Source organism: Bos grunniens, chromosome 5 (genome assembly GCF_055505025.1).
Source record: "Bos grunniens cultivar Pamir isolate PY7600 chromosome 5, Bosgru_T2T1.0, whole genome shotgun sequence".
NCBI classification, from domain to species: Eukaryota; Metazoa; Chordata; class Mammalia; order Artiodactyla; family Bovidae; genus Bos; species Bos grunniens.
The window spans coordinates 32,664,595-32,736,683 of NC_141169.1; the positions used below are offsets into that span (position 1 = coordinate 32,664,595).

A 72,089-nucleotide genomic window follows, 5' to 3' on the forward strand; every position below is an offset into this window, starting at 1 on the left:
ATTCTGCACATTACCCTTCCTTGTTATTATCACCTACCATAGTCCTGGTCATTCTCCTTCTTTCATTAAAGACTCCCTCAACTAGCTTGCTATCTCACTCTATGTAACTTCATCATCATTCATGGTAGTATCCAAGTGGATGACCCATTTTATGCCCTGGGTTCAACTGTGCAAGCATGATCATTAACATACTGAAACACTGTCATTGCCACTAGTGCCTCCAGGACCCTGCACAGAACTATAAGCTACTTCATTTTAATGGGCCTATGCCCACACTAGTACTGGTAGTTTAATATTTTTATTACTATCCCCACTAATACCCAGCCTCTCCATTCCTTGACTTTCTCTTACCTTAAATAATCTTGTCCACAACCTCAGTCATTCACTTTTACAGTCATACCCTATACCTAGTTATTACCAATAACTGTAGCCCCTATCCCAAGCTGCAGTTAAAGCTCCCACTCTGCCACCTACATCTTCAGCTCCAATCAATTTGTCTACCTCACTCAGACTCAGGAATAAATTATCTTTTATCCCATCTTTGCTCTGTCCCACCCTACTAAAGTCTTCTTTTCACAAATTATACAGCTCCATACCTAGGTCTTATCATTTACTGAATTATTCCTATGTGTTAAATTATCTATTTTGTTGACAGAAAAAAAATCCACAATGTGAGAGTTGTGTGTTAAGTTTTATTTGGAGCAAAATGAGGACTATAGCCTGGGAGAAGCCCTCTCAGATAGCTCTGAGGAACTGCTTTAAAGAGGTAGGGGGGGAAGTCAGTATATACCTGATTTTGCTGAAGGGGGATACATGTATCCAGCATATACTTTGGCAGGTTACTGCTACTCACAGAAAGTTGCTGATAGTCACAAGGAGAGAATGTCCTCATTAATGATATTAGTGCTTACCTAGATATGAGAAGATGCGAGAAACTAGGCTCATAAAACCTTCTTCTGAAAATATCTAACTATCTGAAAGCCTGTTCTGCCAGTTTTTCCCAGAGCACAGACTGCCTCATCCTTGATGTCCACCCTGAAGTCTTTTTAAGATGTGTTGAAGGTCAGTGACAACAGCAGCTAGTGACCTAATCCTTGTAGAGGCAAATGGTGAGTGACAATTTTTAGGTGGCAATTTATTCTTCAGAACAACCCTATGGAGTAGGTATAATGACATTCATTTTATTGATTAGAAAACAGATATATCTATATAAATCTGCCCAGAATTGTAGAAATAAAAAGTGAGGTTCTGCAATTTTAAATATCTGAACTGCTATTTCCTTAAATGTAAACCAGGGATTATTATTGTTGTTGCTCAGTTGTATCTCTTTATGAAGACTAGGGATAAAGATGATTAGTCTATCTCCCTGAGCTATGAAGATCACATGTATACAGAAGTACTTTGTAAATTTTAAAGTGCTCTACAAGTACCAGTTTTAATTATTAACTACTGACTAAGCATAGAAAACTAAGATCATGGCATCTGGTCCCATCACTTCATGGGAAATAGATGGGGAAACAGTGTCAGATTTTATTTTGGAGGGCTCCAAAATCACTGCAGATGGTGACTGCAGCCATGAAATTAAAAGACACTTACTCCTTGGAAGGAAAGTTATGACCAACCTAGATAGCATATTCAAAAGCAGAGAAATTATTTTGCCAACAAAGGTCCGTCTAGTCAAGGCTATGGTTTTTCCTGTGGTCATGTATGGATGTGAGAGTTGGACTGTGAAGAAAGCTGAGTGCCAAAGAATTGATGCTTTTAAACTGTGGTGTTGGAGAAGACTCTTGAGAGTCCCTTGGACTGCAAGGAGATCCAACCAGTCCATTCTGAAGGAGATCAGCCCTGGGATTTCTTTAGAAGGAATGATGCTAAAGCTGAAACTCCAGTACTTTGGCCACCTCATGCGAAGAGCTGACTCATTGGAAAACACTCTGATGCTGGGAGGGATTGGGGGCAGGAGGAGAAGGGGACGACTGAGGATGAGATGGCTGGATGGCATCACTGACTCGATGGACGTGAGTCTGAGTGAACTTTGGGAGTTGGTGATGGACAGGGAGGCCTGGTGTGCTGCAATTCATGGGGTTGCAAAGAGTCGGACACGACTGAGCAACTGAACTGAACTGAACTGAAGGGGCCCTTACCTTTCTTTCCACAGGAGTCCTACTACAGTTTCCTTGACCTTCCTCTTTCTTTTATAGACACAGACATAGAGGAAGCAAATAACTGCACTGCCCTGTTAGTGAAAACTCATCTCCAACATCAAGCTTCAGAAACTTTGAGTGGAAGAAAAGCAGTGTTATAAATGGTGATTGGGCTCTAATTAGCAATTGGAGGTATGTTTATTACAGTGGAACACGTTTTTATAAGCCAAGCTGATAATTTATTACAATCAACTGATAAACTCATAATACAATCATAAACTGGTGAACACCTGAATTATACTTTTTTATTCAAACCATGGCAGAACAAGAGTTCAGAAATGAAGGAGCCAAGGCTGACAGACAAGAGACTGATTCTCTTAAGGTCTTTTGAAGTCCTCACAGAGAACTTGGAACTTTAAATGACTGTGACTTCCCTGAGCCCCAGGAAGAATACTGCTATGTCCTGAGGAACTCTGTACTATACACACTAGAATCTGGCTTTAGGTCCAACTCATCCCATTCTATTGTTCTGAACTCTATCAATAGGGCAGTCCTGGATAAAAGAGTCTCCTTAGAATGATATAATTAGACCTATCAGGTTTATCTCTTGCTTATAACACTAAATATAGTGACTCTCTATAACTTGACATGGCAAGTTAGAAGTCCTTGACCCACTATTCTAATCTTTCTATCATTTTCCTCATTTCTTCTCTAAATAGGCACATCTGCATATGTTCTTCACCCCACAGCATGTACGTTTCTGCCTTCTGATTCTACACAAGATGCTGTTCCTACATCTTGCCTTCAAAGCTGATCCAGTCTTGATCTAAGACTGGAAAGTCTTAAAAAGATGGAATCATCTGCCTGCTACTCCCTGCATGTTTAATTATTCCACCTTACATAGGAATTTGATTCATCCATGTATTACTGTGAAAGGTAAAGTAACACTCTGGTGACAGGTGCACCAGATTATAAATCAAAGACCAGAGTTCAATTCCTAATTTTGCCTTTTGGCTCACCGAATGCTCTTAAACCCTTGCTGAGATATCTACACCTCACAGCTTGCTGACTGATATCTAAAGAGATAGCACATTAAAGCTAATAATAAAGACATTTTATATTTTGCCCCGTGATGTTAAAAAAACAAATTTCTGGCATAAAGTAGATGTTTATTAAATATTAATGTCCCATTACTGTGTCATCAGTCCAAAGATGACTATTTTGCCTTTTTCTTTGTTTTTTTTTTTAATATATATATAATCTTCACCACTCCCCAAATATCTCCTTCAGGTAAAGTCAGGTTTAGGTGTTTGATTAATTATATGTGTGACAGAAGCAATGCTAACCATTCATCAAACCCCATTTCCTTCTCTACTGGGGTACACACACTTCACAGTCACCCCCTGCAGTTAGGTACAGCCCTGTAACCATGTACCTGAACCCTGGCTAAGGAAATGGGGTATAAATGATGTACAGCACTTCCAGGGCTGGGCCCTGATACCTCCACCAAGTCAGCCCACAGATTGGATGATTCCAAGGCAACAGGGGATGGTGGAGTCACAAGATGGAAGAAACCTGGTCTTTCCATAATTGCAAGGAGCACGTAACCCATTCACTGGCCCCAACAAGCCTGCTACACACTGACTTATATGAAACATAAGCTCTTATTATGTTCAGTCACTGAGATATTGGTATTACTAAATACCCAGATTAACATACCTTGTATTTCTCATTTTTGGAAATATAAATGAAAAGAACCTCTGGATTTAGTTCCAGGAACTGAGATATAAATCCTGGCTCTACTACTTCCGCAAAATACCCTATGATCTGCTCTTGAATACGGTCTATATCCTTTTGCAACTGCATGTCTCGCACATTCTCTTTCATTAATGGAGCCTTCCCCACCCTTCTCTCCCTCAAGACTTCTGTCAGGCCTTCTCTGACCTCCCACCCATGCACATTTACTTCTTTGCTCCCAGTGCAAAGTATACTCTTCCACTTTAGCATCTGTTATATTTTTTTGCAAATATTTGTTAACATGTGTTTCCACAGACCGAGTTTTTGAATCTAGGGGCAGACAATCTCTTTGGGATCTTTGACTTCCAGGATTTAGTTACACTGCCTGGCACACAGCAAAAATAACTATATATTAAAGGAATGTCTGTCCCCTATGATCTTAAGTGAGTCACTTGTTAAGCCTATAAAATACAATTGTATAGAATTGTTCTGATGACGAAGAATGCGATTTGTAGATTATAAACAGATTCTAAGACTAGTCTGTTTATTCTGTTTTGTAGGCCCTTTCTCATCTTTTCCAGTCAAATCTATCTTACTGTTTCGAAGTAGCTTTGTCCAATAGAAATACGTAAGCCGCATATACAAACACCTTAGTAGCCATATTTAAAAAGCTAAAAGAAGTAGGTGAAGTGAATTTAAACATTTTAGCTCAACATATTCAAAATATTGTTTATTAGCTATTGTACATTTCGCTAATTTTGTCTTCCGAATTATCTGGTGCGTATGTTACAACACACCTCTGTCTGGACTGTGGCTGGTGGCTTTCGCAAACTGGACAATACAGCCGCAAGGCCTACTTGAGACACACGTCTTGGGTGAAGTCAACCTCGTTCAGAATTAGTGACTCTTCCTCAGCGCTCTCTCAGCCCCTTATCATCATCGTCATTTTCTTGAAACCTAGAAGGTGAGCTCCTTGAAGAATTCAGACCGTTGTCTCTAGAAATCAGCCTCATAGCGATTGCCGGCGTATAATCAGCGGTTGTTATAATGTCAAAGTAATTAACGAACCCAAGCGCAAAGGACCCGGCGGGGGGCCGAGTGGCCGGGAGCGAAGATGACCAGTCAGGGAGAGGGCGGGGCTGAGCAACCACCTTCAGCCGGGATCCGCGCGCTCGGGCCAGCGACGCCCCGGGGTGGCGGGCGCTGAAGTGCGGGGCTGGGCCGGCCGGGGGTCGCCAGAGCCGCAGCCCGTCCCCTGCACCGGCCCCTCCCCTCTTAGCGCCGCCGCGGCCGCCGAGCCCCGGAAGCGGGCGGGGATTTCCTGTGCCCGCCCCACCCGCACCAGCCGGGCCGCCGTCTCCGCCTGTCGCTGGCTCCGCGGACGCCGGCTCCGACGAAGCGAGGGCGGAGGGGAGGGGCAGCCGGCGCCCGGGAGGGAGACACCGGGCTGCAGGCCAAGCCGACCCGGGTGAGTTGGGACCGGGCCGGCGGGAGTCACCGCTGGAGGGAGGGACACCTGGCTTCCCCTGGCGGAGAGTGGGGCCGGTCACCCGTGGGGGCGGGGAGGAGGGTCGACGCGGCCTCTGGGTCGCTTGCCATTCCCAGGTTCGGCTTCGCTGACATTCTGTGCCCGCCCCTCTCCTGTCTCTTCGTCCCCAGCGTCGTCGCTGTCAGGCCCCGCGGGTTCCCGCCGCTGTCACCGCGCGCAGGTTTCCCCGTGGCTCCTTTTTCTTCACTTGCTCCTGTCCCAGTTCACGGGCAACCTGTTTTCTGACCTCACTTCCCCTGCTCCAGCTCTGCCTCTCTCGAGTTCTCTGAAACCTGACCCTCTCCCGGGGCACGGAGACGAAGAGGGATGAAGCAACCCAACTCTGGAGTGGGCACCCGTCCCGCCCACACCCTGCCCGGGAACGGGGCCAGGCTTCTCTGACAGCGACTGTCCCTATGCCCTTGGGCTACTACTCATTTCAGTAGCGTGGCCCTTTCTCTGTCCAACAGCACTCGCTGCAGAAACCAACTTCTGCAGGTGCCATGCCCCCCTAAGATATGTGAAGCAAAAGGGGAAACGAAACTTCTAGAACCCTGACTCCAGTAGGCCTGAGGTACATCCTGGAACCAGGAAAATCCAGGTTAGGGCTGATACCTTAACTGCCCAGGTGCTGGCTCCGACAGCATGCACATCTTAGGAAAGGCAATCTGAGGACAAGTACTCGCCCCCTCCTTTGCTGAGATTTCTTCCACAGGTTTTCTGTCAGTGGTCTGGAGAGTCTCACATCTGGCCTCAGAAAGAGGCTTCCTATCAAGGGACTCTGCTGCTAGGGAGATGGAGAAATGGATCTCAGACAGGTGTCCAGATATTTACCTAGAGGTAAAGCCCTGAGGGAGGACTTTCCAAGGAAGCTAGTGGATGAGGAAGACCTTTGGTAAAGAGGGGGAATCCATGCTTTACATATTAGAAGTGACGAGAACACAGGGGCTGGAATTCAGAGGAGAAATCTAAAATGGAACTCCCCCTTTATTGCTTTATTGGGAATTTTCCTTTCTCATGAGAAGTCTCTGAAAAGGAAACCTCCTAAGCTGGGAATCAGTCCAGAATATTCCCAAGAGGCCCTGAGACATCTTTGGACATCTGAGATGAAAGGGGAATTTGTTCCCTTGCTGTTCATTGAGCTTAGGGTTCTCATTTACCTCTTTTGTCAAAGACAGATGGGCAAGAAAATAAACAACTTGACATGTCATTATCTGTTCCGGGCTTCTGGGTTCTTGCAAATGTCATTAGATGAATGTGAGTGAGCCAGAACAGTTACAGAGGTTCTGACCTGTTTTTGGAACACTTTGACTGGCTCTGATTGCTTGGGCATTGAATAAGAATCACAAAAATATGATGTTGCCAAGCAAAAAGTGACTCTGCACAGTCTTATAGGCTTTCTCTGCTGTAAGGCAGGGAGACTGCTATCACAACACAAACTGTCGTGCTCCGAAGAGGTCCAGAGCAAAGAGCCTTCAACTCTGTGCACTGCAGGATTATTAAGAATTTTTAAATCTTACCTAAATCTATTCTCTTGCAATCAAGAGAAGAGATCTACATAGAGAAAGAAAACATCTCTCTTTTTATTCATTGGCAGCATCATTCATGAGCCTTCTTCCCAAGGCAAGAGAAGACTAGGTCCATTGTTTTGAACTTTTCCCTAATGGACATATTTCCCATCCCTTTCTTAACTTTTGTTTCTTGTGATGGAATACACTGTGGCTTCACCATATCCTTCTTTAAAATTGAATATGTTTTTATAATTAGATCTGACTGGTTCTATCATGTGTCTCAGGTTCTTTGCTGTGTCTTAAATCACAGGGCTGTTATTCACCCCAGGGTCATGTTAGCAACACCTGTTTCCCCTTTTTCTACCTATATGAAATTCTTTCTGTTCTTTTTTTTTTTTTTTTTTCTCTTTAGACATAGCTCCTCACTGACAACAGTTTCTCTTATCTGTTAGGGTTGCTTTAGAATCTTACATCTGCTTTCCAAGTTATTGATCTGTCCACCATATTTACTACCAGTTCTGATTTTCAACAACAGAATGATAGGTTGTAAGTCTCTTAGTTGAGGCTTGTTCTAAGACACCATTTGGTTCAGCCTTATGAGAAATACACCATTTGACTAGGATTAATACCTATAGTAATCATTTCATTCTAAACTGATGAGAATGGAGTTTGTGGCAGAAAATCTTATGTGGGATTACCTCCGTTTTTGTTGAATGCAAATCTGTTTGCATTCCCTCCTGCATATTTCCAGATTGCTTATTTTCAGTGGTTGAGATTCCCAGATTAAGTATTTTCCATGGTTGAAATTAATTGATAGCTTTTGAATTTCCAGGATTTTTTTAAATGAAGTTCTGCCAACCATGAGGTCCCCAAAATAACCATTAGTGACTTTACTATATAGCACTTGCTCATTTCTGGCTCAGGTTCAGTTGATTGGAACACATAAAACTTATCTTCCATCAAGCTCTTCCTATCCAGTTTCATCTTTTATCCCTGGACTGTTCTCCCTTAGGATTATCACCCCTTTTCATTGTCATGGGCATAACTGATATGAATTTGTTCCAGGTCACAATTTGGGTTTGCAGCAAAAATGCTTTCAGAACAGACAGCAGCCCTGGGGACAGGATGGGAGTCAATGAATGTCCAGGTGGATAGAGCAGAGCCCCAGGTGGAAAGGGGAAGCCAGGAAGAGGGGCCATGGAGAACAGCTCCAGGGCCATTGGAGCACCTATGCTGTGACCTTGAAGAGGAGCCACAGTCCCTTCAGGAGAAGGGTGAGAGCCCATAGGGTGTGTGTGGGAAGCACAATGCAGAGAATAATCTTCTAATCTCTATTGAAAAAGTAGAATTAAAAATCTCCCAATGGCCATGGACTGAGTGAACAGCACAGTTAGTACCAGGACTAGGCCACAGAAATAGAAAAAACTTACAGGCCCTAGTCAGAAAAATATAAGAAGCATCTGGATTCTGCAAACCATGTAACTGGGTTTCTCCCATTTCTTACATAATCACTCCCTCCACCTGTTACACGGTTAGTGGTAACAAATATGGGAGACAAAGGAAGTGACAGAAACACTGACTGCCACTGGAAAACACACCCAGTAAAATGCACTTTACAAGATGAAAATTACATTTGAATAATATAAATTCAAACCACAGCTAGTTTAATAGAAATGAATGACATAAATGCTCTACTAAAAACCACTCAGTACCCTTTCAGAACATTTGAGGGAAGGTCTCTTCTACTACAGTACATTTATGCATTTGAGTCTTACCAGTGGACATAGATATAGGGGAAAAATACGACGCTTAAGCCTCACTAAAATAGGTCCCAGGCTGTAACTGGAAAAAGATGGATGCTCCATCTCTAATGGTTCCTCTCTCCCCTCACCAGCTCAGTCCACTCCCTGGGTTCCTGCCATTCCCCAAGAAGGGAGCACTGGAGACTGGGAGATGGCAGCTGCACTTCTTGCGGCGGGATCACAGGTGGGCTATGTTCTTCTCTTGGCCTCTCTCAAGGTCTCATCACTGCTGCCTTTCTGTAGCCTTTGTGTCATTCCATTGGGCTTCCCTGGTGGCTCAGATGGTAAAGAATCATCCTGCAGTGCAGGAGACCTGAGTTTGATCCCTGGGTTGGGAAGATCCCTTGGAGAAGGGAACGGCTACCCACTCCAGTATTCTGGCCTGGAAAATTCCAGGGACAGAGGAGCCTGGCAGGCTACACAGTCCACGGGGTTGTAAAGAGTCAGACACGACTGAGTGACTTTTACTTCATTTCATTTAATTAATTTGTCATTTCACTTGATCACTATTGGTATTTAGTCTGATATCTTCACAGATTCTATCCCTTTCTAAGGAACTTATAACCTTTTGAAAAATGAATGGAGGCATGAGAAGAAGAAAATTCCTACAGATTGAGTTTGTTTTGTTTTAATAGATAGCTATGCTAGCCACAGGGAGAATTTAAGAAAAATTCATTAATGTTTATTAAGAAATAAATCTTGGGCTTTCCTGTTTGTCCAATGCTTAGGAATCTACCTGCCAATGAAGGGGACACAGGTTTGATCCCTGGTCTGGGAAGATTCCACGTGCCATGGGGCAACAAAGCCCAAGTGCCACAACTACTGAAGCCCGTGCACCCTAGAGCCCGAGCTCAATAACAAGAGAAGCCACCACAATGAGAAGCCCATTCACTGCAACTGGGGAGTAGCCCCTGCTCACCACAACTAGAGAAAGCCCATGCACAGCAACAAAGACGCAGCACAGCCAAAAATAAATAAATTACTTTAAATTTAAAAACAGAAATCTGGAAAGATTAGGAAAAGAGGACCTGGAGGAAGCTTGGAAGAACATAAAGTAGACTGGATTAGGTGGATGATGGAGCATTTATGGACATGAATAAAAGATAGAAAGATATGAAGAGGGGCAGCACCAGAGACAGAAAACAAGTTTAGATTCAGAAGGCAAGGGGAGAGCCATGGGAAGTTAGTAATAATAGTAGTTGTAGTATCCACACTCCCAGAGTGCTTACCATGTTTGCTGCTCTTTGAGTGCTTTATGTACATTAACTCGTTTAACCCTGAGAGAAACACAGTTATCCCCAGACAAGAAAATTGGACAGGAAGAGGTTAAGGCACTTGTGTAAGGTCATACTGCTAATGTCAGTGACAGAGCTAGGAGTCATTTGGCTCCAGAATCTGGGCTCCTAACTTTCAGACTCTGCTGCCTTAAAAGATAAGGACATGGCATAATAGGGGGAGGAGGCCAGAAAGAATATTTTATCCATATTGTTTTGTACAGATAGGAAAGGAAAGGTCAAGTAGAGAAAGGAGGAACTTGTACACAATTTTTGCAGTGAAGAAAGGCAGCAAGAATAGTCCAAGAAAGGCAGATGAGAAGAGACTGGGTAGACATTTGTAACTACACAGAGGGACCAATGAGTTTGTGGTGCCTCCAACTTCTCATGGTCCCAACTTGGGAATCTCCTCTACAGACATTATTGCTCACACCCTGACCATTACTTTTACCCCTTTCCTCGTCACCAAAACCATGTTCCCTGCCCAGGAACCTCTGGGCAGTTCTTTTTCTAGACCTTCTCTTGCCACCTCTCCTCTACTACCACCTTAGCCTTCTATACTGAGACCCCATTTTCCTTAAAGAACAGCTGCTGACAGATGATGCTGCATTTTGTTTCAGGGCCTGGTAACCATCAAGGATGTGTCACTGTGCTTCTCTCAGGAGGAGTGGAGGAGCCTGGACCCTTCTCAAACAGACTTCTATGGAGAATATGTCATGCAGGAAAACTGTGGGATAGTGGTCTCCCTGAGTAAGCACAACCTTCCCCAGCCACTCAGTGACTGTACTCTAGGAGAGTGGAGCCATCTGCTCTGGGACTGTTGCATAGTGTCCATTTGGGGTTCTTTTCTTGGCAGGAAATCTGTCTAGGTTTCCACTAGGGAAAGAGCACTAGGGTTAATCCAAAGAGAATAGAAGTGTCACTTTTTTAAAAACAACAACAAAATGCTGTGAATTATTAGAGAACTTTAGGCAGTTCTTGGTTGGGAATTGGGAGGTTCTTTCAGAGAGAAGGACACCTAAGAAGTGGAACTGAGTCCTTGGAAACTCAGAAACCATATAGGAAAGATGAGAGTGGGAGTGGGGGTGAGACAGCTGTAGTAGGGCTAATTAAGTGAAGGTAGGACCAGAAAGAACAGTTGAGCTGAAAGTATTTGAAATTTGCACAAAAGAGAACACTTGGAAAGAGAATATGATTTTCTGAAAGAAGAGGGGACTTAACAGAAATGGGAGTGGGGAGAGGGAAAGGCTTGTTTTATCTGGCCTTCTTTATCTATAGAGTTCAAAGGAATAATCTAGGAAAAAGCTTTTTTCAGAAATGAAAATTACAGTTGAATAAACTGACATCTCTGTTTTTTTCTCCCACGGTCAGGATTTCCAATTCCCAAACTGGATATGCTTTCTCAACTAGAAGGAGGAGAAGAACAATGGGTCCCTGACCCCCCAGACTTAGAAGAGAGGGACATTCTGAAGGTCACATACACAGGTGATGATGTATGATAGACTCAGCCGCGACCTTCGCCCCTTTTGGGGGTTTATCATTACATGTCCCTCCAACCCCTCCTCTGCCTCAGACAGTTATAGCATTGAATGGTTTAGAGATCCTTTTCTTCAAAAGCAAGACTGTAACATAATAATTTAGAGGGCAGGCTCTAGCGCCAAACTTTGTGGATCTGAATCTAGGACCATTCCTGTGGAACCTTGGAAAAATAATTAACTTCTCTTTGGGTTCCTCATCTATAAATTATTACGAGATTTAAATATGTTACCATAGTCGAACAGTACCAAGCACATAGTAAGCACTCAATAAATGTTGGTTGTTGTTGTTCAACCTCCCACCCATTGTAGAAATGCCTTCCACAATGTCTCCAGTGTTGCTGACAAGGTGTCACCTGGCCAGTGATTTCAGACCATTCCTCACCTCTCTTCATGGTGATGGTGATTAATAGTTTTTTTTAAGTGCTAAATAAATAATAGTAAATAAATAGATAACAACAATAGCATGGACTATTTAATAGTGTCTAACATATGCAGGTACTAGTCTATCTGTCTTATAACATCTACCTTATAATTATTCCCATTATGCAGAAGAAGACATGAAGGCCTACAGAAGTGTAGTGGGAAAACAGATTTTCTGGGTATCTGTCTCCTAAGTCTAAGCTTTAACCACTGTACCTGTTACACTGTCTTGTACAACATTAAAATCTGTTCTCTCAGCCCTTATGGGGTGAGGTTTAGACCCTAATAGGCATCACACAGCCTCATTTGTGACTAAGTCCTGGGCTCCTCGTGACTCACCTCTTGGGGTCTGTATTTTCCTTTTTCCACAGGAGACGGAAGTGAGCACGAGGGGGATACCCCTGAACTAGAAGCAGAGCCTCCCAGAATGTTATCTAGTGTGTCTCAAGATACTGTTCTCTGGAACCCAGAGCAGGATGCAAACTGGGATTCCATGCCCAGAAGCTCCAGAGGCATGCTCCTAGGCCCACCTTTCCTTCAGGAAGACAGCTTCTCAAACCTTCTGTGTAGCACAGAAATGGATTCCCTGTTAAGACCACACACGTGCCCCCAGTGTGGTAAACAGTTTGTGTGGGGCTCCCACCTGGCCAGGCACCAGCAGACACACACTGGGGAGAGGCCCTACAGCTGCCTCAAGTGTGAGAAGAGCTTTGGGAGAAGACATCACCTGATCCGACACCAGAAAACCCACCTACATGACAAGCCCAGCAGGTGCCCTGAGTGTGGCAAGAATTTCCGATGCAACTCCCATCTAGCCAGCCACCAGAGAGTGCACGCAGATGGCAAATCCTGCAAGGGCCAAGAGGTTGGAGAGAGCCCTGGGGCTAGGAAGCGGCAGCGTGCGCCACCTGTGCCAAAGTGCCACGTGTGCACTGAGTGTGGGAAGAGCTTTGGCCGACGGCACCACCTGGTGAGACACTGGCTGACACACACCGGGGAGAAGCCCTTCCAGTGCCCACGCTGTGAGAAGAGCTTCGGCCGCAAACATCACCTGGACAGGCACCTGCTGACCCACCAGGGACAGAGTCCCCGGAGCAGCTGGGACAGAGGGACATCTGTCTTTTGAAATCTATTTCTGCTGCAGCTGTAGTCACATCTGTCAGCCGGTGCTACCAGGAATCTCTGCCAGAGCTGCCCCCTCTCCTGTACCCCCGTGGTCAGAATCATGAGTCCTGGCCCCATCCCTAGAGAGATGCAGCTCCAGCATTAGCCAGAGCCTTTCTCCCCAGTTCTGTGAGATGCCACACAAAGTAGAGTTCTTTGGGCAAAACTTTTGGGAAATGCTGCTTACTGGGTGGGCTGATATTCAGCCTGATCCCGTTCTCCAGGGTACAGTGGTACCAGCAGTTTGTGGCTAAGGCCCATTCTGATTGGTGGAAGCCTGTGCCATACCAGTTGTTAAATATTTTGAGTATCATGCTTCTGTAACATAAATATTCTGTCTATATATATATAGAGAGAGAGAACACACATACTAGCTTATTAAAGGCTCGAAAATTTATGCATTAGAGCAAATGGTTAAGCCTTTCTTACTGCAGTATTTCCTAAATTTATTTGACCTCAGTATCCTTTTTGTCTTGCATCTCACAGAACTGGTGACTCCTTGAACCACACTGGTGAACACTGGGTTACAGAGTAATAAGGAAACAGGAGACAGAGAGTGATCAGGCACCCAGAGCCCCCTTTTTTATCCAAATGAAAGCTGAGGGGCAGACCTCATTCCTGTGTGGGCCCATCACCCCTACTCCAATCATCTGAATATACATCCACACCTCTCACCCCACCTGCTGAAAACAAACAGTAACCTTCTCACCCCCTGTTCCTGCTCCCTTCACCCTGCATATACATATATCTAGCTGAGAGATCACGCTACAGTGTTAAGAGATGGACCTTATACCCCCAGGTAACCCAGGCCCACACAGAAGAAAAATACTTCATTCCCTTGAACAGACCCCTCTCCTCTTTACAGTGTCTTTATGTGTCTGTGTATCTGTGTGCAGGGTCTTTGAAGAGAGCATGCCAAGTGCAAACTGTATAAGCTAGATTTTCTAGGGGCTGTGTTCTGGGGATGAGGGTAGTGGGGATTGTATGGGGTTTTTGGTTTGTTTTGTTTCAAGATAATAAGCAAGCTGAGAGATTAAGGGAGCCCTAGTAGAAAGGTTTAAGTTTTGGGGGTTGAGGTATACAGCCTTCCCCAGGATCACTGAGATCAAGACAACTTGGATATGTAAGTCTAGGTCTGAATCTCTGGGCCACAGATTCTTTTTGCCTAAGTGGAGAGAGAGACATCCTCTGTGAGGTGAGCTATGTCTTATTAATTTCAAGTCAGGTGCATATAGCAGCTGTGTGCTGAGTGGGTTTTGGGGTCTTGTTTTAAGTGCTGAGAAGTTACAGCAGGAGTCACGGTGCTTGCAGATTGTTGTCGTCACTCTTGTTTGACGTTGATTGCCTCATCAAGGGCAGAGTTATTCTTGCGATCTCATTCCCCTAAATAGAACTTTAGGGAAATGGCTGTGGCTTAGCTATTTGGCTGATGCAGGTAATAAGCTTTCTGGTTGGTTCTCCTCCCAGTTCTGGGAAAATGCACTGACTCTTAACTTGTATAAGTATTCTAACATTGTTCAATGCATTGGTCATTGTTTCTCTTTATTGATAATGTGTTAATACCAGTCTTATAATTTAAAAATTACCTTGTATGTAAGAGCACCTTGTAGGTAGGGAGGGAGAAGAGCGAAGAAGATGGAAGTGGGATATTTTCTCTTTAATGCTTAGATTCTGGTTTTTCCTTAACACACTTGTTTCTCAACCACAGTTGGTGGAATTAACCAGAGAGACGAGGAAGTGAGCTGCAACAATCTAGTTTAATGGCTTTTACACTTGCTTAGGAAAAACTGAGTGAATCATAGCTCCTTAACAGTGGATATAACTTGAGCAATCCAGCCCCTACCTCCCTTCTGCTCAGGGCAGCCTTCCCATTTTGCCTAGAATGCACTTCTCTTGCTTATGTTCCTATGAATAGAGCAAAATGGCCAGCTATTTGTAAGGCATCCTTGTCCCAGGTCCTCTGAGACAGGAGCATTTTAGGATCAGTATTAGGAGACACCCCAGGGCGTAGGAAAATACTGGATTCCATTGGCAAAACTGAATGATGCCATTTCTTTTACCTTCCACTATACCTCATACATTAACACAATCAGCTCTATGTGAGCATTGTCCAGAACCTGTTTTGGATCACAGACCCTTTTGAGAATCTGATAAAAAACAGAAACTCACTTTTGAGAAGAAAAGACAGTAGTAGTTCACACACATTCAGCAGGGTCACAGCCCATCCATGGAATCACTAAATGGGGGTCAAAGAGAAGGAGTTACCCTGATCCAATATGGTCATTCTATATTTGTGTCAAGAATTACATGGCAAGGATCTCTAAACATTTTAAGGACTAAGATACCAGAGGCAGTAGGATATCAGGAGAGTGTTCAGTCTTTAATGATTTGAAGGGTATTGCTTACACTCTGTGCTTTCTTAAAAATTTATATGACTTGGTGACAAATCGAGTTTCTCACAAACCTTGTTCTAAAGACTTGTATGAGGTGACCCTCCATACCATTGGATCACACCTCTTAAAAACCAGGTGTTAACCTCCAGCCTTTGATCTCTCGTAATTTTAAGGAGGGAAAATGAAGCCCCCAAAGTGTAGGTGCACTCAGCACCCAACTGAAAGGCATCGTGGAGTCTAAGGGCATTTGGCAGAAGGGGCATCCCTTTAGGTCATTTCTACTGTACCACTGTCTTCTCTACCTCCGTCCAACACCACTTCCCTTGGACAAAAAATAAAATAAGCAACAGCCACCAGCTGGGTAAAGAGATTTGAGTCATTTTTCCCTCAGGGAAAACTCCCATCTTCCTCCCAACTCCCTCTGCCACATGTCTACCCTACCCTATCCCCTTTAAATAAAAAAATGTCTCCGTGTTCTCTCTGGACAAAATGTAAAATAGGGAAGTCTGTCTTTAGTAACCTGTCACCTTTTTTCCTCTGTGTGGTGCCTCTGCCCTATTCAGAGCCCAAGTATCCCTGCCTTTCCACCCCATTAGGGTATCTCTGCAAAGAATCCCTTGCAATGAAGACTATAGCCAAAGGGTTGACTTTCCCAGAGCTATCTACATTTTAAGCTGTAGCTCTGATAGCGACTTAGCAGCAGCTGATAGTGGAAGAAGGAAAAGTTTTCTTGTTAAAATGATGTTATGCATTCAGGGAGCAAAGAGGTGATAATTTGGGATAAAATCCTCACCTTTCCAGCACTCCCACAATCAAATCACTATTTCTTGTTTCCATCAAGGGCAAAGTGAGCCCTGACTCAGAACCAGAGGTTCCAGAGAACAAGTTCTTTCCAGCTCTGTTCAGTTGAGTGCTCTGGATGAGGGTGAGCAGGGCTGGGCAACAACAGAGTGAAATCTATTCCCTTGGATCCCTTAGAGATTCTGAGATGGCAAAATTTATGGGTCTCAAATGAATCTTTGGACCAGCAACATCAACATCACCTAGAAGAAGTTATCTTAGAAATGTAAATTTTCACCCTGGACAAACTGATTCAGACACTGGGGATGGAATCCAGCAATTGGTCTTTAACCTGCCTCTCAGGGTATTTGATGTGGACCCAAGTCGGGACGGAACAAATGGAACCAATGGCTAGGAGATCCAGATTCCATTTTAACCAGTGGTTCCTCACCCTCTTCAAATAGCTGCTGCTGCTGCTGCTAAGTCACTTCAGTCGTGTCCGACTCTGTGCGACCCCATAGACAGCAACCCACCAGGCTCCCCTGTCCCTGGGATTCTCCAGGCAAGAACACTGGAGTGGGTTGCCATTTCTTTCTCTAATGCAGGAAAGTGAAAAGTGAGAGTGAAATCATTCAGTCGTGTCTGACTCTTAGCGACCTCATGGACTGCAGCCTACCAGGCTCCTCCATCCATGGGATTTTCCAGGCAAGAGTACTGGAGTGGGTTGCCATTGCCTTCTCCATTTTCAAATAGGGAGAGATGGAATCTTAACACCCGTGTTCTTAGATTTATTTTCTGCAAACTCCTAGGATAGTTGTCCCTCAGTTCAATTCCTCTTGAGTCCCAAGGTATCCCACTAACCTTAAGTCAGAAAAAGAACTGGGTTAGTCACCAATTTCAGAAATTGTGGTGGGGTAGCTACTAAGCTTCTGTAATTGGTTGAGGCTGGAGCTTCTAAAACGGGTACTGAGGTTTCACTGGTCTAGAAATCTAAAAAGACAAAAAGGAGCAGACATCTCAAAGATGGTAAATCCAACATAAAAATGGACACCCAAAGAAGTGGTCCTCCTTATCTGGTCTTTTTCAGGCCTAATATGAGTTTCCCTGGAGGCAAAGGGGTGGGCATTTACTCAGCACAGAGGCACAGTAAGGCCATTTGTCTCAAGCCCTTAAGGACCCAAGTATTCTTACCTCACAGTTGCACTGAAGACCAATAAGGTGCCATGCAAAGGATTTCTCACGATGATTTGGCCAACCCTGTGGGCAAGGGCAGCAGAAGGATCAGAGAGACCCCCAGGACATAGGAGGAGACCAGGCTCATTTAGTAAGATATGACATGAAATCTGAACCTAGAGTGTTTACTAGGTAGAGGTTGTAACTAATTAAGCCACAGTGCCTATATAAAAAATGCATTTTTCTGCTTCGAAGATTCTGTCTTGGCCCTGATACCTCCTTCACCCTCTGTCCTAGACATACCCATGAGGATCCTTGCAAACCTGCTACCTCTTTGGGGCTCTGGAAGGTCAAAAGGTTAGCATGAACCCCAGTCTCTTTGGAAATGATCAGCTCCTCTCTCCTAAGGCACAGAAACTCTAGGCCTCAAGCTCTGCCTCTCTCCTGTCACTGCCTCCGTCTGTCCAATAAACAGCTTTTCTTCCACTCTTCACTCCCACTTCTCTTTTTCAATTTGGTTTGGTTCTCTCTTGTTTTTCCTGGGGAATGCCACACCTTCCCAAGGGCGTTTGTTTTTCCCAATTCCTACCCTTCCATTGTAGTTTCTCTCTTCCAGTTTCTAGCCAGTTCCATTCTATTGTGAGCCTACTTGCTACCTGTACCTCTGCCTGTTGTCCAATTTCTTTTCTGTCATCTTCAAGCCTATTAAGAAGGGTCCTTTCTTCCCTGAGATTCTTGGCTTGGCTGTAGCAGCTCAGCCACCATCACCCTATTCTTCGCCTCTCTCTTGTACATACCTTCCCACATCTGGACGAGGCCAAGGTTGCCTGTACTGCCAAACCCAGGCCCCTTACACCCTCCCTACAGACTCTTCTTCCCTTGAGGCAGTCTCCAAAACTCAGTCCCCTCCTGTCCTTTTTGGCTCCTGAGAATAAGCTTCAATTCTACAAGCCATTTTTTGTGTGCTTACTATGTGCCAGGTGTGGGCTGTCCCAAGCCTGGAGGACTGAGTACGGCCATGGTCCCTACACTCAGCATCTTTCTCAGCTGACCCCTCCCTTGCCAGCACTTTGCTGCCATACCTCAGAACACCATGCATCAGGCAGCCTCAGGGCTGTATACCCACTGGCCATCCAGCCTAACTACCTAATGCCTTCCAGATTTCTAGCTATTGTCTGACTTAGTTCCCTCTGATGGACAGTGAACTTCCCATGGATCATCCAACCAGGGACCTTCATCTCTATCTATAGAGATCTATAATCTACTCTTCATGGTCCTTGTCAGTTGAATAAAGGATGTATTGGCTGTGTCTCTGACTTCCTCTCTCCATCCTCTCCTCTCCCCTCCATTCTCAGCTCTTCTTTCCTGATACAACAAAGTGGGGAACACCAGACAGCTCTAGGGGGAGTCACACAGCCATGCAGGAGCCTCCTTGCTTCCCTTCCTGAAACAAACACCTTAAGGTACCCATGTTAGGTCTTCCCACCTTCCTCCTAGTGCCTTGGCTCCTAGATGTCACTTCCATCATCTGGGGATGCAACACATTCTGGAGACTGAGGGAGCAGAGTGCTGAGGAGGCCAGGCCAAGGGTCAGGGAACAAGGGCCTTGCACACAAACATAAGGAGGCATTCCATCTCAGGGTTGATTAAGTGCTGACCCACTTTCAGGAGACCCTTAGAGTGCTGAGCCTAAGTCTGGAACCTGAGGTGGTGATTGAATTGACCTCCCAGACAAATTCACAAGTACTGGAAGTTTGGGGGGACCCAGAAGAAACCAGCACAGTTGAGTCCACCAGATACATTCACCGTTGATGGTGAAGAGGATGGGCATCTGCTAGAGGGTATCAAGAGGACAGGATGAGAAACAACATGGGGGAAAATGGAAAGCTGGCCTAGGGGAAACCACCCAGCCTGTGACCCACTGACGTGGCCTTTTACCCATGGAGCTTCACTGGGATGGGGGCAGGAAACCATTCTGCAGGCACTGGGTACACCCCAAAGGCTTTGCTCTTCTCCATGGAAGTTGCCTTCAAGAGCTTCAGTCCTACTGCTTAGGGGTGATGTGTCTCTGTAGCTTTCTGAACACCAGCCAGGCTGTTTGCCAACCTGCCTTGTGCTCCATGTGTTTCCTTATTTTTTTGCATTCACTCCTAATTCCCACCCCCCCCCCATCACTTGGAATAAAGCTTTTGACATGTCTAGCCTCTCCCCTAACCAAAACGTGGAAGAGGGAAAGAACTGACAAGAGGAGGAGGAGAAACACAACTGTGATTGTTCATCGATGGGCCTGTCCTTTCCACCAACTCCAGTGGACTACTGACATCCTGACTTCCTTCTTACCATATCGATGTCTTTCCTAGCATTGACAGGACTCATGCTAACACCCCCTCAGCCAGTCTTCAGTCCCTCTCTTCCAAATCCTCTGGCTTTCTTTGAGCCCCTTTCAGCATGGTGTCCCTCTATCAATTCCCCAAATGGCCTATCTTCCTATCCTTACTGGGCACTTAGGTTTTGGCTGAATCTGCAGTCCAACCAGACAGCCTTGCTGTCTATCTCCAGAGGAAAAGGAAGAACAGGAGAAATCTATTGTTTTGAGACCACTAACAAATGGAAATAGTTTCATGATCAGAAAACAACCCCCCCCCCCCACACACACACCATGTGTTGAACATCTTTCCCTACAAGAAATCGCTAAATTATTAAAATACTCAAGTGTATAAATGAATTCTAAACTTCTGACCTTTCCCTACATTAACTCTTGTAGAGGCCTTACTCAACTACAACTATAGTGAAGAGAGCACTGAATTTGCAGTTAAAAGTCAATTTCTAATTGTACATTTTCTAACATTAGATTTTTCACTTAAAATCTAAGAGACTGTCATGAAGTAAAATGAAACAATGCATCCAAAACTATAAACCACTGTATAAGTGAAAAGGCTATAATTGACAATTATGTGGAAATTTCTACCTTATCTTTGAACAAGTTACAATTTATATGATTCTGAAAACAAATACAAGAAAAGATATGGTAGAGAGTTTTATTTCTATGTGTTTTCTACAGTTCCCATTACCTTCCCCTCACAACAGAAACAGGATTTTGTGTATCCTTCCAGTTTCTTTATACAGTTGCAAAGAGACACATTTTCCTTCACTTTACACAAAAGGTAGTTTGGTATACTCAGTGTCCTGAATTTTTTTTTACTTCATCTATATTGGGGAGTTTGTCATAATACATAGAGAATCGTTATAGCTGTGTACTATTTCACTGTATGGAAGTTTCACAGTTTAATCAATCCCCTAATGCCATTACCTTACTTTCTTTTTTTGTTGTTGTTATTGCAATGCTGCAATTAAATACCTTGCACATAAGTCTTTACACAAATGCATTAATATCTAAAAAGTAAATTCCTAAAAGTGGTTCCACTGAATCAAAGGACATTTGCATTTAAAATTATTAAAGCCAAATTTCTTCCACTGGGGTCATGGAGATTTACACTCTCACTAGCATTGTGTATTGTCACTCTGCTTATTTAACTTATATGCAGAGTACATAATGAGAAACCCTGGATTGAAAGAAGCACAAGCTGGAATCAAGATTGCCAGGAGAAATATCAATAACCTCAGATATGCAGATGACACCACCCTTATGGCAGAAAGTGAAGAGGAGCTACAAAGCCTCTTGATGAAAGTGAAGAGGAAAGTGAAAAGGTTGGCTTAAAGCTCAACATTCAGAAAACTAAGATCCTGGCATCTGATCCCATCACTTTATGGGAAGTAGATGGGGAAACAGTGGAAGCAGTGTCAGACTTTATTTTTTGGACTCCAAAACCACTGCAGATGGTGATTGTGAGAGGAATAGGCAGGAAGGCCAGGGGTCTCCAAAAGGAGGAAACAGCCTGCAAGTGTCAGACATTTTTATCGCTTTTAAGCGGCAGGAGGAAACAAACTAGTGGTATTTTTTTCCTTCTCTATACAAATTTAAAAGGTTTCTCTTAAAATACTGTGTTGCCATAATGACACCCGGTTTCACCTGAGGTTAACTATTCTCAAACCTTGAGATAACCAGTGCATTTTTCTTATGGAAATATTTGTCTTAAGCTATGCTAATGTACTATGCATTTACCCCAAACTCTGTCTTCAAGTCTGTTCTGCCTTATGGCTCAGAATCTACTTGACAAACCAGCATGTTATATTCAGATATTGTTCCCCTAATCTATGTAAATGAAACTATTTGTATGGTAATCTGTCCTTCTACAAGATTCAAGTTAATCATTCTATGGCCCAGGATAAACCATTTGGTGCCAAGATTATTCCAAAATGCATTTTATGGGTGAGGGGCCTGATGCCATTCTGAGTTTTAAATCATTCCTTTCTTTCATTAACAAACTGTTAGTGACTATATAACATCCAGCTGAAGACTAGCAGAGGGGTACTCTTTCTGCCCCCTCTGATGCGTATGTCAAAAGCTTTCTCTAGCTCCTTTATACTTTAATAAAACTTAAAGGAGGCCTCAGATCAGATCAGTCACTCAGTCGTGTCCGACTAATTGTGACCCCATGAATCGCAGCACACCTGGCCTCCCTGTCCATCACCAACTCCCGGAGTTCACTCAGACTCATGTCCATCGAGTCAGTGATGCTATCCAGCCATCTTATCCTCTGTCGTCCCCTTCTCCTCCTGCCCCCAATCCCTCCCAGCATCAGAGTCTTTTCCAATGAGTCAACTCTTCGCATGAGGTGGCCTAAGTACTGGAGTTTCAGCTTTAGCATCATTCCTTCCAAAGAAATCCCAGGGCTGATCTCCTTTAGAATGGACTGGTTGGATCACCTTGCAGTCCAAGGGACTCTCAAGAGTCTTCTCCAACACCACAGTTCAAAAGCATCAATTCTTCGGCGCTCAGCCTTCTTCACAGTCCAACTCTCATATCCATACATGACCACAGGAAAAACTATAGCCTGGACTAGACGAACCTTTGTTGGCAAAGTAATGTCTCTGCTTTTCAATATGCTATCTAGGTTGGTCATAACTTTCCTTCCAAGGAGTGAGCATCTTTTAATTTCATGGCTGCAGTCACCATCTGCAGTGATTTTGGAGCCCAGAAAAATAAAGTCTGACACTGTTTCCACTGTGTCCCCATCTATTTCCCATGAAGTGATGGGACCAGATGCCATGATCTTCGTTCTCTGAATGTTGAGCTTTAAGCCAACTATTTCACTCTCCTCTTTCACCTTCATCAAGAGGCTTTTTAGTTCCTCTTTGGTGTGCTGCAATTCATGGGGTCGCAGAGAGTCAGACACGACTGAGCGACTGAACTGAACTGAGCATTGTATATGAGTGCCTGTTTCCCCACAGCCTCACCAACAGAGTAGGTTCTCAAATATTTTGATTAAAAATGTTATATTATTGTTTTAATGTTCATTTCCTTTATGAGTAAAATTATACTTTTTTCCATATTTTTCAAGGCCATTTTATTTGTTTTTTCAACAACCTCTGAATATTCGATGTTAGATGGCATCACAACTCTAAACCAAAAATTTTCTGACCATAATTGCACTAGGCAGTTGAGATAAAAGGAAAACAAAGAATTGAGGGCAGGGATGTTCTATTTGCTCTGACCAAAGTTAAATACCTAAATATGCCACTAGAATGTGAGCACTAAAAAGTGGGAATTATGTTTTATCCATCTTTATTCTCAGCAAAACATTCACAATCTTGCAGACACTGATGAAGTGAGCTATTCTTGGCAGTTTCTCCATGGAGAATCATGACCTAAACATGTTAGAATCATGACCTAAACAATCTGGATGACCTACCTATGAGTTAAGATCATGCCTTATATTTAATCAGAGTACAGTCATACTAAATCACCTTATCAATGAAAATAATCTGAAATGACCATTGTTAGCTATGTAGATTATATACATAATTTACTTAATTTGGTAAGTTTACTGAGTGATTAATAACGTTTGCTTAAATGAAGAAAAACATCATAATGCAAAGAGAAGCATGAAGATTCCTAGGAAATATAGAAAACAAGTTGTTGCCAGTGTCCTTCCCATCCTAATTTAGGGGAAAGGGATTTCTAATTTGAGATGATCTTGTTCTTTAAGTAGAAACATCCTGCAACTATAAAGGGGCAATAACATCTGGTGATCAAATAGGCATTTGATTAACCTGTTCTAATTGTGTTCAGTAGACAATGTTTCTCTTTGCCTTTTTTTCAGGTGGCTATTTTCTGATTGTTTGCTTCATTCTGCCTCTTACAGACAATTCAAGTGCATAGTAAAACTATAGCAGGGGGAGATTTCAAAGTTCAGATCATCTATAGATGAAATACAGGGCAAGCATTTTGCTGTTACATTGTATAGACTTAAAGGAGTGATCCTCATTTAAAGGTGTCAGTGAATATTAGCATCACTGAACTTTGTTTTAAATATAAATCCCGTGCCCCCTTATAAAAGATATCAGAATTTTCTGGGGAAAGTTTGGTCAAGTATACTCTAAAAAACTCATATGTACACTTCCCAAGGAACCATTTCTGTATCCTGTCATAGCCGATGGCATGAGAACTGTTCTCATAGTGTGCTTTATGCCTGCTTTGAGAACCCAAAGAAATCATATATTTGCTCCAATTTGGTATATAGTGCTTAGCACATGTGTTTTGAGAAGACCAAAGATCTAGCTATTCATTACTTAGCCTTCCCCATCTTCTTTTATTTCTGATATGCATTCTGTATATCTTAGTAGTTTCCTCACTAGGAGATAGTACTTTCCCAGCTGATAATTCCCTTAATGAATTTTGTCAATCAAAGCACACACCATGATGTCTAAGTCCCTCTTATCATTTTACAGACACTTGAGATCACCTAAAATAATCCTACTCTAATTCCAGTATTTTTTTAAACAGAGAAGGAAACCAAGACCATGAGTGATTAAATAACCTAGTTAAGGTCAGAGTGGCAGCACTTTGACTAGGATCCTGGTCTCAATAAGTACTGATGCAGTATAGTTTTCTGTGGTAGCACATTATCGCTCTATCACAAATCATTTCCACTCATATATAATTCTTGTGATAAGCACCTACCATGACTCAAGCCTTGTGCTAGATGCTTTCACACACACGGTCACTCAATTGAGGATTAACATATAAGACATTTTTTTCTAAGTTAAAACAATTATCAAATCAGGGCAAAAATTACAAACGCATTACAATCAATTGCGGGAGACAGGCCGTCTTCTAAAAGGAATTTCCAGTAAGAACACTTTGGATTAGTGGGACCACTTAACCTAAAGGCTGTCTATTCTCTTGCCCCAGTGATGCCCCTACTTCTCTCCTTACTTGCCCTTCTCTCCAAAGCTCAATTTAGATTTGCTAGGCTGTCTCACATTAATCCAACACATCCTCTAACCCCGTGAAGTTGCTGGCTTTCTTCTACCTGTTTTCTTTCCTTTTAAAAGGCATTTTTCTGGCTCCTGCAGCAGAAACAGAATGTCATACACCTTGTTCTGTCTTCACTCGACAGGCTTCTGCTACACGTCTCAGCTCAACACCCACCCTTTCCCCTTCGGGTGCGGCAAAGAGGAAACACACACAATGCGGTGGAAAGGTCTTGTATATATTTTGTTCATTCCAACGAGTGTGGGGGGCTGCTCTCACTGGGGCCTATGGGGGGAAAGGCATCTGTGCCTGGAGGAAGGGGCGTGGCTCCCACACTATGGACTCCCGGTCGCACTCCGAGCACCTTCAGCTTTAGCAGAAGTCTTGGTGCGAGTAGCCCTCGAGTCGCACGTCTTCGCCGTTGGCGTCTGGACGGTCCATTTCACCGGCCTCCCCGGGTCCTGCTTCTTTTCTTCCCTGGCCTTGGAGCTTGGCCTCTTCGCATTTCGGGATCTGGGCCTGATGTCTTCCTTCTTGGCCCTCCCTTCCTCCTTGGTTCTGGAACTCACCAGGTCCTTGGCCCTTGACCTCACCTTCCTCGAGTCTGCCCTCGAGCGCCCCCTCCTCACCTTCCTGGCCACCGTGCGGCGCGCAGAGCGCCTGCATGAGTTCCGCGCCCCGAGAGGGGTCCCCGGCGAGCGCCCGCCCTCCTCCAGCCTTGGGCGTCCTGGCTTTCTCTTCGGCTTCGGAATCTTCCAGATCCTAAAGTAGCCAGCGGCTTCGCTGCCAGTCACCCGGAGGTGAAGGCCCTTCCCTTCAGACCCGGACCTTTCGCCAGAGAGGCGGCCGCACTTCCTGCGCACCTCATAGCCCGCATTTCCAAGCTCCTTCTTGAGAGCCGCCAGGGTCAGCCTTTTGTGTGAGGCGATGGCGCGGAGCAACAGCTGGGACACCTTGAGCACGGAGCACGAGCTCCGCCTCAGGGGTCCCGCGAGGCCTCTTTCCGTGGGCTGCTGGGTTTTAACTTCAGTACCTTGGGATTCGTCCATGGGCTCAACCCCTTCAGCCATGGCCCCGCTCCCGCTCCCGCGGGGCCACTGGCTCTGAACCTCACTCACCCAGGTATGAGCTAATAAGACTGCGGCTGCCGGGCCACGTCACAAAGGCAGGTCCTATTACGAGGGCGGCCGACCCAATGGGTAGGGGGTGCCTTTCTCACTTTGAAAAAAAAAAAAGGAAAACCAATCAGACGCCGTTTCCTTCTAGGTCTTAAACCAATTCGGATTTTCAGAGCCTCTGCACACCTGAAAAATCCCCTTTATAATATCCAGGGTTCTGTTTCCTGGTCTTAAGTTTATGCTTCTCACTGATCTTGATCTCAGCCGCTTTCTGAAGGTCACTATTTTTTTCTGTGGTCCTGCACACCATCTACCCACATTCTCCTACAAAGGAAGAGAAGTTGTTGCCAACCACCCGCAAGTAATACACTGCCTTTAACAAGTGGCTGTGGTAGTCTATAAAACACAACCCGGCCGAGAAACTCCCATTTTTAGGTCCCACCAGGAAAATGTATGCAGTTATATCCCCCGGCTCTCAGCACAGTGGATTTTGTGCAAGAGTATGAAAGTAAGAAATCAGTTCCCACACCTGCACAGTTCAGATGCCTCGTTCAATTGGATTGGAACAATCCAGATTACAAATAAGAACAGCCTAAGAACACTGGTCTAATCATTATTCTTTAAACAGACACTGTGATTTTCTGCTTGTCCTCTAGATTGCTTATCCCATCTCTGTCCAGATAAATCCTGCTTGTCTTTCAAAATCCTGCTAAATGCTCCTTCACTGAAGCTTCCTTAGACACCTGCAGTAAAAGAATGTCTTTCCTCTTAATTACTTCTGTAACCCTATATGGTTTTTTCTTTACTGTAAATTAACTTGATATTAGAAGGTACAGTGTGGCACAATATTTAAAAAAAGAAAAACTGGAGCTGGAAGATACGAATACATATCCTAGCTCTTTAATAGCCATATGACATTAATAATCCTTAATATTTTTAAACCTGACTTCCTTATCTAAGAAAAACGTTTAATAATCCCTTCCTACCAACATCACAGAAACACACCATACTGCAAAAATTCAAAGATGTGATAATAGACAAAGGAGCATAAAAGTTATTTCACTCTGGATCTGTATATCTTTCCAATGAAATAAAAAGGTCACTCAGCGTCAGTCTTTTAATTTCTATACCCCGTGCTGTACCTAATACAGCATATTATATATAGCAAGCATTTGATTTGAGTCTGCTTAAGCTCCTTGCTGGTGAGGAGGCTTTTTCTGGATTCAGAAGGAAAGTCCCAGAAAAACATGAGAAAATAGCAGGATGAATTTCAAAGGGCTGGAAATGAAGGCAACCAAGGAAGCTAGTTGTTCAAGGACCTCTAATTTAAGACACGGTTTAGTTGGGAATAATTCAAAGAACACCTCAAGTTACAAAGCATATCATACTTTTCCAGAGAACATTCACATATCATCAGCAGTCATAGGCTGGAGTATGGCATTGTTTCTTCCAGGAATCAAAGTTCCAGGAAATTGCTTAGACCAGAGCTTGTTAAGTTTTAACGTGCACTTACTTAGATCTGAGATGGATCCAGAGATTTTACCAACAAGGTCCCACGTAGTTCCTGGGTAAACACAAGTGCTAGGGGTAGAGGAGAGTAGACAATTAGAAGGAAAGTGGCAGGACATAAGACTGGAAATGTAGATGAGGGTAAAGTTGTGAACGACAGATGCCATTATAATGACATAGATGTTATAGGTCACACAGCAGTTAAGTGGTAGAGTTTGGATTTAAACCTGAGTCTACTTAATTCTGGGATTCCCTGGTGGCTCAGAGGGTAAAGTATCTGCCTGCAATGCAAGAGACCTGGGTTTGATTCCTGGGTAGGAAAGATCCCCTGGAGAAGGAAATGGCAAGCCACTCTAGTATTCTTGCCTGGAGAATCCCATGGATGGATGAGCCTGGTAGGCTACAGTCCACGGGATTGCAAAGAGTTGGACACAACTGAGACTTCACTTTCACTTTCTACTTAAAATTACTATGCTAGGTTTCCTTTTCTCCCCACCACCTTATATATCTCCATTAGAGAGTGGAGGGGCCTCCCAGGTGGTCCTGGTTGTAAAGAATCTGTCTGCTAATGCAGAAGAAGCAAGAGATGCAGGTTCAATCCCTGGACTGGGAAGATCCCCTGGAGTAGGAAATGGCAGTCTCCTCCAATATTCCTGCCTGGAAAACTCCATGGATGGAGGAGCCTGATGGGCTATAGTCCACGGGGCTGCAAAGAGTTGGACATTACTGAGCAGCTGAATACATAGAGGGAAGTTTATAATCACAGCTCAGAGTCAAGAGTATTTATATGCAATCACTGTACTTTTTCCAAGGCTTTCGATCAGGGCAGAGTTCTGTGACCCTGAGGATCTCCAGGGGCAAGGGCTAACACAGCAGCACAGGGACAGTGCACCAAGGAAGAGCTGCCAGATGCAGAGGCAGAACTACATGGTGCTAGATCTCTCCCATTTGTAGAGTCTCTTGGCCTGGCTATTCTTCCTGGTTGCATAGGCCAGTGGTCACAGGAAGGGGCAACCACCAGAGAAAAAGAAAAACACAGAAGTGTTTGCTTTGAGAATAGGAGGGAAATAAATGAAGTGTCACCTTCGTATCAGCTGATTCCAGGTAAAAACAGGTTGTTTTTTTATGTATGATACTGCATGCAATGGTATCATCATAAGGAAAGAACCAAATAAAAAACCATGTTTACTGATACCCCTGTGATTACAAAGGAGGCAAACTGGAAACCTTTGAGGCTGAAATCAAAGGAAAGGAAACCTATGGAAAAAAAAAACTCAACACCTATGACAAAAAAGAGAAAACATCTTTATTTATATATAACCATTCATTTCACATAGATTTCTGTATAAGTATGCTGTAAATAAGACAGGAATAACTAAAAATGGGAGGTAGAAAACAAATGCCCCTACCACCACTCAGATGACTCAGAGGATAAGAAAGCCAGTTGACATCTTTCATAGAGTTAGGTAGTTAGAATAGGAAAAAGGAGTCCAAAATGGCGGTGGCTAAAAGACAAGGGAAAAGCCTGCGAAAATAGAACAAAGGAAGGTCTAAGGACCAGAGTGAGGACCTCAGGTAAAACAAACAGCCCTCCTGGCTAGTGCAATTTACATAGAGCAGGCTCAGGGAGAGGAGAAAAAACATAAAAAGAGGAGCCAAAATTGAACCAGGGGCTTCTCTTCGTGTCTTTTGGGTCAGCCCACCCTCATGCCTTGAGGGTGTATTTTCCTTTGCCTGCCAATAAAACTGAGCTATAGCACTGGTCCATCCACCACTTCAAATTTTTGCTGCGGTAAGACAGAAGCGAGGAAATTACACACTCCTCCGACATACATGGTTTGTATGCCATGACTCAGGTTTAACCTGGCTGAAACAATCTCGGCTCAGCCCCAACGAGTCAAGACGCCAAGCACAGCAGAAGCCCAACTCAGTGAAAGCTTCCACGGTGGAAGCTGAACACGAAGAAAACCCAGTGCAGGAGAAGGGACAAAAATCCCACTGTGCTGGAAACCGGGACAGCAAAAACAAACAGCAGAAAGCTCACACGGCTCAGTCTCAGACTCCAGAGACCACCGGTTTGGGTAGGAAGTCCTCACTCCTGTGGCTGGAAGGACATATGGCTAACAAAATTTTAATTCCTTTACAATCTCTTGTTTCCTTGAACCCCCTGCAAACAGGCGAGCAACAGTGGGTGCCCAGGGTGTCCCGAAGGCTCCACTATCTGCGGTGCCCTAGTAGCTGTTGCCCAAGTGGGTGGGGATTCTTCTGTCCTTAATCTTCTTTGTGCCAAGGATCAGGCCAATGAAAACTGTGAGCACAGGTCAGGTATTCAGCAGATTTTCTGGCAGGTTATGAAGGGGATTTCTTGGCACGTTTTTCCCACTCCTTTTTCCTCCCATCCTTCAGTTCCTCTCTCCATCTATGCCACTGCTTACAAAGTGTTGGGCAGGTCATCGTCTTTCCATTCGTGAAAGTTGTGCTTGAAACCATTTACCTAAGATTGGGACTCAAACCCACATGGCAGGGACTCTGTACTATGCTTAGTCACTCAGTCATATCTGACTGGGACTTGAAACCGGCCAAAACCCATGGTGTTTGGTTTTAGGACCTAATGAATGAAGCTCAGGCTCTTGATGCCTCCTTGCAAAAAATTCAGTGAGAGACACAGTGATAAGTAAGAGGTGGATTTGTTCGGATTTAGAGAAAAGTACACTCCACAATAAACTGTAGAAAATTCTGAGAGAGATGGGAATACCAGACCACCTGACTTGCCTCTTAAGAAATCTGTATGCAGGTCAAGAAAGAACAGTTAGAACTGGACATGGAACAACAGACTGGTTCCAAATAGGAAAAGGAGCACATCAAGGCTGTATATTGTCACCCTGCTTATTTAACTTCTATGCAGAGAGTACATCATGAGAAACTCTGGACTGGAAGAAGCACAAGCTGGAATCAAGATTGCTGGGAGAAATATCAATGACCTCAGATATGCAGATGACACCACCCTTATGGCAGAAAGTGAAGAGGAACTCAAAAGCCTCTTGATGAAAGTAAAAGTGGAGAGTGAAAAAGTTGGCTTAAAGCTCAACATTCAGAAAATGAAGATCATGGAATCTGGTCCCATCACTTCATAGGAAATAGATGGGGAAACAGTGGAAACAGTGTCAGACTTTTTTGGGGAGGGCTCCAAAATCACTGTAGATGGGGACTGCAGCCATGAAATTAAAAGATGCTCACTCCTTGGAAGGAAAGTTAGGGCCAACCTAGATAGCATATTCAAAAGCAGAGACGTTACTTTGCCAACAAAGGTCCATCTAGTCAAGCTATGATTTTTCCAGTGGTCATGTATGGATGTGAGAGTTGGACTGTGAAGAAGGCTGAGTGCCAAAGAATTGATGCTTTTGAACTGTGGTGTTGGAGGAGACTCTTGAGAGTCCCTTGGACTGCAAGGAGATCCAACCAGTCCATTCTGAAGGAGATCAGTCCTGGGATTTCTTTGGAAGGACTGATGCTAAAGCTGAAACTCCAGTACTTAGGCCACCTCATGCGAAGAGCTGACTCATTGGAAAAGACTCTGATGCTGGTAGGGATTGGGGGCAGGAGGAGAAGGGGACAACAGAGGATGAGATGGCTGGATCGCATCACTGACTCGATGGACATGAGTCTGAGTGAACTCCTCGAGTTGGTGATGGACAGGGAGGCCTGGCGTGCTGCGATTCATGGGGTCGCAAAGAGTCAGACACGATGAGCGACTGAACTGAACTGAACACTCCACAGGGTGTGGGCCATTGCAGAGGGCGAGAGTGGTGCGGTTAGTTTTCTGCGAGCTCGGTGATTTCATATGCTAATGAGTGGGAGTATCATTCGGACAATTGGGGAACCACCCACTCCTTGGTCTTTTGACAGTGCCTTGGAACTGTCCTGGCCAGATAACCACCGGCTGTGTCATTTAGCTTGCATATTGAGGATCAAGGTTTAGTTGAATTTGACTTGTCATCTTGGACCCATTTGATTTTAATTGGTTTATGTTATGCCCTTGGGCTATGTCATTTTTTCTAAAGTTGTGCCCTCCCCCCGCCCTTCCTGTTTCATGCTCTTTTCCTGAGCCCCGTCCAGGCCCAAAATGTTGCCTCTACAATCTTCTGGAGGGACAACTAGAAAATAGTTGGCCCTTGGGAGAGACATACTGTATAATATCCAATCTCTCTAGATATTCAGGCCCTCATCTTCCATGTTTCCTACAACATGTGCAACAGTAGCATCTCTCAGTGAACCCTCTAGGGCAGGTGGCAGGCCCACAATGCCTGCTAGAAGTCCATCTGTTGGTGGCATCCCTTCAAAGGCAATTGGGCTTCCAAGGATAATGTTTGCAACTCTGGGAATTAGCCCTACAGGCTGTTTGGGCCCAATCCCTTATCACCCTTCTCCTAAAGTTACAAACATACCCCTGGATCAGATCTCCACTCCACTTTTATGGAACATCTGGTCTGTTGCCTCATCAATTTGTTCTTAAGCCGCTTACTAACTCCTACAACCAGGACCCTGCCCCCTTGTAGGCAACATCACTCCACCCCGCTTATTATTATTAAAATACTCCTAATGACCCTAACAGGACCAGATAACCCACTCCTTTGCCATTATTTCTGTTATTACCTAAAGTGGGTCTATGACAATGAGATGTTTACCGTTGGAGACACTCTAAGCTGCTCTTATGAAAGACTAGGGGAGGAAATCAATGACTTACATTCCCTCAGAACAATAAGAGGATAAGGTTTATGGCTGTTTCACCAGGTTCCCAGTCTCAGAGCACAGGCTTGGATTACTTTACATCATGATATCTATTCCCATCTGCAGTGGACAAACCAGCAATGAATTAAGATTACAATCCCTTAATCCTACCCAGCACTAGTCATGCTGGAGACCTTGGGGACGTCCAACTCCAGCCTAGGGTCCCAGGAGGTCGACATGCCTCGATCTGCCTAAGGACTTGGTCCCCAGGAGGTTGTCATACCTCACCTTGCTTGGGGATCCACCAGCCCATGGTCCCAGGAGGTAGACCTGCCTAAGGATCTGGTCCTCAGAAGGTTGTCACACCTCAACTTGCTTGGGGATCCACCAGTCCAGGCATCCCAGGAGGTCAACATGCCTAGATTCAATCTCCAGAAGGCTGTCACACCTCAGCCTGCCTGGGGATCTGCGCCCTGACCCGGGGACGCCTGGCTCTCAGGTTGCAACAGTACTGGGTAGGATAAACTTCACAAAGACTCACCCCTAAGGAAGTTCACCCATGAAAATAGAAGGAAGCCTATTAGCTGTGGGACTATGCTCAGTCTCAGCAATAACTCAGGAGTCCAACAAGAACCCCATTGCCTTTCTGGAAAGGCTAAAAGGCCCACTAAATGTTTATCAATCTGGTCTTAGACTCTTATGAGGGACAGGTGATTTTGAAAGACAAATTCCTGTGCCAATGTGCATCAGACATCAGGATAAAGTTACAACAGCTATAGCAGCAGGACCCTGATGCCTCTTTAGATGAGATGGTCCAGACAGCCACCAATTCCTTTGATAACAGAGAACAGGAGAGGGAGGCCAAGGCCCAGGAAAGGGAGAGAATAAAAGAGACAAGGCATGCCCAGATGCTGGCCACCCTCCAGAGAAGCCCTATGGCAAACCCCAAGTCCTTAAAGGGTAAGGCACAAGGCAAATGCCTAATCTGTAGACAGGCGAGACACTGGGCCAAAGTGTCCAAACTGTGACAAGTCTCCTAAAACAGCTCGCTACAAATGTCATCAGTTGGGACATTGGGTGGCACTCTATCCTCAGGACCCAAGAACTTCTAGGTCAAGTGCCAAGCCTTCCCTCACAATGGTTCAACAGGACTGAAGCAGCTCACTCCAGCCAGCCCACCTGTCACAGATAACCATCATGGGGCTGGAGCCAAGGGTGCAATTGGATGTGGCAGGTAGGTCCGAGAATTTCTTGGTTGTCCTGACCTTCTGCTCTGGAAACTTCTCCTCCCAAACCTGTACCATTTCGGGTGCTACAGGAAAAACAATTACAAAAAGATTCATTCTCCCAAGCACTTCTCTAGTTTCTGGGATGGACAAACATCTTCCCATCAGTTTTGGGTGGTCCCTGAGGGTCCAACTCCCTTATTGGGAAGAGATCTTTCCCTGTCTTCAAAATCTTGCAGCTATTGCAGACCTGCTAGAAGATGCTTTAAAACTCTCTTCTGGGGACGAACTAACACTATTTTTACCATCCACCAAGTGAAACAACTCCTGAATGGGAGAGGCCATTTATGGATGTCTGATCAAAGAATCCTCAGATATCATGTAGTGCTGATGGAAAATCCAGGCCTGACTATATCCCCTTGTGAGGTTCTTAACCCAGCTACCTTCCTGTTTATCCCCAAGGGCTCTCTCCCCTTTCACTCTTGCCTAGAAACTTTGGACCACTGGACAAAACTCTGAGAGGGATTGTCAGAAGATCCTCTGACCAATCCTGAGGAAATCTGGTACACTGATGGAAGCAGTTTTGTCTTGGATGGAAAAGGAAGAGCTGGATATGCAGTAGTCTCCAATTTTGAGACCACAAAGGCTAAATCTTTGCCACCAGGTACTTCATCCCAATTAGCTGAGCTCATAGCCCTGACTCGAGCTTTAGAGCTGGGAAAAGGAAAAAGAGTAGCCATTTACACTGACCCCAAGTATGCCTTTCTGATGCTACATGCACATGCTGCCATTTGGAAAGACAGAGGCCACTTGACCAACCCGAGGGTCCCCAATCAAATATGGTGATCAAATCCTTAGGCTCTTAGAGGCAGTTCATCTGCCCAGTGAGGTTTTAGTTTCCCATTGTAAAGGACACCAAAAAGGGAGCACGGAAGTGGCATAAGGGAACCACGCAGCCGATCAGGCAGCTAAGAGAGAATCATTACAGAATAATGACCTAACAGGGGCTGTCACCTTAGTTCCACAGACTAACTTGCCAGAAACTCCTTCATATACTGAAGGTGAGATTCTTAAAGCTAAGAGTGGGGCTTCCAAGAAGATCATACGGAGTGATTCCAAAAGGAGGGACTCCTTTTTTTGCCTGGGAACCTCCAATGGAAGTTGGTTAATTCCTTACACGCCACCACTCATTTAGGGGAAAAGGCCCTCCAAAAATTACTAGAAAGGTCCTTCAGAGGAACAGGCTTCCGAACTACCATAAGGCAAGTGGTCTCCTCTTGTCCCACTTGCCAATTAAACAACCCCCAAGGAGCTTGAAGACCCCAGCTGGCACAGCCTGTCCAATGACGTGAGACCTACCCAGGAGAGGACTGGCAGATGGACTTCACCCAGATGCCAGTTTTTCAAGGGTCATTTCAGTTCAGTCACTCAGTCGTGTCCAGTTCTCTGCAGCCCCATGAACTGCAGCACGCCAGGCCTCCCTGTCTATCACCAACTCCCGGAGTCCACCCAAACCCATGTCCATTCAGTCAGTGATGCCATCCAGGCATCTCATCCTCTGTCATCCCCTTCTCCTTCTGCCCTCAATCTTTCCCAGCATCAGGGTCTTTTCAAATGAGTCAGCTCTTCACATTAGGTGGCCAAAACATTGGAGTTTCAGCTTCAACATCAGTCCTTCCAATGAACACCCAGGACTGATCTCCTTTAGGATGGACTGGTTGGATCTGCTTGCAGTCCAAGGGACTCTCAAGAGTCTTCTCCAACACCACAGTTCAAAAGCATCAACTCTTCTGAGCTCAGCTTTCTTTATAGTCCAACGCTCACATCCATACATGACCACTAGAAAAACCATAGCCTTGACTAGACAGACCTTTGTTGGCAAAGTAATGTCTCTGCTTTTGAATATGCTGTCTACGTTGGTCATAACTTTCCTTCCAAGGAGTGTCTTTTAATTTCATAGCTTCAATCACCATCTGCAGTGATTTTGGAGCCCAGAAAAATAAAGTCAGCCACTGTTTCCACTATTTCCCCATCTATTTGCCATGAAGTGATGGGACCGGATGCCATGGTCTTAGTTTTCTGAATGTTGAGCTTTAAGCCAACTTTTTCACTCTCCTCTTTCACCTTCATCAGAGGCTCTTTAGTTCTTCTTCACTTTCTGCCATAAGGGTGGTGTCATCTGCATATCTGAGGTCACTGATATTTCTCCCGGCAATCTTGATTCCAGCTTGTGCTTCTTCCAGTCCAGCGTTTCTCATGATGTACTCTGCATAGAAGTTAAATAAGCAGGGTGACAATATACAGCCTTGATGTACTCCTTTTCCTATTTGGAACCAGTCTGTTGTTCCATGTCCAGTTCTAACTGTTGCTTCCTGACCTGCATTTTTCAAGGGTATACATACCTATTAGTCATGATAGATACTTTCACAGGATGGATTGAAGGCTTTCCCACCCACACTGAGAAGGCTGAGGAGGTGGTAAAAAAAAAAACTGCTCCATGAAATCATTCTGAGATTTGGTCTTCCCAAGTCATTACAAAGTGACAAAGGGACATCGTTTACTTCTAAGGTCACCCAAGGAGTATCTACAGCATTGGGCATTACCTACTATCTCCATTATGCCTGGAGGTCTCAGCCTTCAGGAAAAGTAGAAAGAGCCAACAATTATTAAAATCAGTGATAAAAAAAGTAACCCAAGAGATCTCTCTGAGATGGAAGGAGGCTTTACCAGTAGCTCTCTTCCACACCTATATTGCCCGTAAGCAACAGATTGGTCTTAGTCCTTATGAGATGCTATACGGGAGACCTTTTGTTTATGTCAATGACCTCTTCCTAGATCCAGAGCCTCAGTCCCTCCAGTCTTATACCATGGCCCCTGGGCAATTCCAACAGGATATACGCTCATGGGGTGTTAACCAGGACCCAAAAGATTCTAAAAAGTCACCACTATATGCTCCAGGGATTCAAATCCTAATTAAAGTCTGGAAAGATGGGTCCAGCCTTTCCAGCTCAACTCCAGGGTCCCTACCCTGTAATACTTTTGAGAGGGTAACAGGCAGGAAGGCCAGGGGTCTCCAAACAGAGGAAATAGCCTGCAAGTGTCAGACTTAAGCGGCAGGAGCAAACAAACTAGCAATATTTTTTTCCTTCTCTATACAAATTTAAAAAGAGATTTCTCTTAAAATACTGTGTTACCGTAATGACACCTGGTTTCATCTGAAGTTAACTATTCTCAAACCTAGAGATAACCAATGCATTTCTCTTATGGAAATGTTTGTCTCAAGCTATGCTAATGTACTATGCATTTACCCCAAAGGCAGAGGAACCAGAGATCAAATTGCCAACATCCGCTGGGTCATGGAAAAAGCAAGAGAGTTCCAGAAAAACATCTATTTGTGCTTTATTGACTATGCCAAAGCCTTTGACTGTGTGGATCACAATAAACTGTGGAAAATTCTGAAAAAGATGGGAATACCAGACCACCTGATCTCCTCTTGAGAAATTTGTATGCAGGTCAGGAAACAACAGTTATAACTGGACATGGAACAACAGACTGGTTCCAAATAGGAACATCAAGGCTGTATATTGTCACCCTGCTTATTTAACTTCTGTGCAGAGTACATCATGAGAAACGCTGGACTGGAAGAAGCACAAGCTGGAATCAAGATTGCCGGGAGAAATATCAATGACCTCAGATATGGAGATGACACCACCCTTATGGCAGAAAGTGAAGAGGAACTCAAAAGCCTCTTGATGAAAGTGAAAGAGGAGAGTGAAAAAGTTGGCTTAAAGCTCAACATTCAGAAAACGAAGATCATGGCATCCAGTCCCATCACTTCATGGGAAATAGATGGGGAAAGAGTGGAAACAGTGTCAGACTTTTTGGGGGGGGAGGGGCTCCAAAATCACTGCAGATGGGGACTGCAGCCATGAAATTAAAAGACGCTCACTCCTTGGAAGGAAAGTTATGACCAACCTAGATAGCATATTCAAAAGCAGAGACGTTACTTTGCCAACAAAGGTCCGTCTAGTCAAGGCTACGGTTTTTCCTGTGGTCATGTATGGATGTGAGAGTTGGACTGTGAAGAAGGCTGAGCGAATTGATGCTTTTGAACTGTGGTGTTGGAGAAGACTCTTGAGAGTCCCTTGGACTGCAAGGAGATCCAACCAGTCCATTCTGAAGGAGATCAGCCCTGAGATTTCTTTGGAAGGACTGATGCTAAAGCTGAAACTCCAGTACTTTGGCCACCTGATGTGAAGAGTTGACTCATTGGAAAAGACTCTGATGCTGGGAGGGATTGGGGGCAAGAGGAGAAGGGGACGACAGAGGATGAGATGGCTGGATCGCATCACTGTCTCAATGGACATGAGTCTGGGTGAACTCCAGGAGTTGGTGATGGACAGGGAGGCCTGGCGTGCTGCGATTCATGGGGTCGCAGAGTCGGACACGACTGAGCGACTTAACTGAACTGAACTGAACTGTCTTCAAGTCGGTTCTGCCTCTTGGCTCAGAACCTACTTGACAAACCAGCATGTTATACTCAGATATTGTTTCCCTAATCTACATAAATGAAACTATTTATATGGTGATCTGCCCTTCTTCAAGATTCAAGTTAATCATTTTATGGCCCAGGATGAACCATTTGGTGTCAAGATTATCCCAAAATGCATCTTATGGGTGAGGGGCCTGGTGCCATTCTGAGTTTTAAGACATTCCTTTCTTTCATTAACAGACTGCTAGCGACTATATAACATCCAGCTGAAGACTAGCAGGGGGGTACTCTTTCTGCCCCCTTCTGATGCCTATGTCAGAAGCTTTCTCTATCTCCTTTATACCTTAATAAAACTTTATTACACAAAAGCTATGAGCGATCAAGACTCGTCTCTGGCCCCGGATTGAATTCTTCTCCTCCGGGGGCCAAGAATCCCGGCGTCTTTGCATGATTCAACAACAACCTTTCACTTTCTACCCCCACAGCAGTCAAGGTACCAGGTACAAGTCATGTCCTTGACTTGACTCCCAAGTCAAGCCATGGAAGAAAACATAAGAGGAAACTCAGTACACCTGCGAGCCCTTGGGAGATCTCAGATACCTATTTGGAAATGCAAATAATTGCCATTCTAATGCAGATCCCCAAAATTAAGTTTCTGGGAATAAGATTTCTCAGGACAGCTCTAAAGAGCAACACAACTTGGCAGGGGTTGTACTCCAAAATAGACAGGGGACAGATCTCCTGATCCCTGAATAAGGAGAGACTTGAGCCATCTTGAATGAGACATGTTGTTTTTGGGTAAATACCTGCATCTAAGTTAAAGAAAGTCTTACAGTCTTCAAGAAAAAAATTCTAGATCCTACAGGACCTCAAAGAATGAGCTGGAGAGTTCTTGGGGTGGCTACAATCTCTCTGGGGATCCTTCTCCTGGCAATAGGGAATTTGGAGTTGGCTAATGCCCCTACTAATCCTTGCTATCACCATATTGATGCTGCTTATGATTGCTCCATGTATTATCAATTGTCTAACCCATTTTTTCTCTGCCCTGGTCAACAGGCTACAACATGCAGTGCCAGTTTAACAAGGATATATAAAATTACATCTGATGACAGAAAATATCACTCACCCTTAGATGGACATTGCTATAAGGCTTGACACTGCTGTAAGTCTCTGAGTCTTGAGACTAGCAAGAGGGGGAGGCCCAATGCCCCTTGCCATCCCAGTTCAGCAGGAAGTAGCCAGAGAGACTTTGACGTCCCTATTCCCAAAGAATTGGGCCTCCCATCTCTTGAGCAGGGAATGTTAGGTAGTTAGAATAGGAAAAAGGAGTCCAAAATGGCAGTGGCTAAAGGACAAAGAAGGGAAAGAGAACAAAGGAAGGTCCAGGGACTGGAGTGAGTACCTCAGGTAAAACCCTCCTTGGCTAGCCCAATTTACAGAGGGCAGGCTCAGGGTGGGTAGGGGGACAGAAAAAAACATATAAAAAGAGAAGCCAAAATTGAGCCAGGGGCTCGTGTCTTTTTGGTCGACCCACCCTCATGCCTTGAGGATGTATTTTCCTTTGCTTGCCAATAAAACTGAGCTATAACACTGGTCCATCTGCCACTTCAAATTTTTGCTGTGGAAAGACAGAACTGAGGAAATTACACACTCCCCAGACCAAAGCACCAATCTCTTCCTCTTTAGAATAAATCTACTTGCCAGCTCCCATCTTCTGATACCCCAAAAAGAAAAGATACTCCAAGAGAAAATTATTTCTTCAGGAAGAATCAGTACAAACCAACATCATACCCCTACAAGAAATACCAACTCCAGCTCCAGAAAGACTGAACTATCCCTTCCAATTTTAATAGTCTATGATTATAAACCAGAAGTTATCACCAAAATAGGACAGAACTACCCAGTTGTGAGAAAGAGCAATAGCTGTTAATTTCTGGAAGTCCTGGGGACTGTGTGTTGGGGGGGGGGGGGTGGGCAGAAAGTGGGGGCAGGGAGGAAAAGGACACTTGGAAATTTGTAATCTAAATCCTTCTGCTTCAAGTTCCAGAGCAAGATCATTTTGTCCTTGGAAACAAGACCCTTCCTCTAGGTTAGTCATGCCTCTATGAGGAGTCTAGAGTAACTTCATTGAAATATTTAAACAATAAGCAACCTTTTATTACTACACTAAATTCTAAGACCATCAGAGGTTTTATTAATCTCATTCCTTCATACAGTGTTATATAACTCTAACTTCACCGAGGATAACTCCATGTCAGGTACAGCAAAATTTAGTAGCACACGCTGATCTAACCTCAATCTATAATAATCTATAAATAATCTCACTGCCCCTCAGTTCCCAGGGGCTAGGTCTTTCTGACTCAATTATCTTGCATTGATTCAATTTCTCTCTCCCCAAACTGAATGACAGAAACCTGTTCAGCAATCTATTACAACTGACCTTAAACTGCTTGTTTGTTTGTTTGTTTTGCAAAAATAACTTCCCATCTCATTTTGTTTTATATTCTAAAATTCTTCTCCTCTCCTGAACTACTATTGAGCCTTTCACTTTAGTGTGAATAACCCCACAACAGTTATTTGAGCAAATAAGCCCACTGGTCCACTCATGGCTTTCAGGAGCACTAAAGTGGTTTCATAAAAAATAATGCAAAGATATCAAGATTCCTTAAAAGCATGGAGACAGTACAGAGAATCTAGACCCATGTGATCTTACTGGAGGACCAGACAAACTCCTCAGCAATTAGCCTGCAAATATGAAGATCTGGTCTCCCTAAGCCCTTCAAAGAAGCTCTAAGCACTCTGTAAAACATACCCATCCCCACATGCATAAAACCTATATATATGACAGCAGGAGAGAAAAATGGGCTTTGGTATTACTAAAATCCTAACCCAAACAAAGATATGCTATACAAATTAAATCTTTCATCCAGAGCTTATTAGTAGCTAAAGTGAAAGTGAAGTCACTCAGTCGTGTCCAACTTTTTGCAATCCCATGAACTGTAGCCTACCATGCTCCTCTGTCCATGGGATTTTCCAGGCAAGAGTACTGGAGTGGTTTGCCATTTCCTTCCCCAGAGGACCTTCCCAACCCAGGGATTGAACCTGGGTCTCCCATATTGTAGGCAGACACTTTACCTCCTGAGCCACCAGGGAAGTCATAATATATTGGGTTAATATATTAATAGTTAAGTCTTTCCATAAATCTAAAATATGGGATGACTAAAAGTCATTCTACTACAGTCAGTTACGTCTCAAGCTAAAATCCCGTTTCTCTGAGGATTTATACTTTTAACACAAGGCTTGGGAAGTCCCAAGACACAGTAATGTTGCAGCCCCCCAGTAACACTATATTCTAGGCATCAATTTTTTTCAATTCAATTCAATCAACATCAAATTTTTCAATTCTTTATTGTAATTCCCAGCCATCTATCTCTTTTCCAATTATCAGAGTATTCCCAGAATATGTACAAATGAAGCCAAAGCAGAAACAGAAAATTGGCAAATAACCATCATTTATCATAATATATTGGGTTGGCTAAAAAGTTCATTGAAGTTTTTCCACACAATGCTATGGAAAAGCCCAAATGAACTTTTTGGCCAACCCAACATGTTAACTCCTAGAGCCTGAGAATTAAAATACCCCAGACCTAAAAGCCCAATTTGATATATCAATCCCACCATGAAGAACCTTATTTCTACCCTAATCTCTAAACACCTAAAATTCCACAAAATTGAATTCACTTATTAAAAACTGCTTTCCACCAAATTAAGTAACCATGTAAATAAATATCCATGCTAAACAATACAGCCAAAAGCAAGCTATATTTGCATTCCATTTAATAACACGTGTTCTAGTATTTTACTATATAACTTCCCCCAATCTTTTCTTCAAAGCTCAAGTTTTAAATTTTTCAATTCAAAAAACACTCCATTTCCTGGGAAAATAATACCCATTTTAAAAATTTAACCCAACTATTCTCCCATGGATTTTTTTCAACCTTTGATCCATCTAGGGAAGAAGAGCTACTATTTACTGAAGGCCTATGAGCCAAGCATTATAATTGGTTATATATTGTCGCTAATTCTTTCAACAACAATGAAAAGTAGGTAATATTATTCACATTTATAGATGAGAGGGTAAATGGTATACAAAAGGAAAAGTTCAGAATGAGAATACTCCACAGTTCACAAATAAATCCAACAAGGATCTCAAATTTTCCTTTTCCATCTAGAGAAGAGAAATTGCAACACTCTTTTCTTCTATCATTTCACCAACCAAAGCTTTGAGCAAGCAATTTATATTCTCCTTTTCCTACCATAATTTCTACCATTCTAACTATGCCAGTTACCAGTTTATTGCCTTTCAGCACCAAATTTACCCTTTGTTGACCAATATGTGAAAATGGATCAGGGTCTTTTAAATATTTTTTGTTTTCCAGGTGACATGATGTTAAGTGTTGTCAGTAGAGGGCACTGGAGAGACAGCACAGGAGGAAACAGCTTTCCTCTCTAGTTCTGGTTCTCTCTGGCCTCTCCTTCATCAGATTTCTAGAGCAGTTATTGGAAAACTGCAGTCGAAGGGCCAAATCCAGCCTGCTGCCTGTTTTTAAATGGCTTGCGGAAACCACTCAAGTGGACCAGCACTTTGAGCTTCAAAGAACAAGACAGAATGTTCCCACCTCTATTTCATCCTCCACTGCCAGCATAGCCTATGCCTCCCTGGCCTGGGGCCATGCCTCACCACTCCCCAGGACCTGTACTTGTCACTACTTACACATTCCTCAATACTCCAGCCAGCTGCCCAAATTGACATGACGCAGATCTCTGAGAGGTGAGAAAGGCATCCTGGGATCTGGATGTAACTGAGGCAGAACGAGAAATTGCACCCCACACCACTACATTCCTGCCAGGTCCCTCTCACTTGGGCTGACTGCTGTGTGTCCCAAGAATGCCTCAGTTGATGGCAAACAGAGCAGGACATGATCTGAACCCTCATTCCAAGTTTGTCCTTCCTTGTTATTCTCCTATAATTGCTTAAAAATTCTTTATGTTAACTTTTCCCTGTTTCAGTTACTGTGTGGTTTCTGTCTCCTGACTGGACCAGACTAAAACAGTAGCATCAGAGGAGTTTTGCAACAGGGGGCTATTCATTAAATTCAACCTGAAAAACAAATTTCATCTTTAAAATGAAGATGAAAATCATTTTATATTTTTAACAAAGACCCTGGAGTTTTTAATCTGCTTTTCATTAGACCTAATTTTTAACAAGTTAGGAGTAACTTTTAATGAGAAATGTATAGAATGTAACATTTAACAAATTGATTTTTTTTAATACTCATGTTTCACCACACACTAGTAAATTTAAAATGGATCAAAGAATTAAACATTGAAAATGAAAGCAGGGAAATATTTATATGAAAGAATTTCTAAGCATAAAAGTAGTAAGAGGGACTTCCCTGGTGGTCCAGTAAGACTCTGTACTTCCAATGCAAGGGGCCCAAGTTCAATCCCTGGTCAGGGAACTATATCCCACATGCCACAACTAAGACCCATCACAGCCAAATAAATAAAAATTGACATTTTTTTTTAAATACCAAAAGAATTCACGTTGGAAAGAAAAAGTAATGAGAGAATCACAGAGGAAATTCCTTACAAATTATTATATAAAAATCTTAAAATTTGGTACACTAAAAAATTATAAAAAAAAAAAAAATAGCAAACTGGGGTTTTCCTGGCAACAGTCAGGGAAGGTACTGTCCTTGTTTTCTAGCCAGGAATGGGGAAACCTGAGAGCCAGAGAGTAAGCAGATGATGAAGGAAATGAAGGAGCTGGAGAAAGGGAACCTTGAGTATGGAGTGTTGATCTTACCTCCTAGCTGTACATTTGTGAAACTGACTGAAATTAGCAGAGTCAAGACTTTAAATAAACACTGCATTACACTGAATTTTGCTGTGCTTCTTGTATCTACAAATGTATACTTTTCACCAAATTTGGGAGGTTTTCTACCATTATTTCTTCAAATACACTTTTTTTTCCCTCCTGCTTCAGTCTCTCCCTCCTCTTCCTCTGGAACTTCTATATCATGATTCTGTATCATTACATTACATTACATTACATACTCTCCCCAGGTTTCAGGCTGGTTGTTGAGGTGGATACACAAGAGAAGACCCGAATAGCACTGTAAGACTTTGAAAACTAAATTAAAATTGGAACCAGAGCCCACAGAAAACAAGCCAAGACATATCAAAACATAACCATGTTAACTGCCTGCTGTAAAAATAAATAAATCGACATTTTCCAGAAGATTTAAACAGAACTCAGAGTCTCATAACATAATATTCAATATGTCCAAGAGAGAATCTGAAATTACTCAACATAAGTGGAAAACCTAAACAACTCCCTAAAGAAAAGGCAAACAACAGATGCCAACTGCAAGATGACCTAAGTGCCAGAATTATCAATGACTGAAAAGCAGCTGTTACAACCATGATCCAAGAAGTCAGGTTGTTGAAATGAATGGAAAGACAGAAGTTTTCAGAAAAGAAACAGGAGTTTCTTTTTTTAAGGAACAGTTTTAGAATAGAAAAATTCAGTAAGTGAAATTTTAAAATTCACGATAGAGATTCACAGCATTATGGAGGTGACAGTACAGTGAGTGAAATTGAAAATAAACATTATAGGTATACTTTGTTTAGTTTTATTACACTTCACAGATACTGTATCTTTTATAAATTGAAGGTTTGTGGAAACCCTATGTCAAGCAAGTCATTTTGGTAATTCTTACAATGTTTCAAAGTTTTTCATAATTATTATATAAGCTATGGTGATCTGTGATCAGTGATCTTTGATGTTACTACAAAAGTATTTTTTAATTAAGGCATGCACAATGTTTTTTAGAAATAATGTTATTGTACACTTAATAGACCACAGTATGGTGTGAACATAAATTTTATATACACTCAGTTCAGTTCAGTTGCTCAGTCGTGTCCAATTCTTTGCGATCCCATGGACTGCAGCACGCCAGGCTTCCCTGTCCATCACCAACTCTCAGAGTTTACTCAAACTCATGTCCATAGCTTTGGTGATGCCATCCAACCATCTCATCCTCTGTCATCCCCTTTTCCTCCTGCCCTCAATCTTTCCCAGCATCAGGGTTTTTTCAAATGAGTCAGTTCTTTGCATCAAGTGGCCAAAGCAGTATATGCACTAGGAAATAGAAAATTTCTTTTGGTTCAATGTATTACAATATTTGCTTTATTGTGATGGCCTGGAACTGAACTTGCAATATCTCTGAGGTATGCCTGTATTATATACAAGCTAGAGAAGGAAAAAAGAATAAAAAGAATTGAAACAGTCTTAGAGATCTGTAGAACGATATCAAAGGAACCAATATTCATGATACAGAAGTCCCAGAGGAAGAGGAGACAGAGACTGAAATAGGAGGGGGAAAAAAAGTGTATTTGAAGAAATAATGGTAGAAAACCTCCCAAATTTGGTGAAAAGTATAAATTTGTAGATCCAAGAAATACAGCAAAATTCAGATGGATAAACTTAAAGAAAATCATAGGTAGACACATCACAATCAACCTGCTTAAAGCCAAAAAATAAAGGAAAAACTTAAAAGCAGACAAAAAATTACCAAATGAATCATATAGGTGAACAAAAATTCATATGATGGCATTCAGGTCAGAAAATAGTGGAACACTTTAAAATAACTAATTATTGGTTCAAATGGCTTCTAAAATCTTTTCTGTGAATTGCAAATCAAATATGATGTTTGGATATAACTGGATTAGCAACTGTACACACACAAAAAAGGAGATACTGAATAATCCACTAAAGCTTACTACCTTCTCTGCCTGAAGATTAGAGAGAAAAAGGAAAGGCCTTGCTATTTATTCTCCATAGAGTAATGATTCTCAAAATGTAGTCCAATGCCCCTGGGGAAGCCAAGACTTTCAAGGGAATTTCAGAAGGTCAAAACTTTTCACAATAAATTCTAAGACATTATTTACCTAGGTTGACATTTATTTGACAGTGAAAAACCAACAGTGGGTAAAACTGCTGCCCTCTTAACATGAACCAAGGCAGTGGCACCAAACTGTACTAGAAAACACTATATTCTTTCCCACTATACTCAGAGAAAAGAAGGAAAAGAAAGCAAGTTTTATTTTAAACATCTTTGATGAAGTAATAAAAATTACTGGGTTTTAAAAATCTCAACCCTTGAGTGATACTCTGTGTGGCAAAATGGGAGGTACACAAAAAGTACTTCTGCTGTGTGCTGAAGTTTAGTGGTTGTCTCAAGGAAAAACTTTTGTGCAACTGTTTGAGTTGCAAGCTCAACTAACTACTTTTTCATGGAAACTATTTCACTTGAAAGAACAACTGAAATGAAAACAATGATTATTGCAAATGGATATTTGGCAAGCATATTCTCAAATATGAACAAAATATCTCTATCATTTCAAATAAAACCACTGACAGTATTTACTGCCAATGATAAAATCCAGGCTTTCAAGCAAAAAAGTAAAGTGTTGTAAGACCTGTATCAGCTAAAACAAATTTGACATCCTCCTAACACTTTCTGTTGAGACCAGTGGTGATATTAATAATTGTGATTTGGGAATACTGTATAGTGAAATGTGTGTTTGGAAGATCTGCTTAACCCAGGGAGCTAATAATATTAATATTTTCCAAATGTCCAATGCATTTCAAAGTTACAACATAAGGTTACAATACTACATGTGGGTGAAAGATTCATTCAAAGTATAACAGAGGTCAAAGGTTTTCAATCTAACAGAGCCTGCAGAGTTCACTGATAAAGTTTCTGATTTCATATTGCAACTAACCTTTATGAAATTACTACCTGTAGAATTTAAGTGTTTTATCAAAGAATATCCACCATTGTCTGAAAAGGCTACTAAAATACTACTCCCTTTTCCAACTACATTATCTGTGTGAGGCTGAATTTTCTTCATGTACTTTTAAACATGGCAACATATTGAATTAAAAAGTAGATATAAAAATCTAGCTGCCTCGAAATAAATGCAAAAGAAGCAAAGGAGACCATAGCAAAAATCAACAAAGCCAAAAGCTGGTTCTTTGAAAGGATAAATAAAATTGACAAACCATTAGCCAGACTCATCAAGAAACAAAGGGAGAAAAATCAAATCAATAAAATTAGAAATGAAAATGGAGAGATCACAACAGACAACATACAAATGCAAAGGATCATAAGAGACTACTATCAGCAATTATATGCCAATAAAATGGACAACGTGGAAGAAATGGACAAATTCTTAGAAAAGTACAACTTTCCAAAACTGAACCAGGAAGAAATAGAAAATCTTAACAGACCCATCACAAGCACGGAAATTGAAACTGTAATCAGAAATCTTCCAGCAAATAAAAGCCCAGGTCAGACGGCTTCACAGCTGAATTCTACCAAAAATTTAGAGAAGAGCTAACACCTATCCTGCTCAAACTCTTCCAAAAAATTGCAGAGGAAGGTAAACTTCCAAATTCATTCTATGAGGCCACCATCACCCTAATACCAAAACCTGACAAAGATGCCACAAAAAAGGAAAACTACAGGCCAATATCACTGATGAACATAGATGCAAAAATCCTTAATAAAATTCTAGCAATCAGAATCCAACAACACATTAAAAAGATCATACACCATGACCAAGTGGGCTTTATCCCAGGAATGCAAGGATTCTTCAATATCCGCAAATCAATCAATGTAATACACCACATTAACAAATTGAAAAATAAAAGCCATATGATTATCTCAATAGATGCAGAGAAAGCCTTCGATAAAATTCAACATCCATTTATGATAAAAACGCTCCAGAAAGCAGGAATAGAAGGAACATACCTCAACATAATAAAAGCTATATATGACAAACCCACAGCAAACATTATCCTCAATGGTGAAAAATTGAAAGCATTTCCCCTGAAGTCAGGAACAAGAAAAGGGTGCCCACTCTCACCACTACTATTCAACATAGTTTTGGAAGTTTTGGCCACAGCAATCAGAACAGAAAAAGAAATAAAAGGAATCCAAATTGAAAAGGAAGAAGTAAAACTCTCACTGTTTGCAGATGACATGATTCTCTACATAGAAAACCCTAAAGACTCCACCAGAAAATTACTAGAGCTAATCAATGAATATAGTAAAGTTGCAGAATATAAAATCAACACACAGAAATCCCCTGCATTCCTATACACTAATAATGAGAAAATAGAAAGAGAAATTAAGAAAACAATTCCATTCACCATTGCAACGAAAAGAATAAAATACTTAGGAATATATCTACCTAAAGAAACTAAAGACCTATATATAGAAAACTATAAAACACTGGTGAAAGAAATCAAAGAGGACACTAATAGATGGAGAAATATACCATGTTCATGGATTGGAAGAATCAATATAGTGAAAATAAGTATACCACCCAAAGCAATCTATAGATTCAATGCAATCCCTATCAAGCTACCAACAGTATTTTTCACAGAGCTAGAACAAATAATTTCACAATTTGTATGGAAATACAAAAAACCTCAAATAGCCAAAGCTATCTTGAGAAAGAAGAATGGAACTGAAGGAATCAACCTGCCTGATTTCAGGCTCTACTACAAAGCCACAGTCATCAAAACAGTATGGTACTGGCACAAAGACAGAAATATAGATCAATGGAACAAAATAGAAAGCCCAGAGATAAACCCACACACCTATGGACACCTTATCTTTGACAAAGGAGGCAAGAATATACAATGGATTAAAGACAATCTCTTTAACAAGTGGTGCTGGGAAAACTGGTCAACCACTTGTAAAAGAATGAAACTAGACCACTTTCTAACACCATACACAAAAATAAACTCAAAATGGATTAAAGATCTAAACATACGGCCAGAAACTATAAAAATCTTAGAGGAGAACATAGGCAAAACACTCTCCGACATACATCACAGCAGGATCCTCTATGACCCACCTCCCAGGATATTGGAAATAAAAGCAAAAATAAACAATTGGGATCTAATTAAAATTAAAAGTTTCTGCACAACAAAAGAAACTATAAGCAAGGTGAAAAGACAGCCTTCAGAATGGGAGAAAATAATAGCAAATGAAGCAACTGACAAACAACTAATCTCAAAAATATACAAGCAACTCCTACAGCTCAAAAATAAACGACCCAGTCAAAAAATGGGCCAAAGAACTAAATAGACATTTCTCCAAAGAAGACATACAGATGGCTAGCAAACACATGAAAAGATGCTCAACATCACTCATTATCAGAGAAATGCAAATCAAAACCACAATGAGGTACCATTTCACGCCAGTCAGAATGGCTGCGATACAAAAGTCTACAAGCAATAAATGCTGGAGAGGATGCGGAGAAAAGGGAACCCTCTTATACTGTTGGTGGGAATGCAAACTAGTACAGCCACTATGGAGAACAGTGTGGAGATTCCTTAGAAAACTGGAAATAGAACTGCCATACGACCCAGCAATCCCACTGCTGGGCATACACACCAAGGAAACCAGAATTGAAAGAGACACATGTACCCCAATGTTCATCACAGCACTGTTTATAATAACCAGGACATGGAAGCAACCTAGATGTCCATCAGCAGATGAATGGATAAGAAAGCTGTGGTACATATACACAATGGAGTATTACTCAGCCATTTAAAAGAATACATTTGAATCAGTTCTAATGAGGTGGATGAAACTGGAGCCTATTATACAGAGTGAAGTAAGCCAGAAAGAAAAACACCAATACAGTATACTAACGCATATATATGGAATTTAGAAAGATGGTAACGACAACCCTGTATGCGAGACAGCAAAAGAGACACAGATGTATAGAACAGTCTTTTGGACTCTGTGGGAGAGGGAGAGGGTGGGAAGATTTGGGAGAATGGCAATGAAACATGTATAATATCATATAAGAAACGAATCGCCAGTCCAGGTTCGATGCAGGATACAGGAAGCTTGGTGCTGGTGCATTGGGGTGACCCAGAGGGATGGTATGGGGAGGGAGGTAGGAGGGGGGTTCAGGATGGGGAACACGTGTACACCCATGGCGGATGCATGTTGATGTATGGCAAAACCAATACAATATTGTAAAGTAAAAAAATAAATAAAATTTTAAAAAAATCTAGCTGTTTCTTTTTAAATAAGACATATAAACAAGAAACAATGTCACTGTTCTCACCCAATTTGTTTTAAGAAATTATTTTCCATTAAAGTTACATTAATATACATGTATACAGACATATATATATACACACACACATATATACACACATACATGTCTACACAATTATATATGGGTCCATGCACCACATACCAAAAACTTTTTTAGAACACCTTCATTATTTTTTAAAATGTAAAGAGATTATGGGTTCAAAAAGTTTGAGAATTACTGCTCTTGGGAAGGTACCTGATGATCAGAATGAGAGAAATGGGGATTTCAATAGAGATAATATAGGCTCTGGATGAACAAAGCATCCCGCCTTTGAGGGTTTTTTTTTTTTTTTTTTTTACTTACTCATATCCCAGTGGAGTAGGAAATGGCAACCCACTCCAGTATTCTTGCCTGGAAAATTCCATGAACAGAGGAGCCTGGAGGGCTACAGTTCATGGACACAAAGAGTCAGACATGACTGAGCATGCATACTACACACAGGCCCAAGGTCTCAAGGCAGTCCCTGAGCAAGGAGAAAATCCCAAAGAAAGGGAAAGGGCAGGCTCTGGAATGTTTCAGGACAAGCAGCTGGAGGAGATAAAGGGCCCAATAACCTTCATCTGAAAAGTCACAGTCCAGTGGGAAGATGTCTAAAGTATCAAAGATCCCTGCCCCAAATGGACTGTGAGAACTGAGAGGAGTGTTCTAAAGTCCCTGCTGCTCTGTATTTCAAGAAAATTTGCAGTTAGATTCACAGGATGGCAGTTATCTGTCCTTGACTCATTCTTGGCCTGCTCAGGACCCCTCTGGCACCAGAGGGGAAATACAGGAAAGGATGGTTGGTTGCTGGGCTGCTAACAAACTGGTCAAGGACTTGGATGAGTTTCAAAGATATGACTGTGGCACTGTTTACAACATGGGGGACAGAGATAGTTAGGGAGTTTGAGACTGACATGTACACACTGCTATACTTAAAACAGATAATCCACAAGGTCCTACTGAATAGTATAGGGAACTCTGCTCAATTTTATGTGGTAGCCCCGATGGTAGGGGAGTTTGGGAGAGAACAGATACATGTTTATGCACGGCTGAGTCACTACTGCTGTGCACCTGAAACTATCACAACATTGTTAATCAGCTATACTCCAATATAAAATGAAAAGTTAAAAAAAAAAGATACAACTGTGGAATTCATCCAGATGAAGTAGGCTTTGCTAGACCCTTCTCAGCAAAAAACACAGAATAAGATGCAGGAGAACTACAGAAATAGCATCACGTGGGCATCATTATCAAGGAACCCAGTTTTATCTCCTGGTTGGAGAAAAAGGATGAGATGATTACAGAGAAGGGTGAAAATCTCCAAACACCTGTCCAGACTTGTTGCTGTTTAGATGCTAAGTCATGTCTGACTCTTTTGCAACCCTATGGACTATAGCCCGCCAGGTTCCTCTGTCTATGGGATTTTACAGGCAAGAATACTAGATTGGATTGCCATTTCCTTCTCCAGGGGATCTTCCCAACCTAGAGGTCAAACCTCATCTGCTTCATTGGCAGGTGGATTCCTTACCACTGAGCCACCTAGGCAGCATGTCCAGATTTGTAGATTTTACTTAAAATTAAAGGGTCAAATCTTAGGCAAGATTTTTTCAGATAAAAGTCACCTACTTGTGTGAAGATGGAGGGAAGTCATCTTAGAGAAGAACTCTGAATGTAATCAGTACAGTCCATAGGATCACACAGAGTCAGACAAAACTGAAGTAACTTAGCACACACATGCATAATCAGTACAAGATCTAACTTTACTCAACACAAGAAAATTGCTACTGGTGAGAAATGCTGTGAATGTAATTAATGTGGAAAATATTTCAGGACTACTCCTATGCATATAGAAATACATAATGAGGAGAAACCCTAAGAGTGTAAGAACTATGGGAAGGCCTTTGATTCTCACTCATCCCTTCAGATACATGTGAGAATTCACACTAGCATAGAACACTATGAACATAAGTAGTGTTTTCAAGTCTTTAGCAGCAGATCTGTCTCTGGATGGCACAAGAGAATTCATACTGGAGACAATCTCTATAAATGTAATTGATATGGAAAGGCATCAGTGTAAATTCTACCTGCACTGCACACATAAGACCGATGAGAAACTCTTTGAAGGCCAAGACTGTGGAAAAATCTTTAGGAAGCACTTGCATTTAATGTACACATGAGAACTCACACTGAAGAAAACCCTATACTTGCAATCAATATGAAAAATTCTTTGTAGTAGCTTTTCCCTTAGTGTGTACAACAGAATACAAAATGGAACTCTGAGACTGTGGGAAATCTTTTAGTGTTACTTCATCCCTTAGTAAACATGACAAACCACATCAGAGAAAAGCCCTATGAATGTACTCAGTACAGAAAATCCTTCCACTGATGTTCTTTGTTTACTTACTGTGCATAACAGCATACTCAGTGGGGAGAATTCTTATGTATGCAACTAGTGTTGGAAAGCACTTATTGATCTTTCATCCCTTAGACAATCTAAGAGAATTCATACTGGACAGAAATCTCATGAATGTTACTAATGAGTCGGAGGCAATTTCTCTGCCCTTACGTAATGGATGAGCAATCACACCAGGGAGAAACACCTTGAATGTCATCAGTGTCATCGAGCCTTCTATTTTGCACAAGATAAATGACACAACAGAAATACATAAGTAAAGTATATGCCTCATCTTTTACACTGGAGAAAATTTCTTTAATGTAATTAGCAACTTTTTGGGTATGTGACTAGTACAGTCACACAGGGCTCCAGGCTTGAAGTTCAATACCAGGTTGCTATCTTAAAATTCTTAACTTTATTTTTGAGCTTATATTTCTTGTAAGTGAAATTGTCTGGGACAATGAGGCATGTGCTGGAAGCTTGGAAGCTCATGCAGAGTCCTTCCTCCTGCCACCCCCTGCCTCTTGGGGACAAACTCTATATATTAATATATATGAGAGTTCTGAGATTATTTTTACAGCTAAATATTATACCAAAAGTCCCCTTTGATACTCATATACAAAATTATGCCAAAAGTGGGTGCAACTTTCTCTACAAGTACTAAAACAATACTAAAAGAAATACATACATGCATCTGTGGACCTAGGCTAGCACCCTTGATTATGTACCAATACTACAACTACAAGACGGCTGCAGACTTAACAGGTTAAAGCACTAACTTCCCAAAGCACTTAAATTGATTCAGAAACTGTACTATTAAAAACATAGCATTCTACGATTCACATTATGTACTAGAGAAGCATTTATCTAGCATTAACAGACACAAAACGACAGCAAGTGCCGGAAACAAAGCCCACATATTTCAACCCCGATCCTCATCGCCACCAGAAGTAGTTTTGTTCCTCAACAACTGCTTTTCTAAAACAACAAATGTGATGTACCAACACCTCAAGGGATAACTCCAACTTAAAATCAACCCAGAGTTTTCACATGCTAAAATATTTGGCAAGTTCTTCCTCCTACATTGGATTCCTGTTGGTCTATCAGATTCCACCTTTCAAAGATTTCAGGAAAACAGACACATTCTTTCTTTGCCACTCATTTCGAGTTTCCCTTATTGGATACTTGGGAAACATTCCCCTTCATAGTTCCTGTCCCCCTTTCTTATATGCTTCCTCCTTCAACCACCAAAAGAATAAATTAAAGTTACATTTAAACTAATTTTTAACTATTTTTAAAATCAATAGGGAAAAACCTTCTAGGGCATCTATCAAACTTTAGGAGAGAATAAAGTATGTCTGAACATTAGCAAAAAAAAAAAAAGTAGTTTCAGGATTAGTATCCAAAAGCCTTAATTACCCAGAAAAGGGTTAAATCTTGGTCATCTCATATATCAGGAATCCTAAAATACGACTTTACAGAAGAAAAGGACCAGACTATGGGTAATAATACGCCTAGTCTCCTGAGATTCTTTCAGTGCTTCACAAACTTTCAGATACAGCTGCTCCTTTTTCCTAATCTACTAGTGGCTTTTATTCTTCATATGCTCTTCACCTGGGTCTTTTTGCCAGGATTCAGTTGCTTTAAGATCCTTAAGATACAGGTACCAAGTCTCTTTGCGCCTGTAGTCAGTAAAGTTGATGAAGGCACCCTGAGTCCTGAAAAGTTAAAACAATATGTTAGATAAATTAATTCTGCCCTATCTGCAGCCTCTGAACTTCCAACAGTTATTTTTCTTTTCAAACAAATATTTGTATCGTATTTTTCTGATTCATTGATATTGATGCATTGTTAAGAACGTGGAAAATACAAAAAGTGCAATCAAGAAAGAAAGTATTACATAGAAGCCTTAAAAATTAAAGCATCTACTCTGAAGAAATTAGGGCAGGTATTTTTTAGAAAGAGAAAATTAAGGGTAGGGAAAGAATGCCTACATAAATTAAGACACCAAGGAGGACTGCTCTTCCAGCAATCATAAAAAGTAGGGACTTTCAATACATAAAATGAAAGGGAAATTTTTCAGAGAAAATGGAGTAGGTAATACTTCTGCTTGTTCTACCTTCCTTCTGTTCACGTTACCTGCACTGAATACACAATCTATCTCCACATGCTTCTTCCATTCCTGGAGAAAGTGTGTCTTCAGAAAACCTCCATTACTGCTTCTTCTAAAAACTATTTTTAAAAATTCTTAATTTTTCCCACCTCCAAAGGTGAGAGGTCACAACGGGAAGACCTGTGAGTGAAGCAGGCAGAAAACCCACCACGGAAGTTGAGCGACCCTCAGGAGTTCAGAGGTGTCTACCTGAAAACGATGGTTCCCAAGGAATGGCCTTTGGAGAGAGGACAGGGCCTCCCAGAGTCACTCCGCCCACAGAGGAAGGTAACCCACATGCCTTAAGGAAAGGGGAAACCACGCCCTAATGGCAGTGAAGCTCAGTTTTAGGATGGCGCTTCTCCTCCCAGGAGGCCTTGCGCATTGGGGAGTTCAGCAAACGTCAGCCAATGAGAGCAGCTTTCTCCGGCCCCGCCCCTGCTGTGTTCCAGAAGGAGGAGGCTCTTCAGAGCTCAGTGCTAGAGTTATAAAGAAATTTGGTAACTGCTGGCGAAGAGCACATGCAGCGAGGGATAGCAGGAGCAAAAAACAGACGAATAGTTAAATGTGAAAGGCCAAAGAGCAAAAGAAACAAAGAACAAAGGTTACTTTCTGTGAGGCTAGGTAGAGGAACTAGCTGGCCAAGTGGAGCGCTGAGGTGAGAAAAGAATTGCTTATCAACGGACTAGGCAGAGCAGAGCAAAGGAACCAAGGCATTAAGCCAGAATGAATGGCTGGGCTGAGCCAGGAGAAAACATTTCAACTCTTAGAAGTTTCTGAATAACTAACGAAAATAGCCTTTTCTTTCCTGACTTTTGATATTCTTTCCATCTATAGCAGTAGTCCCTGACCTTTTTGGCACCAGGGGTTCTTTTTGTGGAAGACAGGTTTTCCAAGACTGGGGTTGGGGGAGGGGGTGGTTTGGTGCTGGGGACCAGCCCCAGCTGATCCAGGGTATTCGAAGGAGAGATGGCCTAGGCGACTATTTATATGCTAATTAGAGATATAAAGAATAATAGAATGAGGATAGCTCAGTAGGAAAATTCAGTGGAGAAACGAGGCTGAGTAGCTTGGTTTACGCGGGAGACCAATAAAACTTCAAGACAAGAAGTTTGCACCACTTACATAGGCCGCAGGCGCCCTCTCAAATAGCGGAAGATGCCTCACCCTAGACACCTTCTCGAGTGGGTCTTAGAAGCCCAGGCATAATTAGTAAGCGTGGTGGGTTCCGCGCTCCAGATGGAGACTCAGCTGGAAGTTAAAGGGAAGAATGACATGGGGAGACCAAGCGTTGGTGAGCAAGGCCCGTAGCTTTATTTTCAACAGGGGCTTATATACCCTAAGTTACACATAGAGGATAATAGGGGATGCAAAGTCAGCAGTCTTTGATTCTTATCAAAAACCAGGGTTTCTTTCTTGCAAATTTATCGTATACAAATGGTTTAGGTGATTTACATCATCTTCTGGCCAGAAGGCCTACTAACATTTTATGACTCTTGACAAGGACTTATCAACAAAGACTTATTTTCTCTAAGAGTAATTATTTTAAGGTTTGGCGCCATCTTCCAAAGATAAAATTGCATTCCTATAGGGCGGATGTGTAATGGGTTTACAACAAAGGAAAGAATTTATTACCTTAAGGGTCTAAAGTTACTAACACCAAGGCCACTACTTATTTTTTCTATATACCAACTATTAATTAATACATATTCAAGGATACAATTCAGGGGATGTGAAAACTTGGCAATAAACATTGACTCATCAATGAAATCCTTTACTAGTTTATTCTGACAGTTTCTAACTCTCTGAGAGGCTCTAAGCTATTTGAATATCTTAAGCTTCCCGCGCCTCTCGAGGCTGGGAGACTGTAAACAATCGTATGCATAGCTGCAGGAGTCCAGGTAAACTTGTCAGGCGAGTTAGAGAGCCATCTGAGGGGTTTGAATTTAAACACTCCTAATTGCCCAGGAACTTTATTAATTGGAACTGTAAGTTAACTCTTTGACAGAGAGAGCGAGATGGTGGTAGGGGACAGCCCCCAGTAAAGTCAGAGGTGAGAGCACAAAGCAATAAAGTAGGCAGACTCTGGTTTTTTGGGGGGGTAGATGCTCGAGAATATCCGGGCGGACTCCTGAGGCTCGATCCCGCCTTTGCGTATGCCGAGCCTCCTTCCTCATGACCTTTGTCACGAGTGGAATGCCTCACCGGCTCCCGGCAGTTTGGGATGATTCAAGTGCATTATATTTATTGTGCACCTTATTTCTATTATTATTTCAGGCCTGCCTCAGATCATCGGGCATTAGATCCTGAAGGCTGGGGACCACTGCTCTACAGACTCTTCATTTAGCTTGTAATGCTCGAAATTCTCCAAGCCAGGCTTCAGCAATACGTGAACTGTGAACTTCCAGATGTTCAAGCTGGTTCTAAAAAAAGGCAGAGGAACCAGAGATCAAATTGCCAACATCCGCTGGATCATCATAAAAGCAAGAGAGTTCCAGAAAAAACATCTATTTCTGCTTTATTGACTATGCCAAAGCCTTTGACTGTGTGAATCACAATAAACTGGAAAATTCTGAAAGAGATGGGAATACCAGACCACCTGACCTGCCTATTGAGAAACCTGTATGCAGGTCAGGAAGCAACAGTTAGAACTGGACGTGGAACAACAAACTGGTTCCAAATAGGAAAGGGAGTATGTCAAGGCTGTATATTGTCACCCTGGTTAATTAACTTATATGCGGAGTATATTATGAGAAATGCTGGGCTGGAGGAAGCACAAGCTAGAATCAAAATTGCCGGGAGAAATATCAATAACCTCAGATATGTAGATGATACCACCCTTATGGCAGAAAGTGAAGAAGAACTAAAGAGTCTCTTGATGAAAATGAAAGAGGAGAGTGAAAAAGTTGGCTTAAAGCTCAACATTCAGAAAACGAAGATCATGGCATCCGGTCCCATCACTTCATGGGAAATAGATGGCGAAACAGTGGTAACAGTGGCTGACTTTATGTTTGGGGGCTCCAAAATCACTGCAGATGGTGACTGCAACCATGAAATTAAAAGATGCTTACTCCTTGGAAGGAAAGTTATGACCAACCTAGACAGCATATTAAAAAGCAGAGACATTACTTTGCCAACAAAGATCCGTCCAGTCAAGGCTATGGTTTTTCCAGTGGTCATGTATGGATGTGAGAGTTGGACTATAAAGAAAACTGAGCACAGAAAAATTGATGCTTTTGAACTGTGGTGTTGGAGAAGACTCTTGAGAGTCCCTTGGACTGCAAGGAGATCTAACCAATACAGCCTAAAGGAGATCAGTCCTGGGTGTTCATTGGAAGGACTGATGTTGAAGCTGAAACTCCAGTACTTTGGCCACCTGATGCGAAGAGCTGACTCATTTGAAAAGACCTTGATGCTGGGAAAGATTGAGGGCAGAAGGAGAAGGGGATGACAGAGGATGAGATGGTTGGATGGCATCACTGACTGAATGGACATGGGTTTGGGCAGACTCTGGGAGTTGGTGATAGGGAGCCCTGGCGTGCTGCAGTTCAAACGGTCGCAAAGAGTCGGACATGACTGAGTGATTGAACTGATAGTTGCCTTGAGCACAAAGGCATTCTCCTTACTTCATTTTCCTGTTCATTGATAAGTTTAGACTAGCTATGTCATTAAAATTAACTCCCAGTATTACCACTAATTTATACCTTTGAAAATGTATAAATGACAAGGTACTTGAACATATAAGTATCCTCAGGAGAATTTGTTTGTGTTTCCGTCAGGCATGCGTGCTAAGTCGCTTCAGTTGTGTCTGACTCTTTGCAACCCCATAGACTGTAGCCTGCCAGGCTCTTCTGTCGATGGGATTCTCCAGGCAAGAATACTGGAGTAGGTTGCCATGCCCTCCTCCAGGGGATCTTCCCAACCCAGGAATGGAACCATGGTGGGAATTAATGTTCAAACATTGGCTGTGCATAATAAAATCACTTGAAGAGCTTGTTAGAAAAACAGATTTCTGGGTCCTACTCCAAACTTTCTGATTTAGCACGTTTAAGGTGAGGCCCCAAAATTTGTGTTTTGTTTGTTTTTATATAATTAATATGTAGCACTATATTAGTTTCAGGTGTACAACATAATGATTTGACACTTGAATATATATTGTGAAATGATCACACAGACTCTGGTTACCATCTATATATAGTTACAAAACATTTTTCTTATGAGAACTTTTAAGATCTACTCTTAGCAACTTTCAAATAGGCGGTATAGTGTTGTTAACTCTACTCAGTCTCTTGTACATTACATACCCAGGACTTAGACACTTTATAATTGGAAATTTGCACCTTTGATCTCCTTCACGTATTTCATGCAGCCCCATTCCCCACTTCTAGCAAGCACAGATCTGTTCTCTGTATCTATGAGCTTGTACTTTTTTTTCAGACTACAGATAAGTGAGATCATATGGCGTTTATATTTCTGTCTGACTTATTTCACCTAGCATAAAGTCCTCCACATCTACCCTTGTTGTTGCAAATGGCAAGATTTCATTCTTTTTAATGGCTGAGTAATAATTCCAGTGTATGTGTATCTCACATCTTCTTTATCTATTGATAAAGAATGTGTATCTCACATCTTTTCTTGCATATCTTTCCTATTGTAAATAAAGCTGTGATGAAATTAGGGGTGCGTATGTCTTCTCTAATTAGTGTTTTCGTTTTCTTCAGATAAATACATAGGAGTGGGGTTGCTGGAATGTATGGTAGTTCTATTTTTAATTTTTCTGATGAGCCTTAATACAATCTCCCACAGTGGCCAAACCAATTTCATTTCCACCATCTGTAGATACGGGCTCCCATTTCTCCACATTCTTGCCAATACTTGTTATTTTTTGTGTTTCTGTCAATAGCCATTCTGACAGATGTAAGGTAATAGCTCATTGTAGTTCTGATTTGTATTTCCCTGATGATTAGAGATACTGGGCTTCTTTTCTGTACCTGTTAGCCACCTTTACATCTTAATAATATGCACTTTTAATAAATTCCCAGCTGATACTGTTGCTGTTGTTCTGGGGACCACATTTTGAGAACTACTGCTCTAGCATATTTAATAGGTAGAGTTTACTGAATTTCAGGCATTCTACTAAATGAGGGATTTATTCTACATGCAATTCTTTATCAAAACTATAACAGATGGGGTTAATATTTGTCTAACAGGAGAGAAACCCTGACTTAGGAGGATGAATGATATTGTTCATTCTCAGAGAAGGCTACTGAAGTTTACAAAAAACATACCTATCCACCTTCAGACCAGCCACCAGCTTCACATTCTTCTTTGACCTAAACAAGCAGGCACAGGACACTATTGACCTATGGTTTAAAATACTTGTGCTGATAAAGACAGGCATATAGGCCACTGGAACAGAATAGAGAGCCCAGAAATAAACCCTCCCATATACAGTCAAATCGTGCCAAGATCATTGAATAGAGAAGGGTAGTCTTTTAAAATAGGTAGTGCTGGGAACACTGTATATCTACATGCAAACAAAGGTGGACCTTTACTTAACATTATGCACAAAAATTAATTCAAAATGGATCAAGGCCCTAAATGTAAGACCAAAATAATAAAATTCTTAGAAGAAAACATAGGACAAAAGCTTCATGACTTTGGACTTAGTAATGATTTTTTTGGATGTGACATCAAAGGCACAGGTAACAAAAGAAAAAAAATAGACAAACTGGACTTCATGAAAATGTTTGTACACCAGAAAACTGTCCACAGAGTAAGAAGGCAACCCACAAAATGGGAGAATAGGAGAAAATATTTTCAAATCATATATTTGATAAAGGATCAATATCCAGAACACACAGAGAACTCCTAAAATTCAACAATAAAAAAGCAAACAGCCTGATTCAAAAATTGGCAAAGGATTTGAACACACATTTCTTCATAGAAGATGTACAAATGGCCAATAAGCACGTGAAAAGATTGTGAACATCACTAATCAGTGGGGAAATGCATATCAAAACTACGAGAAACCACCTCACACCTATTAGTATGGCTACTGCTGAAAACAAAACAGAAAACAAATGGTGGCAAGAATGTGGAGAAATTGGAGCCCTTGTACTCTGTTAGTAGAAAAATAAGATCATACAGCTGCTGTGCAAAACAGTATAGTAGTTCTTCAAAGGATTAAAAATGGAATTACCATATGATCCAGCAATTCCACTTCTGTACATATATCCAAAAGAATTGAAAGCAGGGTCTCAAAGAGATATTTATACACCCATGATCATAGTAGCATTATTCACAATAGCTTAAGCATGGAAGCTATCCAAATGTCCAACAAAAAGACAAGTACTATATGATTTCACTTATATGAGGTACTTAGAGTAGTCAAAATCATAGAGACAGAAATTAGAATGTTTATTGCCAGGGGTGAGCAAGAGAAGAGAATAGGCAGTTATTGTTTAATAGGTATAGAGTCTCAGTTTTGTATGATGAAAAGTTATGGGACTGGATGGTGCTGATGGCTGAATGAATGTATGTAATACCACTCAACTGTATACTTAAAAATGGTTAAGATGGTAAACTTTATGTTATGTGTATTTTAACACACTAAAACACATTTGTTTACATACCTTTGCTAAACTGTGTTCCCTAGGAGAGTTCAGTTCAGTTCAGTCGCTCAGTCGTGTCCAACTCTTTGTGACCCCATGAATCGCAGCACGCCAGGCCTCCCTGTCCATCACCAACTCCTGGAGTTCACTCACACTCATGTCCATCGAGTCGGTGATGCCATCCAGCCATCTCATCCTCTGTTGTCCCCTTCTCCTCCTGCCCCCAATCCCTCCCAGCATCAGAGTCTCTTCCAATGAGTCAACTCTTCGCATGAGGTAGCCAAAGTACTGGAGTTTCAGCTTTAGCATAGCTTTGGGCAAATAATTTCACCTCTCTAGGCCTAGGTATCCTCAAAATGGGCAGGTTGGACTACAGCAGTGAGACCATCAAGAACCATAATTTCTTGCTGTTTTTCCTCGGATCTCATGCTTTGAAAGATTTTTGCCTTGTAAAGTACATATCATATTTATTAAGAAACTGTTTGTTTTCTATTTCTTACTAATTAAAGACATTTTTGTTTCTGATTAACTTAAGATATACATGATTGCCACCCTGAGTTGGTACATCAGCCAAAAACAAAGAAATTATTTTATTTAGCATTCACAGACTTAGGTAGCTATGTGACTTCTTTAAAAAAAAAAAACCTTGAAATATTGAAAATCATTTATGAATTCCTACAGGTTTGGAGACCACAGGCTTGACATCCCATAAATGATTGGTTTTCAAGGTTATTCTAATACTATGATTCTTTAAAGGTATGAATTCCTACAGGCTTAGTGCTGACATAAGGTTATGGAAACTTGTACTAAATCAATTATAATTGGCTTGAGTCTGTAGGATAATTCCATCGATATCTCTGTTTCTTCACTTTAGCCCAGAGTTGAAATAGAAACGAGAAGTGAAAATGGAGTTCAGAAAAAGTAAATTCAGTTTATTTGCTTGGGATCTGGAGCCCAATTCAAGAGTCAGAACACAAACTAGGTAATCTCTGAGGCCAGATTCTTGAATCTCTATCATGTGTAATAAATGGTCACTGCACTTGAGCCAGATACATTTTTCTAAACATTTTATAATACATTTTAAAAATTAATTATACCTTCTTAATGAATTATACGATAGAACATTACATACCAATAGAAAAAGCCTCCAATTAGTGTGAATCTCACAGACATTACGTAGAGTGAAAAAAGAGATATGAATATATACTGTATGATTCCAAACACGAAGTTTAAAACAGGCAAAATTAAGCTGACTGCATATACTCAAATGTTTAGTGTTTTCAATAATCATTATGGTAGTAGTCTTAGTAAAGATGTAGAATAAAACACACATAATTCTTTTGTGTCTCATGGACCAACATTTCGTGGTCATTCTGTTGATATCTACCACTTCAGAAGTAAATTGTTCCCCTGGGTACCCTCCCTCAGGGTCCTCCCATGAAAGTCCTCTCCAAATCAGAGTAGACATTGATTACTACTGGGTGAACTGTGATGGACCTTTCTCAGGTTAATGTAAATTCAGTAGAAATATTCGCCTTTGAAAGTACCTTAGTTACTGATATCTGCAAATATCTAGAACTCTTCCAAGTATTAAACAATATAATATTCTTATCCACACTGGCCACTGTCTTTTTCTGCCTGTTTTGTTGTTGTTGTTGTTGTTGTTGTTGTTGTTGTTTCCCCTGCTTGCTTGTTTCTTTTTAACAACATTAACTGAGTCCAGTATATAAGTGGTTAAATTATAGCTGTCACTTCAACACTGGAGGACATCAAGACAGAGCTGCCATTACCCAAAAGCCTGGCTTGCACTTTTGTGATGGTTAAAAGCACAATCATTGCACTTAGGCAGACTTGGGTTTCAATCAAGCTGTCACTTATTTGCTGTGTGACCTTAGACAAATGACTTAACCTCTCTCAATTTCACCTACAAAATATAGATATTTTGAGGATAAATAGGGCTAATATTTCTAGAACATTTCATGCTTTATAGGCAGTGCTGTTATCACTTAAGAAATCAAATACAGTAGTCGTTTACCTTACTCTTATACTCTTTCTCATTTCCACATGTAGAAATAAATCCTCCTACTTTGAGATCAGTCTCAAAATACACCTCTTATGAAGCTGTCCTGATTTCCTTCAATATTAAATAGCCTTTTGTTGTTTTTTAATCACTAAGTTTGCTTCTGTGTAAAATTCAAGTATTTTGTGCTTCATTACTGTGCTTATTTTGTCCCTCAGTAATTATAAGCTCCTTGGCACAAATATACTCTAAAACCTAATACATTACCTTGTATATAGTATAGGCTCAGTAAATGTTTAGCAGAATTTACCACCAATTACTTTTATATTTATGCTGTTGGTACTGGCTGGAAGAAGCACAAGCTGGAATCAAGATTGCCAGGAGAAATATCAATAACCTCAGATATACAGATGACACCACCCTATGGCAGAAAGTGAAGAGGAACTAAAAAGCCTCTTGATGAAAGTGAAAGAGGAGAATGAAAAAGTTGGCCTAAAGCTCAACATTCAGAAAACTAAGATCATGGCATCTGGTCCCATCACTTCATGGCAAATAGATGGGGAAACAGTGGAAACAGTGTCAGACTTTATTTTGGGGAGCTCCAAAATCACTGCAGATGGTGACTTCAGCCATGAAATTAAAAGATACTTACTCCTTGGAAGGAAAGTTATGACCAACCTAGATAGCATATTCAAAAGCAGAGACATTACTTTGCCAGCAAAGGTTCGTCTAGTCAAGGCTATGGTTTTTCCTGTGGTCATGTATGGATGTGAGAGTTGGACAATGAAGAAGGCTGAGCGCCGAAGAATTGATGCTTTTGAAGTGTGTTGTTGGAGAAGACTCTTGAGAGTCCCTTGGACTGCAAGGAGATCCAACCAGTCCATCCTAAAGGAGATCAGTCCTGAGTGTTCATTGGAAGGACTGATGTTGAAGCTGAAATTCCAATACTTTGGCCACCTCATGTGAAGAGTTGACTCATTGGAAAAGACCCTGATGCTAGAAGGGACTGGGGGCAGGAGGAGAAGGGGACAACAGAGGATGAGAAGGCTGGATGGCATCACCAACTCGATGGACATGAGTTTGGGTGAACTCTGGGAGTTGGTGATGGACAGGGAGGCCTGGCGTGCTGTGGCTCATGGGGTCGCAGAGAGTCGGACATGACTGAGAGACTGAACTGAATTGAACTGAACTCTTCAACTAAAAACTATAGGAACGCCTGCAGTTAAATGAGTTGAATCTATTACTCATTGTAGCAAGGGAGAACACACAACTTGGGAAGCTGTGTGATGTCTCAGTAAGAGGATGTTAGAAAGAACTTACCCTGGGAGTTGGACTTTGATTGATAAATTTTGTAGAGAGTCTAAGGAAGCAGATATTCTAGACTTGGTGGTGTCAAAAAGCAGGGGCAACACTATGATTGGATATCTCAATAAATTTTACCTATTGGGAGAGAAAACTAGAGCAAAGATAAATGGTAAAGAAGAAGCAGGCACTCATTTAGGTGACAGGGAAATACTTGGTATTTTGTGGAGTTTTACAATTATCTTATCTAAAGTGGATGTACTTGTGAGATTGTTTACATCCAGGGATAACATAACTTAGCTGTATCACATCAGTTCCTGGATATTAAGGTAGTTTTTTTTTTTTCTTTCTAACTACATTTCACTTACAAAAACCTCATTTCATTTTTTTTTTTATTTTTAAATTTAAATTTATTTATTTTAATTGAAGGCTAATTACTTTACAATATTGTATTGGTTTTGCCATACATCAACATGAATCCACCACAGGTGTACACATGTTCCCCATCCTGAACCCCCCTCCCCCCTCCCTTCCCGTACCATCCCTCTGGGTCATCCCAGTGTACCAGCCCCAGGGATCCTATATCCTGAATCAAACCTGGACAATATTCAAAAATTATAAAAGGTAATTTTGCTTTGCTGTTGTTGTTGAACTCTAAGATTCAGTCTTTCACAAATAAATGTTAGAGGGCTCTCTAACTGGTCTTAGCCCTAAGAAAAATTTTTCATTTTGAGTAGTTAGTGGTTAGGAACTTTCTTCTGCCCTCAAAAATTCTACATTTTGAGTGATAGAAGAACTCCTTGATATACATGTAGAGAGAAATATTTTATGGCTTTTGGTTAAATAACCACGATTATAACATAAAGGTTTTACAGTGAACTTGGAATCAGGCCATCTAGGCTTATTTCTCTACTTTGACACTTACTGGCCATGTTATTTTTAGAAAATTATTTAATTTCTCTGTTTATCAGGATTCCTATCTATAAAATAGATTTAATAACACTTGTGAGCCATTGTTGGAAATATTACATAGGATAACTCATGAGATATACTAGAAAATAAGCCCATTGAGAGGAGGAATCTTGTCTAACTTGTTACCTAGCTAGCACAGTACCTATTAGCACATACTAGATGCTCAATAAATATTGGTTAAATGATTAAACATAAAGCACTTATCATAGCCTTCTAACATGTTAAGCATTCAAAAAGTTTGGTCGTTTATATTTATTATTATCACTGTTATTATTCTTCCAAGGATATGGGAATATTCTTTTACCCAAATGAAATTACCCATTTATTTTACCCTTGTAACTACCAGCAATGTAGTTATAACACTTTTTGGATCCAATCATATTACTTTGCTTGTATCTTCTAATTGGGTCTAAACTCTTCAATATGCTCATATGCTTTCTCCCATCAAGTTTACCTGTCATCACAGCGTTATATAGTGAACTCCTTCAGCCAGCCCCCTGAAGCCCTCATTCTTACCCCTCTCTATAAAACCACTTCAAAGTCTATGTGGCAGTTTCACTTGGAGCCTGACCCTTACCACACCATGACCCTGAAATATGTGTGAGCCCTGCTCTAACTTCTCTTTACCAGTTGGACTTCCTTGGACTTGCTTCCTGTTACATTTTCCAGTCTCTTCTTTCTTATGGTGGAATTACTTGGGAGTGCTCATATGAAATCTACAACCATGAGATACACTTTCGTCAAAATGTACAGAGTCCTGGAGTCTGATTATATTCTTCTCAAAGTTCTGTGTTAATTATTAAATAATGGTTCATACTGAGAGGAAATGATACATTTGATTTTTAGCATTCTGCATTTGAGTTAATAAATAAAAGGAGGCATTTCAAAAGAAAGTGAAAACATGAACATTAAGCTTCAGTGAAAGTTAAGCCTATAGAGACAGCTTTAAATATTTTATCATGAATAGGCTTATATCCTATAAATACATTACACAATTTCCCCTGACCTCATTCCTGAATGGAGAAGGCAATGGCAACCCACTCCAGTACTCTTGCCTGGAAAATCCCATGGATGGAGGAGCCTGGTGGGCTGCAGTCCATGGGGTCGCGACTGAGCGACTTCCCTTTCACTTTTCACTTTCACGCATTGGAGAAGGAAATGGCAACCCACTCCAGTGTTCTTGCCTAGAGAATCCCAGGGACGGTGGAGCCTGGTGGGCTGCCGTCTCTGGGGTCACACAGAGTCGGACACGACTGAAGCGACGCAGCAGCAGCATTCCTGAAATCCCACCCAATCTTTGAGTCTTTTTGTCAAAGCTCAGAATTAGAATAAAACCAAGAGTTTGGGTCAGGTTCAGTGATAGAGTAAGAGGGCCTGATGCTTGATAATTAAACATTACAAAATCTTTTTAAAGCAATATTAACATGTCACCAAGGTCACTGAATCAGTTTGGAACATGGAAGCACGTGTGCATAAGAGTAACCAGACTCTTGAAAGCCCTCATATAATTTTAAAATGGTCACAGAGTCAAGGCACTTTTGGAAAATCTTGTTTTCCCATGTGAATTTATCTCAACATAGGGACTATTTTTTGACAATGATTTATCCAGGCCAGCTACTCTGGATTAGTACCTGCTGACATATTGTAGACTGCTACATTTAAAAACAAATTTTTTTAATCATTTCTAAAAGAAATGCATGCTAATTGTCACAGTTTGGAAATACTGAAAATTAGAAAGAAGGAAAAAAATTTCCCATCTAAATACTCAGATTTAGGAGCATTTCCTAAATCTTTTTTTTTTCCTTTGGAAATTTTTTAAAAAACAGAATCATACTGATATATATAATTATGAATAATTATGTATAATTATGAATGCTGCTTTCTTTATTGAAGTTCAATAAATTGAATTATGCCATTGAATAATGGCATAATTATGTTCCTATGTTGCTACTTAGAGACATAAATACTGACTTTCAAGTTTTGTAATTAAATAACAGAAGGTTAAGTAAGATCAAGCTTAAGCTACTGTGTAATATTCCAGAGTTTAATTATTCTTTTTGACAGTTATTTAGGCTTTCCAGTTTTTACTATTATAAACAAGCTACAGTGAATATCCTTTTATATTCCTCTTTATGTACCTGTCCATGTAATTCTCTAGAAGAAATTTCAAGAAACAGAAATTCCTGGTTGAAAGGTATATGCATATAAGATATTGTCAAATTGTCCTCCATAAAGCAAAAATGAAGTCGCTCAGTCGAATCCGACTCTTTGCAACCCCATGGACTGTAGCCTACCAGGCTTCTCCATCCATGAGATTTTCCAGGCAAGAGTACCTGAGTGGGTTGCCATTTCCTTCTCCAGGGGATCTTCCCAACCCAGGGATCGAACCCAGGTCTCCCGCACTGCAGGCAGACGCTTTTCCCTCTGAGCCACCAGGGAAGCCCAGTCCTCCATAAAAGCTGAACCAATTTAAATTAATACCAACAGGGTTTCACTGTTGTAATATGTATTTTCCTGTTGGTGCAATTGACCCTAAAAAAATTGCACTTTTATTTCTTCTTTTATGAATTACTGTTCCTATCTTCCCCTAATGTTTTGGTGGGTTGCATATTGTTTTGTTATTGATTTATAATTCTATAAAAAACAAAAATGACAGGTGTGAAATAGAAAGAGCTCATCTACAGCTAGTACCTAGGCCCAGGCATTCCCTACTTAACATAATAGCTACAGAGAACAGCAACATCAGACAAGGTTACTCTGTGATTCCGATGGAGCAGGACAAAAATACAACTGCTCTGAAATCATCTGAGCACAGATAAAAACAGGAACACTGTTCATATCACAAAAAATGACCAAATATCCTCTTCTCCCAGGGAACAGGAGGGCCTGCTGCTGCTTTACCAACTGTAGTTTTAGCTCCTTTCAGTTTCTCTCACCTCCTAGATAAAAATTAAGATATCCAATTGTAGAATTGCCCTGATTTCTGACAAATTCTCCCCAACTCAAACACTAGCCCAAATCACAAAACAATCCCCTCTTACTGAAATATCCTAGAGGTTCCCCATGGTGTGCAGTCTTCCTTCTTGGTAGCAAGTATTAGATCCAACTCTGTTTGCCTACTGTTGTGTTTCCAGGTACTTTTGGCTGGTGGGCACAGACATCTGGACGTTGATGGCTCTCAAGCGTGACACAGATTTTTTTCCTCATTTTTCTTTTCTCTCTTAACCTTGTTTATGGTATCTTCTGTTATTATTGTTGTTCAGTCTCTAAATCATATCAGACTCTTTGCAACTCCATGGACTGCAGCACGCCAGGCTTCCCTGTCCTTCACCAATTCCCGGAGATTGCTCAAACTCATGTACATTGGATCAGTGATGCTATCTAATCAATCTCATCCTCTGCTGCCCATTTCTCCTTTTGCCTTCAATCTTTCTCAGCATCAGGGTCTTTTCCAATGAGTCAGCTCTTTGCATCAGGGGGCCAAATTATTGGAGCTTCAGCATCAGTCCTTCCAATGAATATTTAGGGTTGATTTCCTTTAGGATTGACTGGTTTGATCTCCTTGCAGTCCAAGGGACTCTCAAGAGTCTTCTCCAACACCACAGTTCAAAAGCATCAATTCTTCCTTGCTCAGCCTTCTTTATGATCCAACTCTCACAACCATACATGACTAGTAGAAAACCCACACTTTGACTATATGGACCTTTGTAGGCAAAATGATGTTTCTGCTTTGTTTCCCTGTCTTAGATCATAAAAATAGTATTCTATATTTTCTTTTAATACTTTTTTTTTTATTAATGTTTAGGTCTTTAATCCATCCAGACTTCAGTGTTCTGTACAGATAATGAGGATTGAAGTTCTTTCCAAACCTAGACCACTTCAGGACTTAATTCAAACCTATCACTTTCTCTGGGCAGCTTTCTTTTTTTTTTTTTTTTTTGACTTGGTTTTTGTATTTACTTCATTTAATTCATGAGTATTTATCTTTGGGTGGCTTTCCTTGATTCTCTCGCCCTCCATTTCAGTGGTCTGAGTTAGGAGTCTTTGCATTTTGTTCCCATACTACATATTACAATAATCATCACAATAACTGTTTTAGAATAGTTTTCTGGAGAGCAAAGGCAGCATTTTATTTATTGTTTTACCTGTCTAATATGCTGCCAACATAGGAGTTTAATAAATATTTATTGACTGGCTGACCGTCCTCTTTACATCCTCTCCTAGAGAACAAGGGCCAGATCTTATATGATGGGCCTTTACCAGTGTTCCTTTATCTGAGAATGAAAGAAAGCAGAAATTTTTGTCCCTGGGATATTTTTATTGCCTTGGTAATGGGGCTGGCCTTTTGGGCCTGCAACTGCACTTGTGCATTACAATTGAATAAGAAATTCACTGCCTATCTCAAGTTCCTTAACAATTTTCTTCCCACCTACTACACTTAAAACTAAAATTATGCAAGCTGCAGGTATAATTTCCATGAAGATTTGCCAAAGCCCCTTTTGTGGGGCTTTGACTCCTCCTTCTTGTCCTAAGGCTGAGGGGACACGTGCATGCATGACTCCTGTCCTCAAAGGAAAGCTGGCATTGAAAAGAGGGACCATGTAGGGTCCAGGGGCTACCACCAGAGGAGGTGGAGAAAGACTGGGCACTTGCAGTGGGTAAAAGCCAAAGCTCTGATCTTGTTGCTCACCCTTTCCCATACTCTGAAGGCTGGGTGGGTCAAACTTGTCAATACTCCCAGACAGGGTGTAGAGAGACTGGGCAGGGAGGAGAATCTGTTGCTAAAGGTTCGGAACATGCACCTCCCCTCAATCCACCACACCCCACCCCCAGATCAGACCAGATCAGATCAGTCGCTCAGTTGTGTCCAAGTCTTTGCGACCCCATGAATCGAAGCACACCAGGCCTCCCTGTCCATCACCAACTCCTGGAGTTTACTCAGACTCATGTCCATCGAGTCAGTGATGCCATCCAGCCATCTCATCCTCTGTCATCCCCTTCTCCTCCTGCCCCCAATCCCTCCCAACATCAGAGTCTTTTCCAATGAGTCAACTCTGCATGAGGTGGCCAAAGTACTGGAGTTTCAGCTTTAGCATCATTCCTTCCAAAGAAATTCCAGGGCTGATCTCCTTCAGAATGGACTGGTTGGATCTCCTTGCAGTCCAAGGGACTCTCCAGAGTCTTCTCCAACAACACAGTTCAAAAGCATCAATTCTTCATCGCTCAGCCTTCTTCACAGTCCAACTCTCACATCCATACATGACCACAGGAAAAACCATAGCCTTGACTAGACGAACATTTGTTGGCAAAGTAATGTCTCTGCTTTTGAATATGCTATCTAGGTTGGTCATAACTTTCCTTTCAAGGAGTAAGCATCTTTTAATTTCATGGCTGCAGTCACCATCTGCAGTGATTTTGGAGCCCAGAAAAATAAAGTCTGACACTGTTTCCACTGTTTCCCCATCTATTTCCCATGAAGTGATGGGACCAAATGCCATGATCTTCGTTTTCTGAATGTTGAGCTTTAAGCCAACTTTTTCACTCTCCTCTTTCATTTTCATCAAGAGGCTTTTTAGTTCCTCTTCACTTTCTGCCATAAGGGTGGTGTCATCTGCATATCTGAGGTTATTGATATTTCTCCCGGCAATCTTGATTCCAGCTTGATTTTCTTCCAGTCCAGCATTTCTCATCATGTACTCTGCATAGAAGTTAAATAAGCAGGGTGACAATATACAGCCTTGACATACTCCTTTTCCTATTTGAAATCAGTCTGTTGTGATGATGCTTTTAGGGCCAGTCATTGGAGCCAGAGGGTACCCTGCAGGAACATTGCCCTATGGAATCAGAGGTTCAGCCTAAGTGGGAACTCTTTTGGCCCTAATGTTTCCTGCCATAGCTTCTTTGAATTAGTTCTGGCTCAATTCTGGCAGCTATGCCTTGAGGCGTTGAGGTCAGAACCACACTAAGGAATAGATTTTGCCCAAGAATATCTAGTCCTAGATTCAGTAGCAGCATCCAAAATGTAGTGAAGAATTGTGACTGTGACATAAGAGAAAACTTGCAGAAAGAGTCCTGGAAGCTGACACGGTATGTGAGATGGGGCACTCACATGATCAGGGAGGGAGGGAAGGAGGCCAGAAAGGCAGAGTGGGAGAGAAGGAATGGTGCTCATTGTCTCTGTTTTCTGTAAGGACACACACAAGTATATCATGTAGATAGTTGTAAATGTTTTAGAGAATTTTCTGCAAGAAAATAAAACTGAGCAGTGAGGAAGGGGTTTATGTTTGAGCCAGTGCCCTCCTTTGTGTTATGAAGATTTCTATTTCTTTTGGGCTTCTGATCTTTTAAGAGAAAAGGTTAGTGATTCTTTCCTGAGGCCCATTAGCCCCCGGTATTGATTTATCTCTTTGCTTGCTGCTGCTGCTGCTGCTGCTAAGTCGCTTCAGTCATATCCGACTCTGTGCGACCCCATAGACGGCAGC

General features: G+C 41.8%; 2 protein-coding genes and 1 long non-coding RNA gene across 7 annotated transcripts; 1 reads left to right on the forward strand and 2 right to left on the reverse strand.

The window, feature by feature from the left end:
• The first annotated feature begins 5,209 nt into the window (after positions 1-5,209).
• Positions 5,210-16,008, forward strand: ZNF641 (zinc finger protein 641). Of its 3 annotated transcripts, XM_086399720.1 has the most exons (6): positions 5,224-5,349; positions 7,986-8,194; positions 8,815-8,906; positions 10,617-10,746; positions 11,368-11,481; positions 12,326-16,008. In XM_086399720.1, exons 2-6 carry the CDS (start codon positions 8,011-8,013, stop codon positions 13,078-13,080), a joined length of 1,275 nt encoding a protein of 424 aa, XP_086255846.1. In that variant the 5' UTR covers positions 5,224-5,349; positions 7,986-8,010; the 3' UTR covers positions 13,081-16,008. The 3 variants fall into 3 exon arrangements, with proteins under 3 accessions (XP_086255847.1, XP_086255848.1, XP_086255846.1); XM_086399721.1 differs by lacking the exon at positions 7,986-8,194 and having other exon boundaries at positions 5,210-5,349; XM_086399722.1 differs by lacking the exons at positions 7,986-8,194; positions 8,815-8,906 and having other exon boundaries at positions 5,219-5,349.
• On the reverse strand, positions 8,565-55,089 carry LOC147371719 (uncharacterized). 3 transcript variants are annotated; one of them, XR_015163711.1, is made up of 5 exons: positions 54,910-55,070; positions 54,162-54,265; positions 27,474-27,541; positions 17,483-17,548; positions 8,565-9,019 (listed from the first exon to the last, which is right to left on the reverse strand). It is a non-coding gene; the product is annotated as an uncharacterized LOC147371719 (long non-coding RNA). The 3 variants fall into 3 exon arrangements; XR_015163712.1 differs by lacking the exon at positions 27,474-27,541; XR_015163710.1 differs by lacking the exons at positions 8,565-9,019; positions 17,483-17,548 and having other exon boundaries at positions 27,265-27,541; positions 54,910-55,089.
• On the reverse strand, positions 25,060-25,947 carry H1-7 (H1.7 linker histone). The gene has a single exon (XM_086399723.1). The coding sequence runs from the start codon at positions 25,910-25,912 to the stop codon at positions 25,178-25,180; it is 735 nt and encodes a 244-aa protein (XP_086255849.1). The 5' UTR covers positions 25,913-25,947; the 3' UTR covers positions 25,060-25,177.
• Positions 55,090-72,089: the final 17,000 nt, after the last annotated feature.

Coding starts and splice junctions, on each gene's coding strand:
- ZNF641 (XM_086399720.1), top strand. CDS start 8,011: ATGCTTTCAGAACAGACAGCAGCCCTGGGGACAGGATGGGAGTCAATG. Junction 8,195..8,814: donor ACAGTCCCTTCAGGAGAAGG/GTGAGAGCCCAT, acceptor TCCCCTCACCAG/CTCAGTCCACTCCCTGGGTT. Junction 8,907..10,616: donor TTCTTGCGGCGGGATCACAG/GTGGGCTATGTT, acceptor ATTTTGTTTCAG/GGCCTGGTAACCATCAAGGA.
- H1-7 (XM_086399723.1), bottom strand. CDS start 25,912: ATGGCTGAAGGGGTTGAGCCCATGGACGAATCCCAAGGTACTGAAGTT.